The 72,089-nt window shown below is 37.9% G+C and overlaps 4 protein-coding genes across 7 annotated transcripts in view; 3 read left to right on the forward strand and 1 right to left on the reverse strand.

Annotated features, from left to right (window-relative positions):
• Positions 1-1,935, reverse strand: part of LOC114261863 (3-methyl-2-oxobutanoate hydroxymethyltransferase 1, mitochondrial) — a 3,967-nt gene extending 2,032 nt beyond the window's left edge. Inside the window, exons 1-3 of the mRNA XM_028202176.2 lie at positions 1,344-1,935; positions 457-663; positions 139-285 (exon numbers count right to left, since the gene is read on the reverse strand). Of these exons, the coding sequence (XP_028057977.2) occupies positions 139-285; positions 457-663; positions 1,344-1,751 (762 nt within the window). The 5' untranslated portion in view covers positions 1,752-1,935. The remainder of the gene's footprint in view (positions 1-138; positions 286-456; positions 664-1,343) is intronic.
• A 30,036-nt stretch (positions 1,936-31,971) lies between these two features.
• On the forward strand, positions 31,972-37,563 carry LOC114261864 (alpha/beta-Hydrolases superfamily protein). The gene is made up of 10 exons (XM_028202179.2): positions 31,972-32,483; positions 33,638-33,774; positions 33,923-34,096; positions 34,274-34,510; positions 34,581-34,681; positions 34,763-34,835; positions 35,249-35,317; positions 35,476-35,583; positions 35,811-35,936; positions 37,122-37,563. The coding sequence occupies exons 1-10, from the start codon at positions 32,153-32,155 to the stop codon at positions 37,314-37,316; spliced, it is 1,551 nt and encodes a 516-aa protein (XP_028057980.2). The 5' UTR covers positions 31,972-32,152; the 3' UTR covers positions 37,317-37,563.
• DECOY (decoy) lies at positions 37,464-44,629 on the forward strand. 4 transcript variants are annotated; one of them, XM_028202183.2, is made up of 7 exons: positions 37,464-37,602; positions 38,582-38,767; positions 39,275-39,340; positions 40,141-40,215; positions 42,787-42,916; positions 42,992-43,120; positions 44,151-44,629. In XM_028202183.2, exons 2-7 carry the CDS (start codon positions 38,607-38,609, stop codon positions 44,292-44,294), a joined length of 705 nt encoding a protein of 234 aa, XP_028057984.1. In that variant the 5' UTR covers positions 37,464-37,602; positions 38,582-38,606; the 3' UTR covers positions 44,295-44,629. The 4 variants fall into 4 exon arrangements, with proteins under 4 accessions (XP_028057984.1, XP_082725936.1, XP_028057982.1 ...); XM_082869810.1 differs by lacking the exon at positions 37,464-37,602 and adding an exon at positions 38,332-38,478; XM_028202181.2 differs by lacking the exon at positions 37,464-37,602 and adding an exon at positions 38,387-38,471.
• Positions 44,630-50,926: 6,297 nt separating this feature from the next.
• Positions 50,927-52,957, forward strand: LOC114261866 (late embryogenesis abundant protein Lea14-A). Its single transcript, XM_028202184.2, has 2 exons — positions 50,927-51,436; positions 52,423-52,957. Exons 1-2 carry the CDS (start codon positions 51,231-51,233, stop codon positions 52,676-52,678), a joined length of 462 nt encoding a protein of 153 aa, XP_028057985.2. The 5' UTR covers positions 50,927-51,230; the 3' UTR covers positions 52,679-52,957.
• Positions 52,958-72,089: the final 19,132 nt, after the last annotated feature.

Consider the following 72,089-nt stretch of genomic DNA (forward strand, 5'->3'; position numbering starts at 1 on the left):
TTTTAGTACTTGAAAAGCAAAATACAAGATCAAGCAGCAAATCATATGTATAAATGAAAGCAAAAAGATTATACACAACACAAGCCAGTTAAGTCTAATTCATTGTTAGTAGTAGAGAGAACTAAAGAATCAATTAACCTGGCCACTACAGAAAGGCCCTGCCCCAATACCAATGGTAGGGATTCGAAGAGCAGATGTTGCAGCAGCAGCAACAGGTGCAGGCACACATTCCAGAACAACAGAAAAGCACCCGGCTTCCTGCAAAGCCAGGGCAGTCTCGACAACCTGCAGAAACCAGGCCAATTTAGCATAATGACACTAAAATAAATTATGCAGATTTGCGTATGAACATATTTGATTATATATGAAATTATGAAGTACTTATGTTTTTTTGATCCACAGAAATTATGAAGTATTTATGTCATGTATGCATAGTAAGTAGAGATAGATTTTGACCTTGACAGCACTAGCAATATTCTTTCCTTGAGGCCTAAAACCTCCGAGAACACTGATGGCTTGAGGAGTAAGCCCCACATGTCCTATCACTGCAATTCCAGCCTCCACAATAGCTTTAGCTGCATTGATTCTTGAAGGTGCCCCACCTTCCAATTTGATCGCATCCATTCCCCCTTCCTTTAGAACCCTAACTGCGGTATCAACTGCCTGCTCACAAGTAAAACTGCAACATCACCAGCCATAACTCATTCAAGCCCATTCTCAACATCTCAAAATGCCCTCTCCTCCAAAGAGTTCAACTATATTCATATAGTTTTCAAGAAAATGTAGGAAAACAACAAATGCAAACCAATGATTTTGATTGGCACTTGTACAAATTAATAACGATAAATTGGTAGTGGTGATATGACAAACACACTTAGGTTTTGTTTGGATCTTTGGATCTTGGAGAGAGAAGTGAACAAAATCTTGAGGGGAATGAGAATCTCATTATTGGTACTAAAATAGTTAACCAGGAATCACTCTCGTATTTATTTCCAATAGATTCCAAATGCTGGAATCATCTCATTCCCCTCAAGATTCTTGTCATCCAAACTCAACCTTAGTTTTTTACTTAGACATTGCTTGCAAAAATCCTACTACATTTCTTGCTCTCAACCATTTCAATGGTCCTTTCATTTCAATTGGGTGTCAATTTCGCTTTCAAGTTCTTTGTTTTTTAGTCCTTCAAAATCAAATCAAACAGTAGCTTAGCTATGGCAATTGTAAAATTCAAATTAAAACGAAAACATAAAAAGACAAAATTCAAAATTCCAATTTCTCGTCTTTTTCCGTTCCTCCATTTTCTCAGCAACCAAACAACCGAATCGAATCGAACAAACCATTACCTGATGACTGCTCGACTCGTAACTACCAAAAGGGAGGTCCCCAACAAGCAACGGCCTTTTAGCGCCGCGAGAGACGGCGCGACAGTGGACGAGCATTTCGTCGAGAGAGATCGGAAGGGTGGTGTCGTGGCCGTGGACAACCATGGAGGCGGAGTCGCCGACGAGGCAGATATCGATTCCGGCGGTGTCGAGGTGGACCGCGGAAGGGTAGTCGTAGGCGGTGACCATGGTGATGGGTTCGCCTTTGCGGTGTTTCTGCCTGAGGTGAGTGAGAGTGACTCTTTGGTTAGGGTTTTGGGGCTTTGGGCCGCCGTAGACGGTGTTTTCAGGGACGTTGCTCAGACATCGGAGGCTGGAGAGGAGGGATTTGGAGGTGGATCTTGAGATGGCTTTGAAGAAGAGTGCCATTGCTGTTATGAGAGAGAGAGAGAGAGAGAGATGCAAATGTTTTTTTGTAATTTATGCTTTATTTATAGATGGGGAATGGGGGTAGCAGCCATTTTGGCTGCGCCATCGGTAAGTGGGAACGAGGTAGTAGGTAGATGATGGAGGGATGGAGTGAGCAGGTATACGGATTCGTCAAATCGTTTAAGCCTATGTTTGGATGGGTTGATTTTTTGGCTTTTTAATTTTTTTGGTTATTTTTTAGAGAAGAATGTAATGATTATGGGTTGGATGTGATGTTTTGTTTGTTATGGCTAAAATAGCCTATTTTGTTTTTTGTGGCTAAAATAGCCAAAAAAGCCTGAAAAAGCCCTTGCCAAACGGAGGCTAAATTGAATTGGTTCGTCGCATTTTGGATGAATGTGTAATGATAAGTAAACGGTTACAGATTGATTTTTTTTAATTTATCAATCTGGCAGATAGATGACAGATTTAAGATTTCTTTGATCGTAACCGAACTGTCAAATCGCGAACACTTCTAGTAATTTAAAAGACTTTCTGTTTTCAGTTTGTTTAAATATTTTGTTTGTGTTTTCAATTAAAAAAGAGTTTAAATATTCTGTTAAAACAAAATTTTCAACTTGAATATTTTTTTTGAATTGAAAAAAATAAACGTATTATTTATCTATATTTTTTTATTTTTAAATCTATCTCTAAAAATAATAAATAAAAAATATGATATATGCTGGTTAGTTTTTTTTCAAAAATAGATATAGATGTAACAATACAGAGACATATAATCTCTACTACTGCTTTGTTTATGATTTTGGTGGTTTGAATTGTTTTTATATTTTAAGAATCACAGATTGTAATACTTTATGTGGATGAGGCACGTTGTGATTATGATATTCTAAAGTTTTAAACTTTGTTGATTTGGATGAGGCATGCAGTGATTGTAATATTTTTTTAAGTCATTGACTGTAATACTTTCTTCTTTTTTTTCTTTTTTTTTTGAGGAAGTGTACAAGTTGAATTATGTTAAAAATTTATAAAATTTTAAACCGCCAAACTGATTCGCATCCATCCGCCAAACCGCCAATCTGCTCAATCCACATCCGCCGAATTGGCGGACGGATGTGGATTGAAGGTTCTGTGGTCGCAATCGACACGCACCCACCCCTAATAGAGGTTTGTGTTTGCTTCTAAACTAACCTCTAAATTATGTTTGAGTCAAATATTTTAATTATAAATAGAAAAATTAAACGAATCCAAAGGCGTATTTGCTTTCTAAACATGATTTTTTTTTTTTTTCAAATTCAAGTTTTAATTTGAGGGAATTTGAATACTTGTGAGTTTTCTTTGAGGTTCTTCAACGCTTTATCTTTTATTTTATTAAATTTAAATTTAATAAAAAAATTTACAAAATTATTGCTCTAGCGTTAATATCAAATTAGTAATAAATTGAAAATATCTCAAATTTTTCATTAAATTGAGAATGATAAAACCTTTCACCAAATTACTGTAGATAGTTGTTAACTTCATAGTGGCTGACAGACAATGTATGATCACCGAACGACCGACCGATTATTCTTCTGGTCGACCACCTCCTTGCAAAATTTATTTCAGAATTTTAGAAATTTTGATGGTTTGATAAAATCACATATTGCACTATTGGAACGCGCAATATCAGATAAAATTTTTACTCAAATTTAATGGAAAAAAAAGAGTAAACGTTGGAGATACTCTTATGAGTCTTATTTTGATGATTTGAATTATTTATTTTATAAGATTATTAATACATTTCAGGCAAGGTAGTTTTGTTCTTTTTGAATGTTGTTAACATCAATCTAATGTTGTTAGTGAAGAAATAGTGTGATTTTGTTATTTTGGTGTATATATGGGTAGTTAGATTGTGGGTAGCATCAATTTGGTTTTGCTAATTTGAATATGGGTAACATTTGTTTAATGTGATTGTTGGTAAACATCAGTTGAATATGAGTAACATCAATTTAATGTGATTGCTTGAGGGATTAATGTGACTGCGATATGTTAAATCTCTCAAAAATATATATTATGTAATTTACTTTTTTAGCACATTAGAAATAATAGACAATCACAATAAAACGAAGAGTGTAATCGTAAACCCACATGTCAATGAATATATTAAATCCACCTTACCAAAATGAATGGGACTAATCTATCTATCTATCTATATATTATACAAGCAAAAATGGGTTTTTAGTGAGAAGAGCTAAGAGAGTTTTAAGTGCTCAATCTTGTTATGAGAGTAGAAAGAGAAGAGAAAAGAGAAACTCTTGTATTCAATTTAATAATGAATAGATACACACTCCTTTATATAGGAGAGAAGATAAGGTATATACAGAGAATATACTATATTTAACACCCACTTCAAGCTCAAGGTGATAATGCAGGTATCAAGTTGAGCTTGGAAAGTAAATCAGAAAATCATCCAGGAGGATGACCCTTGGTGAAGATGTTAGCTATCTGATCGATACAGGTAACAAAGATAAGACGAACAGTGTTGCTAGTAACGTGTTGCCAAGTGACAATCAATCTCAATATGCTTAGTGCGATCATGGAAGACATCATTATGTACAATCTGAATAGCACTCTAATTGTCACAATAGAGGTTAATGGCAGCAGAATGGGGAATTCTTATATTAGTAAGAAGCCAACAAAGTCACACAAGCTCTTGAGTAGTATCCGCAAGAGCACGATACTTACTAAAACGAGCAACAAGAGTTTGCTTCTTTCTACACCATGCAATGAGAGAATCACCTAAGAAAAAACAGAACCCTATAGTAAAGCAGCAGTCAGTAGGATTCCCCTGCCCAATCTGTATCAAAAAATACATGTAACCGTAGAGAAGAGTGTGCTGAGTAATGAAGACCATGAAACATAGTGCCTTTTAGATAGCTCAAAATACGAATTAGAGCACCATAGTGCGAAGAGCGAGGAACAACCATGAGCTGACTGGCAATGTGACTAGCATAGGCAATGTCTGGACAAGTAACCGTGAGATAGACAAGACTGCCAACTAGCTAACAATATAAAGTGCATCAGATAATAGGTGACCATCAAGAGGTGTGGGACGAGTCTGAGGATCAACTGGAGTAGTAGCAGTCTTGCAATTGGTAAGACTAACATGAGTCAAGAGATCAAAGATATACTTGGCCTGGGTGAGAAAGTAACTAGAAGGATTGTGAGAAATTTCCAAGCTGAGGAAGTAGCTAAGCAAACCTAAACATTTCATCTCAAACTAGTGACTGAGGACCTATTTGAGACTAGAGATACCCAATGTGTCATCTCCAGTGATAATAATATCATCCATATAGAGAAGAAGAAGAATAATACCACGCTCTGTATGACATATAAACAAGGTAGAATCATAAGCACTGAAGGAGAAACCAAATTCATGAATGGTAGAACTGAACTTGGCAAACCAGGCACGAGGAGCTTATTTCAAACCATACAAAGCATGACAAAGTTTGCAAACTTTGATGGATAAAACAGAAGAACCAAGAGGAGGTTGCATATAAACTTCCTCAATGAGATCACTATTTAAATTGGCGTTCTTGACATCCATCCAATAAAAACTCTAGTGGCGAGCAGCAGCAATTGCTAATAAGCTGTGAACTAAAATAAGACAAGCAACAGGAACAAATGTTTCCTCATAGTCAATCCCATATTCTTGAGTGAATTCCTGGATAACAAGACGGGCTTTGTAATGTTCAATGGAACCATCAGAATGAGTTTTGATTTTATAAATCCATTTACAACTAACAGCAGTCTTGTCAATGAGGAAGATCAACCACGTCCCAGGTATGAGTTTTATCCAAAGCCTGCAGTTTGTCAGTCAAAGCTTATTGCCAAAAAGGGTTAAAACAAGCCTCAGGATAGGAAGTAGGTTCATGAGAGAAAAAAACAGTGAAACCAATAATATAATCACAGAAAAAGAACATAAGGTTATTTTACCTTAGTCAAATAACAATCTGCTGGAGGAGATGGTGGTGGGGATGGAGAAAGCTCCACAAGAGATGATGGAGAAGACTCCATAGGAGGAAATAGAAGAGGCATAAGACCATCGTCAGATGCAGAAACCTCATGATTGACGGTAGGTATAGGCAGCTATGAAGGCATTGAATCGGAATCTGCATCAAATTCAGGAGACAACAAGTCTATAGAAAGATCAGTAAAAAGGGAAATGGGTGAACTATGATAGGTGAAACTTAGACAAAGTAAAGAACATTTTGTGTTCCCAGAAAACCACATGATGAGAAATACGAAGATGTTTGGAGACTGGATCCCAACAGCAATACCCTTTATGTTCTATACCATACCCCAGAAAACAGTAAAGGCGAGAACGAGATTCTAATTTAGTGTGTTCATGCGGTTGAAGGAGAACAAAACAAGCAGAGCCAAAAACTTTAAGAATGGTGTATGTAGGAGGAGAACCATATAGACGTTCATAAGGGCAGAGATTGGCTATGAGAGGAGTTCGCACACGATTTATGGTGTAGACAATAGTAAAAGCAGCTTCCTCCCAAAACTTTTCAGGACATGAAGAGGAGATGAGAAGGGCCCGAGTAGTGACTAGAATATGATGATGCTTTCTTTCAGCGTGACCATTTTGTTGGGACATGCCTACACAAGAACGATGAGATTAGGTACCAAGTGCCCAAAGAAAGGAAAAAAAGATCAAAATCCAAGTATTCCGTAGCGTTATCAGAACGAAAGATTTTAATAGTTCGAGAAAACTAAGTGTGGACCATAGTAGAGAAATCATAATAAATTTGTTTAAGTTTAGACAGATTTTTGAGAGGAAATATCCAAGTATAACGAGAAAAAGCATCAACAAAAATCACAAAATACTCAGACCTCCCATAGTCGGGGTAGGGGAGAGTTCCCAAATATCTGAATGCACAAAAACAAACGGGATAGTAGAAATAGAATTACTTTTATTAAAAGGTAATGCAAGCTGTTTAGCAATTTGAAAAGGTAAACAATCAACATTTTCAGAACTAACATGACCTAACCGACCACTAGAAACCAAAGTTTTTAAACAACTAAAAAAGACATGTCCTAAACGACAATGCGAAAGTTGAAAATAAGACATAGAAGTAGAGGCAATAGAAGTAGCAGTGGATGATGTAGGTGGAATGCGAAGATGAAGAAACTCGAACAAACGTCCATGCCTACAGCCTATCCCAAGGATTTGTTTCTTCTAAGGGTCCTGCACCAAACAACCATTAACAAAAAAGGTGATAGTGAAACCAAGTTCACACAATTAACCAATAGAGATAAGGTTTAATTTAAGAGTAAGAATGTGATAAACATTAAAAAGAGATACAGTGGAAGTAAAAATTTGACCAATATGACTACCAGACATATGAGAACCATCAACAGTATGTATAGGAGAAACAAAAGAGGATGATGATATATAATAAAATATAATAGAATCAGAGGTCATATGATTACAGCAGGCGGACTCAAAATACCATGAAAGATTACCCGATGTGACTGAAAGAGTAGGAGAAGGAAGAGTATCGGATTTGGCAAACACCTACTGGATAATGGACCAAACATTATCCATAGAAAATGATGAAGCAATAGGATCAGTAGAGTGGTGAAAGCAAGACCCCTATGATGCAGCAGCAGCGGGATGGAAACCATGAGTAGATTTGGACTGATGCCCAAAACATGAAGACCCTTTCCTAGATGAAGAATGTCACGACCCAAACCCGCCCTTATAGATTTAACATCATAATCGGCCAGTAATCTGTAGATTACCGAAGGCCTCTTAACAATAATCAAATAATTAGGGGCTAGCGGAAGCATATATACAAAATACAATGTCCATAGAGCTGTGCAGACTTATATGGGACATAAAAATTTAAAACTTATATTCACAAAAGTGACGTCATACATATATGTCAGTCCATCGTCACCACCATAATCAGATTAAACAAAATGAGACTTAGCCCAATATACAGAGTGTACAAAAACTTGTTTAACAAAAGAAAAGAAGAAATGATAAAGGTAGACATCACGTGTACTTGACCTAAACTCTGAAATACTTGGGAACCTTCTCGGGAGGCACGGTGGTTGGCTTGACAAAACAGAACTCTAGGCTAGCAACTCAGGCATGGTCCCGCGCCTAATCACCTACATACATAAATAATACAGTGAGCTAGAGCCCAGTGAATAAACAATAGGGTAAAAGGTTTATGAATGATGTCCAAAACAGATTCAGAAATTAGAGTTCATACCAGAAATAGATTCAGATTCACATACTTATACAAAATTCATAAACAGTTATATGTAGTACATCCATTAGCTATCAAATCAGATTGGTTATAAGACCCACGTGCATAGTCGGTATCGACGACCATAAAGGTTAATATCCTTGTACACAAATAGCCATGGTATTGTTACCCCAAGACGAGGGCCACGTGAACATAGATCTTGGTATTATTACCTCCGGATAAGGGCCACATGAACATAGACTACGGTATTGTTACCCTCGGGCAAGGGCTATGTACATATTGACCACAATATTGTTATCCCCAGGCGAGGGCCACATGAATATAAGCCACGGTATTGTTACCTCGGGAGAGAGCCATGTGAACTAAGGATGCCATAAATACATTTCAGAAAAATGGACATTCATTCATGATTCATAAAATAGCATTTCAAAAAATTAATCATATTATTTCAGTCAGAAAATACTTATAATTAAACATAGCTTTACGGAGTTGTTACTCACAGCTCGCTCCAGTAGCAGAACAGATCATATGAACAAAACAAATTGATCAAGAAGGCGATAACACGTGACCTACATAAACACGTGACAGATACACATTGGACACACGTCTCAAAGGTGTTTAACTTATCATTCTTCTTCCTTAGTGTGTTTTTCTAACTCTTATCCTTATTATTGTAAATTAAACATGGCCTAGGAATGCTTTAGATGCAATTAGGATGTAAAAATATACTTTGAAACACTTAGTCAAATTTTTGAAAATAGAGCAGGTCGCTCGAACGATCTGCAAAGTCTGTAAAAGTACTAGGAGCTATCATTTTATGTTCGAGGCAACTTTTGGTCGATCGAGCCATGGCTAAAAATAAAGGGCGGTCACTCGAGCAGTCTTTCGGTCGCTCGAGCCAACCATCAATCTTTGCAAAACTTTTGAGAGCTCGAATTTTACGCTCAAGCGAAGCTTTGGTCGCTCAAGCGGTGCGACCAAATTCTGGAATTTTCAAATTACTGTTCAAGATACAAAACTCAAATTCAAAGCTTCAAAACACATTCTTTGGGCCTAAAACTTAGGAAAACATGTAGAAACTCATAACATATCATGACTTGAAAACCATTTCGTAAAATCAAGCCCAAAAGCATTGACAATTATGCAAAACTCAACTTGAAATTCAACTTATAGAACATGCATGAAGTGATGTGAGTTCTTTTCTTCCAAAACATGATCAATTGAGATGTTTAGCGCAAAAACATGTTGAATTCTTAAAACATAGCCAAGATAAGAACATGCATGTGAGAATTTTTTGACAACAACTTCAAATTGAAATTAGATTTGCATGCATGCATGATGCATGTATTGAGTTTAAATTCTTCGATCCTAGCTTCATTTTTCTAATTCTCTTGATTTCTTGCACTAAGTGACTCAAATTCATAGTTTAAGAGTTGAATTACCTACTTTAAGTCTTCAAGTGGGCTCTACATAACAAATCCCTTGAGTTTCCAAACCAATTCTTCCAAATTCCTTCTAATCTCACCAAGTCTTTCTCAATTCCCTCTTGTTTGATCTCAACGTCTTTCTCTTTCGCGCTCGCTCTCTCTCTCTCTCTCTCTCTCTCTCTCTCTCTCTCTCTCTCTCTACATTTTTGAGGTCAAATTGATGAAGAAAGTGTGTGTATGGTGTCCTAGTACTCACATTAGTTTTATATAGGCTTGATTAACATTAGGCTGATTATGTGTAATTAGTTCTAATTAATTTATTCTAATTATTTGATTCTGAATCGAATTTTAGTTAAACTCACCATAAAATTCTAAAAATTCTAAATAACACATAGACCTAGTCAATTTTGTGTTCAGATGCTGATAAAGCCTTTAATTCGCATATTGAATCAGAAATTCAGACAGATATTCCTACGTCAGACAGATAAAGAACAATTAACATAAAACACATGTAATTAACTCAAAATTTCTTCTTAATTATTCAGTAGGCATTCTTAATTACGGTTTATTGACTAATCACAAGTCCGGGTTGTGACAAAGAATGAGGGGTAACTCGAGGACAATTGCGTTGGAGATGACTAGAAGCAGTCTTGTGGCAAGTCAAGCATTCACAAATATGGCACTGAAGTAAAGAATGATTGGCAGATAGGCCACGGTTGCGATAGTAAATGCATGAGCTAGGAGGCTGTGAAGATGAAAAATCCCGTGATAATGGCGTAACAAGAACAAAATTCAAGTTTTGAGCATCCTAAAATGAGTTTCTTCTGACAAGAGTTCGGTAATGGCTTGCTCCAAAGTCGGTAAGGGAAAATGATAGAGCAAAGAAGCATGCACAGGCTTAAAGGTGCTATGAAGAGCCATAAGAAACTACAATAGCCGCTGATGATTCTTGTGAACATTAAATAACTGTGCATCCTCATAATGTGCCCAAGTAGGTTTAGAAAGAGCCAACTGGTCCTAGACAGATGACATTTGGGATAAAAAAACATTGACAGACTGACCAAGCTCTTGGGGCATGTGATAAAGAGTTTGTAGGAGTTGATATTGGTGAGCATGTCCAGTAGTCTGATAGCGTTCCTTCAAGAAATCTCAAATTGCCTTGGCAGGAGAGACAATGGAATCATCATCCTGAAAGTGTCCAAACTGAAGGCTAATGAAAGGAATAGAAGTAGCCTGGACCTATGTGATAATCTGCTAGTTTTTCTCTTTCTATTTATCAAGTCAGTCATCGAAAGCAGATGGAATCTCTTTTTCTTCCTGGACAGGTTTAGAAAGAGCACTAGTGATAATACACCAAAGCCGCTTCTTTTTGATGACTCTAGAGAGAGCTTGGGCCTAGAGAACATAGTTGGACCCATCAAGTGTAACGGAGACTGAATGGATGTTGTCACAATGATCCATGATGCTCAAATAAGGCACCAAAAAAAAGGTGTTTTGTAGAGGCTGATTTTGCCAAAACAGAATACACCAACAGATTCAGGAGGTCGAAAATAGTTGGGATATGGTTTAAAAGGGCCAAAAACATGACTAGAAAGGCAGTAAATCAGTTGGTTAAAGTGGTTTAACCAATTTGGTCAACCAGAACTAGGGCTGACATCACAGAAAGGGGTCTGACGTTAGAAATGCGTGGCGTACATTAGCAGAGGTGTGCACAGCGCACGATAGCAAGCAGAGTAGTAGCGGTGCACGGGAACTAGGGCTGATGTCAACGATAATGTCAGAAATACGCAGCTCACGTTAGCAGATGAGACCATGGTGCAAGATAGCACGAGGCAGGAGCAGAAGGGGTGTAAGAAAGCAGCATAACACGTGTCCAATCTTCAGACGGCGCGTGGAGTGTTGGATGAAGATGATTCTGGTGGCATTGGCTTCGCCTTGAAGAGACGAAGAAGCTGGTATAATCCAATTGTCGAAACAAAGAAGGACTAGATACGCAGAAACCAACGTGAGAAGGAATCAATTTTCTACAAGAAAAAAAAAGAAAAAAAAAAGGGGTTGATGAAAAAGAAGAGAAGGCAAAGAAAAAACCCTAGGCTCTGATACCATGTTATGAGAGTAGAAAGAGAAGAGAAAAGAGAAACTCTTGTATTCAATTTAATAATGAATAGGTACACACACTTTATATTGGAGAGAATATGAGGTATATACATAGAATATACTATATAACAGATAAGGCATATACAGAGAATACACTATATTTAACAAATCAAATTTTTTTATTTTTCAATTAAAAAAATAATTAATAAATCATACACTCAAACACTTTCTTTTTAAAACAAAGAATAAATTTTTTATTTCTGAAATCATTTCTTTCTTACAATCAAAAAAGGAAGGAGTTTTTCAATTAAAAATAATAATTAATAAATCAAACACTCAAAAAAGAAGGAGTTTTCCAATTAAAAATAATAATTAATAAATCAAACACTAAAAAAAGAAGGAGTTTTCCAATTAAAAAATGTGACGTCCCAAAAATTCGAGAACATCAAATAATACATTAACAAATAAATACAAGGTTTTTCTAAGATTACAAGTCCAAAAACAAATAATGATACAAGAGAGTTAAAATTTATTACAATTAACGTTGCCAGAATTTTATAAATTATAAAGTATAAATATAAGAGTGAGATAAGAAAATAATTCGACGTCAGTTTAAGCCCGCTGCGCTTTCACAAAATCTTCTTTGCTGGTGAATTCTTTCAAAATCTGGCATTAATGCCAGGGCAAAAAAAAGAATGCCATGAGTGCCTGACACCCAGTAAAAACACACACACACCCTAACTTTTTACAACCCGAATAATACAAACAAGTATAGATAGTATGAACAAAAAGAAATACAATGTATAATATTCATAATTAAAAATTTAAAGAATTACAACAATTACATCAATGCACAGTCACACACAATAGCTAGAAATAACAGTGATAAGTCACAGTCGGTTGGTAACATTTAGTAGTTAATAACAACAGTGAGTTCAAGGCCACTAGAGTCTCCCAAAGAGATTTTATCCTCCCAACTACAAGAATTCGATTCGGATTATTCGGTATGTCCCCTCTTTTGCTGCTTTCCAGACCTTACCCCGGATGCCTACAACAGTTATATATCGCATAACGCTAATCGAAGACCTCAAAAGAGATGGTAAAAATAAGGGCCTTGCACATAACCTCCTCCAACCTTATCCATTATAAACACCTAGGGTCCGAATACAACCGTTCCATTCAAGGGTTTCGAAACAACCACTTGCGCAAGATTTAACTCAAAGGGAACGCGTCCTACCATCAATTCAATCCTTACATCACCAAATCAACAATTATAATTATCTTTTCAAAATTTAGCAAGTGAACGCAAACCCATTACCATCCTATTTAGTTTTCTCTTTCTTAGGTTTATTATGAAATTCAATTAAAACAACGGTTAATCACAATAGAGTTAACCAAAGCTAAACATGAGATAACTAGGCATGATAAAATAAGTTCACAAAACAAACATATATGATATCACAAAATTAAAACACATAATAGATATGACATAGAAATGATAATCCACAATTAAGAACACCTTTATACATAATTTCATATACTCTCTATCAAGACTATTCAGAAATTATTTGGAACATTGAAACATATTTTTTCTAGACTTTACCAAAAATCACAAATGACATGCATACACTAAATAATGTCCTTATTTAAACAGATTTCAATTCCATAATTATTTGCTATTTAAACAATTTCTAAATAATAGAGACAACTAAATAAGAAATCATGTTATAATTACCATTCTCATGCATTATATGATTATATTATCTACTCAACATATAATACCACATATATCATCATTTATGAATAGACCGAGGTACAAGACAAGATAAAACTAAAAGAGGAGTAATGAAGGGTTTAAAGGAGTTCTTACAATGGTTAGGTTATTAATGGTTTATTTTCTAACTTCAATTTATGATTTTGACCATAAGATATGTCTATCCTAGTTCTATGATCATCATGCTGAAATTTCACGTCGATTTGACACAATTCCACTATTGATTTCTCATTTGATTCTACCAAATTTATTGGTTACCGATCACTGTTTTGGACTCCGAATTTATAATATCTGACCTCAAATATGGATTCTACACATTGATCAATCTTAGGATGGTCATCTCCAAAGTCATCGGACCACTCGATTAACCCAAATGCAACGTAACGCTCTGGGCCGAGTAGCACAGGATAAAATTCACTTTCATCTTCTTTAAACCGCACGCACGCTAAGACCCAAACTTTTGGATTTTTCAAATTCAAAGACATCACTTTAAACCCTTATATCTTCTTCGGCATAACTCCATTTTGCCTCATTTTTATGTCATTGGATTCTCATCACGGCCTAATTTTCATAACATCCCTCATATGCCTTGTTCCACGTATTTTTACATTCCGTCAGAGGTCCGAAAGTTGACTAAAAATAAGAGATTTTCTTCTCGTTTCTAATTTTTTTTCGAACCGTTTTTCAATCCCCATAAATTTCTCGATTGTTAACGGTTTTACTCCATTCTTTTACCAACCTCTTCACCTCATTTTCTACTTCATCCCACGCTACATTGCCTTCTTGGTTCTTCCCGAAATGGGTGGTTTCGGCATGCCAAAAGTAGTCTAAAATCTAAATTTTTGAAAAATTTGAAAAACTTACCATTTTTGTTTCTTTCTCCTCCATTTTTCTTCTTCTTTCTCTTCACCTGTAACAAGTTGTGATTGGTGGTTCTTGGTTTTGATAGAACTAGACAATGGTGGTGGCGGTTTAGTGGTGGCGACGATGGTAATTGGTGAATAAGTTCACGGTGGTGGGTTGGTAGTCACGGAACATAGTTGTGGTGAAGAGTGAAAGATGTGGGTTTGGTATTGAATAGTAGTGGTGATGATGCTCACGGTAGAGGTAATGAAATAGATGGCGGTGAAGTTGGTGGTTTGGTGGTGTTGACAGAGTGGAAATGATGTGTATATATATATATAATTATAGCTTGATAAAGAGAGAGATGGAGAACCAAAGGAGAGAGGTTTAGGGATGTATTTTGAGAATGATGCCACATGGCTGAGGTAACTACAAGATGTTGACTGAGGTGCCATGTGGGCGAGTCATGTTTGTCGACGTGATTGCGGTATTGCCAAGGTGATGGCGGTATTGTTGAGGTTCGGTGTTGAAATGCCGGAATCCCAGATATTTGGATAAAGGACAAGCGTCCTAGATAAGAGAGAAGCACTTAGTCTAGATAAGAATAAGGCGTTTGAGGAGTTTATCCCTAACTGACTGAGAGTCCGAGATAAGCATTGTGCTTGAGTCCTATAAAGTGAGACTTTTAGGGGATTAAGGCACTGTTGGCTAAAAAAGTGAGGCACCCTCATAGGTCTAAGGTATGCTTTTATTTGAGATGCTTTTACTTGTACATTGAATACTAGTTCAATATTTTTGAGAGATAAGTTAATTGACTTGATCGTCGGAGTTTTCCCGGGTGGACAAGTCACCGTGGTATTTTTGTCTTCTTGTTGGTAGGTGTTTGATTCAATCTATTCTACTGCATACTCTCCAGCTAAGTTCCCTGTTTAGTTGTGAGGTCAGAAATCAAGACCTACAATTTTGGGCCATCTGTGACAACCGTCACCTCCGATTACTGCTAAACTGTGACTGAGTATGATAAGTAACTGATTAGGAGGAAATCCTAAACTGATTGCATGAGTATGTTGTTTGGTTGCATTTCTATCTGTTTATCAATTGATTGATCTGTTTATGTTTTAAGTTTGAACTATAAATTGAAGGCCTTATCGGCGGCCGAATCTGAAATTGATTGGTATTTTATATTAATTAGAATTTATGTGATTTTATGGTAGTTTAACTTAAATTTGATTTGGAATGATTAAATTGGATTAAGTAATGTAAATCACATTAGATTAAGTAAATTACCAAAATGCCATTAGTGGGCCACTTTCATAAATCATCTTGAGACTTGATTATATGTCAATTTGTTCATCTTCTTGAGGCCAAAATAGTGAGCAAGAGAGGGAGAGTAAGAGGAAATTTAGTTTATCAAGAATTTGGCTTGGAGACTTAGAAGATTTGGAGGATAATTGCATATTGAGCTTCCATACCTTGATATTCAAGACCTAAGGTAGGAAATTATCTTCTTGATTGTGAATTCTAGTTGTACCTTGCATGGTTCATGGGAACATTGGAGATTAGAGTCAAATTATGGCTTTAAATGGTGTATTGAGTAGCTATGGTTGCATGCATGTTCATATCATAGTGTTTTGAAGTTGTTTTTCATGAAATCCTCACATGCATGTCCATTTCCTAGTTATACTTCATGAATTCATCATGTTTTTGAAAGGATTGACTCATTTGATCATGTGTTAGAGGTTTTGAATTCAATTGAATACATGCATGTTGAATGTACATCTTGTTCTTCAAGTTTATTTGAAATTTATGTTTAATTGATCTACCTTTGGGCTTTGATTTTGCAAATTGATTTTTGAAACATGTCATATTATGGGTTTTATAGTGTTTTCTAGAAAATTAGTCCAAAATGATCGAATTTGAAGTTTTAAAAGTTGAATTTTGTGCTTGAGGTTCAATCTGGAAATTCCAGATTTTGGACCCATGCTCGAGCGGAGGACTTCACGCTCGAGCGTACACTCTGAGTCTTGCACGTCCGCTCGAGCGTATGAAGCCACGCTCTTCATACGCTCGAGCGTGAAATGCATATGCCCAGAAGTTCATTTGTTTTGCAATCCGCTCGAGCAAGGGAGTGGACCTGAGTCTTACGCTCGAGCGTAGATCGAGCACCCATCGAGCGTGGTTTTTGTGCATCCAATACTTTTGCCTGAGTTTGCAATCCGCTTGAGCGGGAAAAGTCACGCTCGAGCGGAGCTCCTTTGTCTGCATGTCCGCTCGAGTGTAGAAAGCCACGCTTGAGCGTGGACCCTTGTTTCAGCAAATTTTGAAAAGTGTTTTAAAGTGCCTCTTTCCATCCTAGGCATTCCTAGGCCATGATAAAGGCATCTTAATGAGGATATTGATGTAGAACCACATCGAGTTGAGTTAGGGACTAAGTTGTTGATTCCCAAGTGTGTAACTTAGTGTGTGTTCGTTCTGTAACTGTGTAGGGTTGGCATCCGAGGACGCTCATTAGCTGCTTATAGCCCAGTGCTTTGTGAGTAACAATGTTGTAAAGATATGTTCAATTATGAATATTTTCTGAATGATCAACTGTTTTGTTTACTGAAACGTTATTGTTTAATGAACAAATGTTTGTCCTATTTGTAAACTGTATTCATGGCATCCTTAGGAACTTACTATTACTATACTATTACTGCTATTGTCACAGAGATCTCTATTGGTTCCCAAGTTTGGAACCACTACTGTTACTGTTATGATGGCCATCAACTGACTGTTCGGTCTGCTAAGACCTGCTGTACTGTTTTGCTATGGGATGTACCATATATGACTGCTATGGTTTCTAAACGACTGATATGATTGTTTAATTACTGAAAGGACATTCATTCTTAACCTCTTTACATAACTGTTATTCACTGGGCTTTAGCCTATTGTTTATATATATATGTAGGTGCCCAGGCACCGGACCGATGCTAGGAGCGTCAGGTTAAGCTCTCGTTTTGTCAAGCCAACCGTTGTGCCTTATTGCGAGGTTCCAAGTCTGACCGAGATAAGGCTATTTTAGGGTGTCTCTGTTTCACCCTTCCGTCTCTGTTCTGTAATACTGTTTAAGACTTGCACTGTACTCTAAATGTTTGTACATATGGTGTATATATGTTTTGCTTATGAATGTGAATATGTTCAAGAAAGTCTTTTTGCATTCAGCGTGTCACAACTCATTGGACACCTTTTATTTACTGTTTTGGCTTCCGCCAGCCCCTTACTCTGTATTACTGTCTTTACTGTTAAGCAGGCCTTTGGTAATCACGGATTACTAGTCGGTTACGGTGCTAAACCCATAGGGGCGGATTTGGGTTGTGACACCATCTGTGGGAACTTAGTAGGAATAGATGGCAAACATCGAGCAAGGAGGCCAAGAAGGATCATCTTGATTCTTGAATCTTGGTTCTTGGTTTTTGACGAGTGGATAATTGAGTTCCTATTTTTAACACCGACGAGTCATGGTGTAACAACCTCGACCCATGTTAACTGTTAAGCCATGATTAAGTGTGCCTAATAAGTAATTAAGATGAAATCCTAAGTCAATTACATGTACATTGCATTATTTGTGTTTATATTTGTTTACTGTAGGAATATCTGTTTGTATTCCTCTTTTATTCTGCAAATTAAAAGTCTTATCGGCATCCGATCATGAAATTGACCTGATATATGTGTTATTTGGAATTTGTAAAATTTTATGGTGGGTTTAATTGAAATTCGATTCGGAATCAAATAATTAGATCAATTAACTACAAATTGATTAGGCTAAGCTAGATTAATTAATGGAGCCTATATAAGGCTAATGTTAAGCCTTAGATCAGTTTACACACTCTCATTTCTCATCTTCTTGACTTCAAATGTGGAGAGAGAGAGAGAGAGAGAGAGAGAGAGAGAGAGAGAATTGAGTTCAAACAAAGGATTTAGCTTGGAAATTCAAGGAATTGGTGGTATTGAGCAAGACTTGCTAGGAATCAAGGGAATTAAGGTTTCTAGGTAAGAATTCAACCTTGTAACATTGAAATTGAATCACTTAGCCCATGAACCCAAAGAATTAAGTTATGTAATGCTAGAATTGAGCTAAAATGAAAGAATATAGATCATACAATGCATGCATGTATTTATCATAGCATCTTGATGAAGTTTTCAAAGAATTCTCCCATGCATGTTATCATTTTACCTTAGTTTTGAGAATTCATCTTGTTTTCCCATCAATTTATCTCATTTGATCATGTTTTGAAAGCTTTGAACTTGCATCTTTACATGCATGATATGTAATGATATGCTTTCACAATTTCAAGTTTGAGTTTTGAACAATTGACAAAGTTTTTGTGCTAAATTTTGCGAAATGATTTTGAATTCACCATGCTTTATCAGTTTACAAGTGTTCCCTCAAGTTTTTGACCCAAAAGACCATGATTTGCAACTTTGAATTTGAGTTTTGAACTTGGAAGAGCAATTTGGAAATTCCAGATTCTGCCTCTCCGCTTGAGTAACAAAACCTGCGCTCGAAAGACCACTCTGTGTTTTGCACATCCGTTCGAGCGACCAAAAGTTGGCTCGAGTGTAAATTGCATGCTCCCAAAAGCTTATAATTTTTGCAGACTGCTCGAGCGGCAAGAATTGCGATAGAGCAAAGATCTCAATTAGAGAAATCACATAACCAGTACTTTTGCAGAGTTTGCAGACTGCTTGAGCGAAGGCCCTGTTTTCAGCAAATTTTGTTGAGTGTCTCAAAGTACATTTTGGTATCCACATTGCATTCTAGGCATTCTTAGACCATGATTAAGACATAATAATTAGAATAAGAAGCAGAAACACACCAAGATAAGAAAGAACTGAGTAAATAAGGTCAGGTGTAAAATTTAGTACGTATTCGTTCTGTATCTGTGTGGGTCACACGCCGCAAGTTTTCTGATTCATCTACTCTATCTGTCTGCTTTGGAGCCATTTGTGAGCAATAACTTTGTAAAGCTATGTTCACATATAAGTATTTTCCTATATGATATGAAAAGAAATGATTTATTTTCTGAAATGCTATGTTCTATATCAATGAATGATTGTCCATATTTTGAAAGGTATTCGTGGCATTTTTAGCATATGGTCCTTACTTGGAGGGTAACATGTAACAACCCTCACCTTACTCTTGTCATACTTGCATACGTTCCTGCATGATCTTGTCTTGTTTTAATAATTTGAAGGTTTTGTCTTGCCTTGATTTGCTTAAAGTTGTTTGCATGATTTTGATCTTTGCTTGGTGCGTGTGCGTAGCCGAGGTCATCTTGAGCTTAGTCCGCCTTTGAACCTTGTACTTAGATTTGTTTTGGGATCTTGTTCAACCCCATCTTCACCTCGGGCATTCATTGCCGAGATGTTTTGCACTTGAACCTTGTCCGCAGGCAGGTATGGCCTAGGCCGAGATGTGGCACACCCCGGCCAAGGTGTGGCACAGCTTAGTCAAGTGCCGTCCTCCCTAGCCGATGTTTTGTTATCCGGTTGCTGGATCCTTGATTTGAGCCGATGTCATCTTATTGCCGATGTGTCTTACCCGAGCTTGCTGCATACGCTTTGTCAGAGACTTGTCTTGTCTATCAATCACCTTTTTGAGCTGAACCAACCCGGTAACGCCATGTGTCCGAGCTGATTATTAAGACAGCCGGCAGACTTAGAAACGAGTCATTTTGGTCTCAAATCTTTGTTTTAGAGAGAGAAGCTCTTGAGAAGAGTTCTTGAGTGAGAGTAAGTCTCCCAAGCTTGATCTTCGTGGTTTGAACCGTTGGATCCGAGTTTTGAGGTTAGAATCTTGATCTCCTTTGGTCGTTCTTGCTGATTATCTAGCTGCATTGCATGATCGGATTTGTGTTGCATGTCATGCATTGTTTTGAAGTTGGTTTTGGAAAGAGAAAATGGTTTTCCATATGTTCTTGAAGAAAATCTCGTTTTGATCCGAAAGCTTAGAACGAAAACCATGTTTTTGTGTTTGTTCTTGCATAACTTTCTTGAATGGGTACCCAGGTCCATATTTTGAACTCTTGGCATGAAAACTCAGATTTTTGTAACAAGTTGTGAGCTTGCATCCATCTTTCAAATGATCATGTTCTTCATATTCTTCAAAGGAAAACCCAGGTTTTTCCTGACTTTGTTTAGCGGGACCTCGGCATAGTCCTGGACAGTACCCAGTGTGTTTTCATGAAACGGGAGCAGTGATTAAGCTTCCAGCTTGTTTTGCTTTGTCTTTGACTTGGATCTGGCAAGAATGCCGAGATCATTTACATGTGTATAGAGCTTGCTTTGAGAATGTGACTTGCCATGTGATTGTAGGTCCTTGATATTTGCTTGAGTCTACACCTGAAGAACTAGGTGAGTGGTATTTCTAATAAAGCTATGTTACACTTGCTTTTGATAAATCTTGTTTTGTTCGTTTTGACGTGGGTATTTGCTAAGCATGAATAAATAGCCTTGTTTTGATTGTTATCCTCGGAAAGTCCCTTGTGCTGGAGGACTCTAAACTTTCGCAGTACTAAGTATAAGAGGATACGGTCCTTGTTAAATCGGGCTACGGGCCTAAGTAACACAAGTCCCTTGTGCTGGAGGACTCTAAACTTTCGCAGTACTAAGTATAAGAGGATACGGTCCTTGTTAAATTGGGCTACGGGCCTAAGTAACACAAGTCCCTTGTGCTAGAGGACTATAAACTTTCGCACTGCCTTTGACCAAACGATTACGGATCGTACAGTTATGATACTTGAATGATGAATATGGTTCATCCCTTGCTTCGCCGATGTTATGATACTTGAATGATGAATACGGTTCATCCCTTGCTTCGCCGATATTATGGTACTTGAATGATGAATACGGTTCATCCCTTGCGTCGCCGATATTATGATACTTGAATAATGAATATGGTTCATCCCTTGCTTCGCCGATGTTATGATACTTGAATGATGAATACGGTTCATCCCTTGCTTCGCTGATGTTATGATACTTGAATGATGAATACGGTTCATCCCTTGCTTCGCCGATGTTATGATACTTGAATGATGAATACGGTTCATCCCTTGCTTCGCTGATGTTATGATACTTGAATGATGAATACGGTTCATCCCTTGCTTCGCCGATGTTATGATACTTGTAATGCTTGATTGATGAATACGGTTCATCCCTCGTCTTGCTAAAGTTTTGATGTGTTCGTTTTGAAGGACCTCGGCTATATTCATGCAAAACCTTTATTATTAGTACCATTCACTGAGTATTTGTACTCACCCCTCTATATATATGTAGGTGATGAGCAGGACGGCGGCGACGCCTAGATCGTTTTGGATGCTTGTTTTGGATTCGTACTTATGTCGGCTTTGCTTTTGTATTTACGTCGGCGATGCCCTGCTTCGCATGTCGGCAAATCTTGAAAATCATGCTTCTTGACTTGTATTAGCTGTATTTTGTATATGTCGGCTCGAGAAGCCTTTTGATCAAGATGTAATATGTATTTTTACCTTGTTGTACTCAAGTTGTAAAGTTAATTGGAAATGTTTGGCATCTCATTTGATCTACGCACAACTCTTATGGACCACTTGTGTTTGATTCATTGCTTCCGCATTTGTGAGCCCCCTATATCCATACTCTGATTGTGTTAAGTTTTTGAAAAGTTGGCCTTCGGTAATTACGGATTACTGGCCATCACGGCACCAAACTACTAGGGGCGGTTTGGGGTCGTGACAGAATGGTATCAGAGCACAAGTTCCTCGGTATACGCTATTCACACACTTTGAGTCCTGAAGAGCATAGGATTTCCCTTAGAAAGATGTTAGGGCTACATCATGGTGTTTGCTATTCGAACAAGTGTGCATTGTCTTGATATACTTATTTGCTACTTGCCTATGTGGTTATTTGCTTAATTGTTTTAAAGTCATACCTTGCATACTCATAGTATCATGAGGAGAGGTAGACCACCGCTTGGCCGAGATCAGCCCGAAGATAGAATGGACAGGTTGGAAAGATTAGTTGAAGGTTTGGCCCGCGAGTTGAGGCAAACCAGGCAGCAGTTCGCTAGTGCTACGTCGACTCAGGCCGAGCAGACCAACGGCCGAAATGTAGTTCCACCTTCTCCAGTGCCGCAAATTCCCCCGCAACCAGCCTTGTATGGGGATGGGACGATAGCTTTGATCAGGGAGTTCAAGAAAATGAGGCCATCGAGATTCTCTGGGGATATAGAGCCGATGAAGGCTGAGGCATGGGTTTTGGAAATGGAAAAGTTGTTCGAGATCTTCCCTAGCACCGACGCTCAGAAGGTGACGTTGGCAGCATTCACATTAGATGATGACGCCCGCAGGTGGTGGATGATGGTTAGAGGGAGCAATCCAGATTTGACCTGGACCCGATTCTTAGAGTTGTTCTACAAGAAACATTTTCCCCTAAGTGTTCGAAACCGCAAGGCTACCGAATTTCATACCCTGACGCAAGGCAACAGAACAGTGGCGGAATATGACCGCGCTTTCACTGAATTGGTAAGGTTTGTACCTCACATGACCAACGATGAATATATGAAGGCCAGGAAGTTCGAGTGTGGGCTTCGTGGACCGATTCAAGACCGGGTCAACTTGCTCGATATGCCGACTTATGCCGAAGTATTGGACAAAGCCATTCAGGCCGAAGCTAATTTGAACCGATACCAGAGCCCGGGAGAAAACCAGCGAAAGAGGCAGAACTATGACAATCGCCGAGGACAGCTGGGCACCAAGAAGAGAACGAACATGGGCAGTACTAGTAACCTAAGGCAGGAAGGGAGTGCTAAACCGATGTGTTCGGATTGTGGGAAACAGCATTTCGGGATCTGTCGACGAATGTCTGGAGCTTGTTATGAATGTGGCGAGATGGGCCATTATGTGAGAGATTTCCCCAAGACAAAGGTCGATAACAGCAAGAAAGGAGAGAATACCTCGGGTTCCGTTCAGAAGGGAAGTGCTGGGAAAGGACAGATGAGACAGGGCAGAGTGTTTGCATTAGTACCAGGAGACACTCAGAATGCTGAGGCAGTAGTGTCAGGTATACTTCTAATTTGCTTCCAAGATGCTTATGTGTTGATTGATTCGGGTTCTACTCATTCGTTTATATCTACTAAGTTTGCCGAGAAAATTAATAGAGAACTAGAGCCCCTTGATTACGTGTTGTCTGTATCTACTCCATCTGGGAGATCTATGTATGTTGCATCCATTTACAGAGCATGTGTTGTTGTGATTGAGAATGTTGAATTGCTAGTAGATCTAATGCCTCTGGACCTAGCTCATTTTGACATTATACTGGGAATGGACTGGTTAGTTGCAAACGATGCATCTATTAATTGTGTTTCGAAAAGTTTCACATTGAGACCCCCAAACCTAGCCGAGATTACTTTCCAGGGTAAAGGGATAGTGCCCCCGCCATACTTGGTTTCATCCATTAAGGCCTGTAAGTTAATTCAGAAGGGGTGTCGAGGTTACTTGTGTAGTATACTGAGTGATCAGAATGGAAATGTTAATTTAGCCGACATCCCAGTTGTTAATGATTTCCCCGACGTCTTTCCGGATGAATTGCCTGGCCACTTGACCGATAGAGAAATAGAGTTTACTGTCGACATTATATCGGGAACGCAGCCAATCTCCAAACCACCTTATAGGATGGCCCCCGCTGAACTTAGAGAATTGAAACTGCAATTGCAAGAGTTGTTAGATAAGGGATTTATTAGGCCGAGCACTTCACCATGGGGAGCACCTGTTTTATTTGTTAAGAAGAAGGATGGCACACTCCGTCTTTGTATTGACTATAGAGAACTTAATAAAGTCACCATCAAGAACAAGTACCCGTTACCTAGAATTGATGATTTGCTTGATCAGTTACAAGGAGCACGAGTCTTTTCTAAGATCGACCTTCGGTCTGGTTACCATCAGCTTAAAGTTAAAGCCGAAGATGTTGAGAAGACTGCTTTTCGAACAAGATATGGCCACTACGAGTTCTTAGTAATGCCTTTTGGAGTGACCAATGCCCCTGCTGCATTTATGGATTTAATGAACCGAATCTTCAAACCATATTTAGATGAATTTGTAGTTGTTTTCATTGATGATATATTGATCTATTCCAAGAGTGATGTTGAACATGAAAACCATTTGAGACTTGCCTTACAAATTTTGAGAGAACGGAAGTTGTATGCTAAGTTTAACAAGTGTGAGTTTTGGCTTTCTACCATCTCATTTTTGGGTCATGTGATTAATGAAGAGGGTATCTCAGTTGATCCTAGCAAGGTTGAAGCCGTAGTAAATTGGCCGAGGCCGACTAATGTGTCCGAGATTCGTAGTTTTCTGGGTTTGGCAGGTTATTACAGAAAGTTTGTGAAAGATTTCTCAAGGATTGCAATTCCATTAACGCAACTGACTAAGAAGGGAACACTGTATGAATGGACTAAAGATCGGGAGTCAGCCTTCCAGGAACTGAAGACGAGGTTAATTACAGCACCTGTACTTGTACTACCATCAGGTAACGAAGAGTTTCATGTCTATAGTGATGCATCGCATAAGGGTTTGGGTTGTGTATTAATGCAAAAAGGTAAGGTTATAGCTTATGCATCTCGTCAGTTGAAACCTCATGAGAAAACTATCCTACCCATGACTTAGAATTGGCGGCCGTGGTATTTGCTTTAAAGATTTGGCGTCACTATTTGTATGGAGCTACTTGTCAGGTTTTTACAGATCATAAGAGCTTAAAGTATCTATTCACTCAGAAGGAATTGAATTTGATACAGAGACGGTGGCTTGAATTGTTGAAAGACTATGATATGCAAATTCAATATCACCCGGGAAAAGCCAACAGTGTAGCCGACGCTTTGAGCAGGAAGTCAGATGGAAATTTGGCGTGCTTGACCATGATGACAGCGGAGTCGACTATTGTTGATGAGGTAAAGACAAGACAGATGGAGGATAACTTCCTCAAGAAAATAGCCGAGGAAATTGGCACAAAGCCGAGACCAGGGTATACCATCGAAAACCAAGTACTCAAGTTTGAAGGGAGGTTATGTGTGGCCGACATCCCAGAGTTAAAGAGGAAAATTTTGCAGGAAGCTCATGGTTCTAAGTTTGCCGTCCATCCAGGGAACACCAAAATGTATCAAGATGTGAAGCAGACCTTCTGGTGGCCCAATATGAAGAGAGAAATAGCCGAATTCGTGTCCCAGTGTTTACATTGTCAGCAAGTGAAAGCAGAACATCAAAGACCAGCAGGACTTCTTCAACCTTTGCCGATTCCTGAGTGGAAATGGGAGCACACCTCCATGGATTTTGTGATTGGTTTGCCGAAAACACCAAAAGGTATGGATTCAATTTGGGTTGTTGTTGATAGGTTAACTAAGTCAGCACACTTTCTACCTGTTAGGACTACCTTCAACGCCAATCAACTTGCCTTGCTATATGTGAACGAGATTGTCAGACTTCATGGAGTGCCGATGTCAATTGTTTCAGACCGAGATCCTAAATTTGTTTCTAGATTTTGGCAGAGTCTACAAAGGGCTTTCGGAGCCGAGCTGAGATTTAGTACAACTTTTCACCCCCAGACAGATGGGCAGACAGAGAGGACAATTCAGACACTTGAAGATATGCTTAGACTTTGTGTGTTGGACTTCCAAGGAAGTTGGGGAACACATTTGCCCTTAGTAGAATTTGCTTACAACAACAGTTATCAAGCTAGCATTGGCATGGCGCCGTATGAAGCCTTGTATGGAAGAAAATGTAGGTCGCCGATATGTTGGACCGAAGTCGGAGACAGAACTCTGCTTGGTCCCGAATTGATTCAAGTGACAACAGAAAAGATTAAACTTATCCAACAGAGGATTAGAACTGCCCAGAGCCGACAAAAGAGCTACGCCGATCAGAGAAGGAATGAGATAGAGTTCGAAGTTGGGAATCATGTATTCCTGAAGGTTTCACCAATGAAAGGGGTTTCCAGATTTGGAAGGAAAGGTAAGTTAGCACCCCGCTATATTGGACCATTTGAAATTCTTGAGAGAATTAATTCCGTTGCCTACAGACTTGCTTTGCCGCCAGATTTGAGCCAAGTCCATAATGTGTTTCATGTTTCGATGTTGAGAAAATACATCCGAGATCCACTACATGTAATTGATCGTTCCGAGATCACAGTTAATGAGGATTTGGGCTACGAGGAGAAGCCAATGAGGATTATTGACCGACAAGTGAGGCAATTGAGGAACAAATCGATACCGATGGTAAAGGTCGAATGGAAGGAGCATTATGGCACAGAAGCCACGTGGGAAAAAGAAGAGGATATGAGAATCCGTTATCCGGAGTTGTTCTGAGCAAGGTAATCTAAGTTTGGGGACCAGACTTCCTTAAGGGGGGTAGGATGTAACAACCCTCACCTTACTCTTGTCATACTTGCATACGTTCCTGCATGATCTTGTCTTGTTTTAATAATTTGAAGGTTTTGTCTTGCCTTGATTTGCTTAAAGTTGTTTGCATGATTTTGATCTTTGCTTGGTGCGTGTGCGTAGCCGAGGTCATCTTGAGCTTAGTCCGCCTTTGAACCTTGTACTTAGATTTGTTTTGGGATCTTGTTCAACCCCATCTTCACCTCGGGCATTCATTGCCGAGATGTTTTGCACTTGAACCTTGTCCGCAGGCAGGTATGGCCTAGGCCGAGATGTGGCACACCCCGGCCAAGGTGTGGCACAGCTTAGTCAAGTGCCGTCCTCCCTAGCCGATGTTTTGTTATCCGGTTGCTGGATCCTTGATTTGAGCCGATGTCATCTTATTGCCGATGTGTCTTACCCGAGCTTGCTGCATACGCTTTGTCAGAGACTTGTCTTGTCTATCAATCACCTTTTTGAGCTGAACCAACCCGGTAACGCCACGTGTCCGAGCTGATTATTAAGACAGCCGGCAGACTTAGAAACGAGTCATTTTGGTCTCAAATCTTTGTTTTAGAGAGAGAAGCTCTTGAGAAGAGTTCTTGAGTGAGAGTAAGTCTCCCAAGCTTGATCTTCGTGGTTTGAACCGTTGGATCCGAGTTTTGAGGTTAGAATCTTGATCTCCTTTGGTCGTTCTTGCTGATTATCTAGCTGCATTGCATGATCGGATTTGTGTTGCATGTCATGCATTGTTTTGAAGTTGGTTTTGGAAAGAGAAAATGGTTTTCCATATGTTCTTGAAGAAAATCTCGTTTTGATCCGAAAGCTTAGAACGAAAACCATGTTTTTGTGTTTGTTCTTGCATAACTTTCTTGAATGGGTACCCAGGTCCATATTTTGAACTCTTGGCATGAAAACTCAGATTTTTGTAACAAGTTGTGAGCTTGCATCCATCTTTCAAATGATCATGTTCTTCATATTCTTCAAAGGAAAACCCAGGTTTTTCCTGACTTTGTTTAGCGGGACCTCGGCATAGTCCTGGACAGTACCCAATGTGTTTTCATGAAACGGGAGCAGTGATTAAGCTTCCAGCTTGTTTTGCTTTGTCTTTGACTTGGATCTGGCAAGAATGCCGAGATCATTTGCATGTGTATAGAGCTTGCTTTGAGAATGTGACTTGCCATGTGATTGTAGGTCCTTGATATTTGCTTGAGTCTATACCTGAAGAACTAGGTGAGTGGTATTTCTAATAAAGCTATGTTACACTTGCTTTTGATAAATCTTGTTTTGTTCGTTTTGACGTGGGTATTTGCTAAGCATGAATAAATAGCCTTGTTTTGATTGTTATCCTCGGAAAGTCCCTTGTGCTGGAGGACTCTAAACTTTCGCAGTACTAAGTATAAGAGGATACGGTCCTTGTTAAATCGGGCTACGGGCCTAAGTAACACAAGTCCCTTGTGCTGGAGGACTCTAAACTTTCGCAGTACTAAGTATAAGAGGATACGGTCCTTGTTAAATCGGGCTACGGGCCTAAGTAACACAAGTCCCTTGTGCTAGAGGACTATAAACTTTCGCAGTGCCTTTGACCAAACGATTACGGATCGTACAGTTATGATACTTGAATGATGAATACGGTTCATCCCTTGTTTCGCCGATGTTATGATACTTGAATGATGAATACGGTTCATCCCTTGCTTCGCCGATATTATGGTACTTGAATGATGAATACGGTTCATCCCTTGCGTCGCCGATATTATGATACTTGAATGATGAATACGGTTCATCCCTTGCTTCGCCGATGTTATGATACTTGAATGATGAATACGGTTCATCCCTTGCTTCGCTGATGTTATGATACTTGAATGATGAATACGGTTCATCCATTGCTTCGCCGATGTTATGATACTTGAATGATGAATACGGTTCATCCCTTGCTTCGCCGATGTTATGATACTTGAATGATGAATACGGTTCATCCCTTGCTTCGCCGATGTTATGATACTTATAATACTTGATTGATGAATACGGTTCATCCCTCGTCTTGCTAAAGTTTTGATGTGTTCGTTTTGAAGGACTTCGGCTATATTCATGCAAAACCTTTATTATTAGTACCATTCACTGAGTATTTGTACTCACCCCTCTATATATATGTAGGTGATGAGCAGGACGGCGGCGACGCCTAGATCGTTTTGGATGCTTGTTTTGGATTCGTACTTATGTCGGCTTTGCTTTTGTATTTACGTCGGCGATGCCCTGCTTCGCATGTCGGCAAATCTTGAAAATCATGCTTCTTGACTTGTATTAGCTGTATTTTGTATATGTCGGCTCGAGAAGCCTTTTGATCAAGATGTAATATGTATTTTTACCTTGTTGTACTCAAGTTGTAAAGTTAATTGGAAAATGTTTGGCATCTCATTTGATCTACGCACAACTCTTATGGACCACTTGTGTTTGATTCATTGCTTCCGCATTTGTGAGCCCCCTATATCCATACTCTGATTGTGTTAAGTTTTTGAAAAGTTGGCCTTCGGTAATTACGGATTACTGGCCATCACGGCACCAAACTACTAGGGGCGGTTTGGGGTCGTGACATAACAATACGGTGGTCTGTGAGCACAAGGCCCTTGTCCGGGGGTAAGAATACCGTGGTCTCATTGCCCTCGCCCAAGAGTAACAATACTGTGGTTGAAGTATGTTACAAGTTCCTGGTACCGATGGCTTTTTGTTAGAACTGTCAAGCATGACCCTTTATGCTTTGTATTTGATCTGTTAGTGCTAATTGATGTACCAGGTATGACTAAGCTTGAACTCTGATTTCTGTACATGATTTGAATAAGAAGATGAATATGAATCTGTTTCTGATATAAAGTTTGTTTTTTGAATCTGAAGTGGGACATCATTCAGTTAAATCCTTTACCCTGTTATTATTCACTGGGCTTCCACTCACTAATTATATTATGTATGTAGGTGAGCAAGCGCGTGACCAGGCCTAAGCTGCTGCTTGAAGAGTTTTGGGTCAGCCAGCTATCATGCCTCATGGGGAGGTTCCCGTCTAAGATGTCAAGTTTTGTGAATCATGTGAATGATGTTTTTGTTTTGTTTTGTCTAACTGTACGTTGGGCTAAGTCCCTTATGATGCTATCTGTATGATGATGCATGGCGTATGGAAGTTTGACAACATATATTATATAAGTTTTAAATTTTTTGTCCCATGTATATCTACACAGCTCTATGGACATTGTATTTTGTATATTTGCTTCCGCAACCCTTTATATTTTGTTATTCAGATTAGAGACTTTTGGTAATCCAATGATTACTGGCCGGTTACGATGCTAAACTTATAGGGGAGGGTTTGGGTCGTGACAAAGTGGGTTTCCTTAATTTTTCAAAAATATTTAGGTGGCGACTCTGTATCTGGCAAAGCAATCCATTTTTGGCAATTTAATTCAAAATCGATTTTTCAAAAGATTTGTTAGATTTGGACTTTTTGGTGTTTATCTATTTCACATTACACTTGTGAGATTAGATTCAGAACTGCGGGAGTCCGATACTGTAGGGCTTATTCGTCTTCCGAAAGGGGACACGAAAAGTCGACCTACAGTTTGGAGCTGAGAATCACATTTTCTGAAAAGAAGTGATCTGTGTAAAATATAATGTTGAGAATGGGAAATGGTTTCCAACATTGGATGGTAGAGGTTCTAAGATCTGGACTGATATTCTTAATGTAGTACTGCTAAATCTCGACTTGTATAATTTCTATATTTATATCTCTTAGATAGTTTTGGGGGATGGACGTAGAGCATATTTTTGGTTGGACAAGTGGATTGGCAATGCATGTCTTAAGGAGGAATTCCCTTAACTATTCTCTCTCTCTAATGATAAGCATGGGTGGTAAGGGTGTTTTTTGAGAATAGGGGTGCAGCTAATGAGTGGAATCTAGAGTTTAGAATAAATCTGTTGGCCTAGGAAGAAGAGGAAGTTCATAGGTTAGTCTGTTTACTTAGGTGTGCACTAGCTATTTGTACTGATAAACCAGATGAATTGAAATAAGCAGCAAATTCTTCTGGCCTGTTTAGTGTAGTATCAGTTTATATATGGAGTGAATCCCTTCTTTGTCCTGTTATGACAATGGCAGGCTCTATATGGAATAATTTTGCTCCTCCTAAAGTGCAATTTTTTGGGTGGTTGACATGGCTTGGTAAGGTTAAAACTTCATATTTTCTTCATAGAATTGGTATACTTGATGGGAGTGTTAATCTTGAATGTGTTTTATGTCATAATGATGTTGAAACTGTGGAACATATCCTTCTTTTCTGTCCTTTTGTTTGGAGGTTGTGGTCAAACATTGTAAGATGGTAGGGTTTTCAGTGGGTCTTGCCAGGTTCCGTAGATGGGCTGTTGCAGTGGTGGTATGGTTGCAGAATGACAAAAGTGGAGAAGAAAATCTGGATGGTCATCTTTTTGGCAACTCTTTGGCCTACATGGAGGCATAGAAACGAGTGTGTTTTCAATTGATCTTAACCAGATTTTGAAGCTTTATGTGAAATTGTGAAAGTTAGAGTAGCTTTGTGGGTCAAGGCCTCGCCATTATATGTGGAAGCTTCTGTGAATGATCTGGTGTATTATCTGTAGACTGCAGTAGGTCAAATTTTGCCTTAGGTATGGTGCTTGAGTGTATATTAGTATTAGGTTGTTGAGGTTAGTGTCTAATTTGGATGGGCTTGTCTGGTTATAGAGGCTAGTGTCTGATATGGGTTGTGCTGTCAGTGGATAATCTGTTACTGTTGTTCTGTTATTGAGGTATTATATGTTTTTGCTAAACTATTATCTGGTATATGATTTGTGCTGTTCTGCTACTGAGGTATTGCTGGTTGAATGGATCTTTGTTTTCCTATATGTATTGTTCTGTTATCTAATCTTGCTTTTACTGGTTGATTGGATTTCTATGCTGCTATTCTGCTGCTGCTAGGACTTGCTTTTGCTGATCTTTTTTTGTGTTGCTCTGTTCCTCCAACTTTTGTGACTGATCCGGTTTACAATTTGTAGCAGAAATGATGGCTGAGCTTGTGTAGGTCTAGTTTTTGAGGGATTGAGGCATTGCTAATCTTGTGTTTCTGGAATGGTAGCTGAGTCTGCTTGATACTTTTGGTTTTGTATGGAATTGATATGCTGGCTGAAGGTGGTTGATCTGTTTTGTTGACCTGCCATGCTTTTTTTTTTCTCTCCTGTTTCTTTGATTAGTTGCTCACTAACTTCCGGGTGTTAGTAAATGATAGGATGGATTGTTTGGTATGATTTAACTCATCTTGATATTTTTGTACTTGCCTCTCTTTATTGAGGTTGATTGTTTTGTACTTTATATTTTATTCTTATATCAATAAAATAAAAAAAAAAAATTGCCGATCAAAAAAAATCTATGCGATATCATGCAGAGTACGAGTGTAATACATAATTGTTGGATTATAAAAAAATTCTGAAGACTACACGAATCATCATTTAACAAAAAAAAATGGGATAGAAACCGGTTTCCTATTAATTTTGTTCCCATTCAAGGACCCGAACCAACCAACAATCTCCAAATGTGGGCCACCCAAACCCCATTATCTCTGATAAAACCTCTCTTCCTCAGTCGCTACTCTCTCCTAACTCCTCGCTCGATTTCACGCACTACACTTCGAAATCTTCTCTCCTTCGGATACTCTCGCCGGAGTTCCATCGCAACTGTGACCGCCATGGACGGAGGAGCCAAGACGAAATCCGCCAATTCCTCGCCTGATTACAACGCCGGAAACTGGTACTCCGTGCCGGAGCTCCGTCTTCGAGACCATCACTTCACTGTCCCTCTCGACTACTCTCTCGATCACCGTACTTGCCCTAAGATCTCCGTTTTCGCTCGCGAGGTCGCCGCAGGTATTGCGTTGATTGCTTTATTCGCTGTTGATTACTGTTTTTTGTTGGTTAAGTAGTGTTTGGATCTATTGACAACTCTATTTGAAACTGTGGTGTTAGGTTGAATCTAATAGTTTAGTGTTTCTCATGAACTGTTTTGGACTCGAGTGTGTTTATTGTGGTCAATGCTCATTCGGTTGGGGTTTGGATGGTGATAGAAACCGTTTTTCTTGTTTGGTTGACTGGAATAAAATTAGAAGGAATGATTTTACTAAAAAAAATAATAAAAAATACAGATCAAGGTTAGTTTTACTTTATTTTATCCTGTAAGCTATCACCATTTTTTTCTTAATTTCATATCTTTAGTCATTTCAATTCATGTGGTGCTTATGTGGTACAATTGAAAACAATTATATAAATAAATAACCGTTAAAAGACCAATTTGATTGAAAAAGATTATTTCAGAATTTGAACAAGTTAAACCATGCAATCCAGCACTCAGTTTTCATACTATTTTGAAAAAACTACACCCCGCAACTACTTTAATAGGTGTTTGGTTGTATGATTTAAGTAGTCCAAATTATAAAATTACCTTTTTCGCACATCAAATTAGGCTTCAATGGTTATTGATTTGTATAATTGTCACCAGTTGGACTACATGAACAAAAATTAGAAATTTTAAGGACTAAATAGATAAAATTGATAGTTTAGAGATAAAATAGAAAAAGAAAAAGAAAAACAAAAAGAAAAAGAAAAAATGAGTAGTAGTTTAGAGAACAAAAGTGAAATTAACTCCACATATCAAATTGAATCATTATTTATCATTGCAAATGAATGGTTATGATCATTCCATTATGTTTCTTGTTTATTTTAGTAAACCAAACTCTACCTTAGCATCTCTCACTCAAATTTGAGTCTGGTGCTGGAGATAATTAGATTAACTGTTTCTCGTTTAAAGTTATACTCACTTAATGGAAACTCATCAGTTTGTGTATTCTTCTCTTATGGGGTTCTATATGTACATCCTTTAGACCCAAAATCAAAAAGCAAAATACTGTACATCCTTCTTCCAACATGAAAGACGACATCAAATATATATATATTTCTTTTCAACCATCTCTATAGCTTTTGTCAATGTCAGATTTCCTCTTACAGATTAAAACTGTCTGTTGCAGTTGGTAAGGAAGAACAAACCATGCCATATCTATTATTCTTGCAAGGTGGACCAGGTTTTGAGTGCCCTAGACCAACTGAAGCTAGTGGATGGATAGGTAAAGCATGCGAAGAATACCATGTTGTATTGATGGATCAGGCATGTTTTAAGTGTTCTTTGTTTGTTATATTATTATATATATACATATATTCCTTTTGCACAAGCTCTTGTAGAAAATTCAATATCACGACCTCCTATTTTGGCCTCCTATCACTCTTTTTTTTTTTTTTTTCCTTTCTTCCTGCAGAGAGGAACAGGCTTATCAACTCCTTTAACACCATCATCTATGTTGCAATTGAAGTCTGCAGAAGATTTGGCTGACTACTTAAAACATTTCCGAGCCGACAACATAGTGAATGATGCTGAATTTATTCGAAAACGTCTTGTTCCTGATGCTGGAACTTGGACAGTTTTGGGGCAGGTATTAAGGCTACTATTCTGTTTGTGTGCTTGTGAGTATGCTTAATATTTATTGCATATAAAGTTGGGTTAGGCTACTTTGCATCTTCTCTATGTGACCTACTTCTTTGTCATGACTCTCTGCGTTGGCTGATGTTACTGTCCATATTATTGATAGTTCATTCGTCTCCTTGTGTAGAGCTTTGGTGGTTTTTGTGCCATTACTTATTTGAGTTTTGCACCACAAGGATTGAAACAAGTCCTTCTAACTGGTGGAATCCCTCCGGTTGGAAGTGGATGCAGTGCAGATGGTGTGTACAGAGCTTGCTTTGAACGGATTATTCATCAGAATGACAAGTATTATAAGAGGTTTCCTCAGGATATTGAAATTGTTCGTGAAGTTGTAAACCACTTGGCTGAGCATGAAGGAGGCGGGGTGAGTGAATTTTTAGCAAAAATCATCTTGGTGTTTTTTCTTATGCCGACCATCTCTCTCTATGGCACAGGTGCCTCTTCCATCTGGTGGCATCTTAACCCCAAGGGGACTGCAAATTCTTGGTCTTTCTGGTTTAGGATCTAGTACTGGTTTTGAGCGCTTGCATTACATGTAAGTTATCATGCATACCCATCTAGTGTTTAGTAATTTAGTGTTCTCCAAGTTGATCATTTTTTTTACCAACACTTGTAGGTTTGAGAGGGTCTGGGATCCTGTAATAGCTCCAGGAGCAAAAAAACAAATTAGTTACTACTTCTTGAATGCTGTAAGAAAAACGCTACTTTCTTATTGTTCATGATCACAATCAAATCACAGTAAAAACTTCTAACCTTGTTGGATATTCTGAAACATTTCCATTTATAATGATATTTAAAAAATTTCACCACATAAAGGTCACTACTCCTATAAAACCAAGATCAAATCTTGATTGTTTTCAAATTATTCTCAGTAGATATCTGCGACAAATCCTCATACACCCCGTTGTGCATATGCATTTGTCCAGGGGTACTTAGCACAAGTTTTTCAAACTATCTCGGAATGTTAAGCATATATGCTTTCTACTCAACATTTTATGGCACATGTATTAGTGATTGCTTGAGATTATTTTTGTATAGTTTCAGGGCATTTAGCAGCTTGACACCCCTAATTTACTGACACCATGCCTCCATAAATGTGCAGTTTGAGAAGTGGTCAGGTTTCGATACAAATCCACTCTATGCTATTCTACATGAGTCCATATACTGTCAGGTAAGGTTTTTCATTTTGTTTTAGCAACAAATGCACAGTCACTGGACATATTTCATCTCATGCTTCTGTGATTTATTATGTATGAACATAATTTTATAAATGTGTCTGTCTAAATATTCTTGAAACTCTCTGATTCCCTCACTGCTTTCAACTTGAAGGGTACTTCATCACGATGGTCTGCTAAAAGAATAAGGGATGAAGATGGGGGTAAATTTGACGCAATTAAAGCTGCAAAAGAAGGTCGCCCTATATTGTTCACAGGCGAGGTCGGGAAAGTAACAATGTGCATGATAATTGTATTGCATTTACAAGAGATCTTTGCTGTCTTAGGATTTATTCATTTGTGTAATTTGATTTTACTGATATTATCACTGAGCATGGCCTAAGAACTGCCAAAGTTAATTCAAGGCCAATATCCGTCAATTTCAAACCTCTGCTTGCATTATTAGGTGCCTGAATAGGTTTAACTTTGGGTCTTTGTTTGCCTCTGCAGATGATATTTCCTTGGATGTTTGAAGAAATCTATGCATTGAGGCATTTCAAAGATGCTGCTCGTTTACTAGCAGAAAAGGAGGATTGGCCTCCACTTTATGACATTGCTTCACTAAATAATAATAAGGTTTGCTGCCTTTGTGTTGTGGTCTCTATATTGAAATTTGAGTTATATTTATGTTAAAATTTTAAAGCAGAAATTTTACAGTTTTCGAGTGTCTACAGTGTTCACTATCTTGTTTGGATACTTTCCTGTGAGGGAAACATCTGTGTAGAAATTAGCTTCTGGTGCTATTTGTGAAAAAAAATTAGGATTAAAGGTTGTAATACATGCCAAATTCCCATTAGCAGTATAGATCCTTTGATTGTTGGAAGCTTCAATGCTATTGACTCACCGTTTGTTTCCTTTTTTCTGGTGTTTGAAAGCAGAAAACGAAAGTTAATGGAAAATGTTTTTTGTGATCAACTGTAAACAAACTTATTTAAGCAGAAAATGTTTTTCACTTTTAAAAGGTGGAAAACGTTTTTTGGATTAAAGTCTTAGGCTCTGTTTGGTTGTGTTTTGAAAACATAATTCTACACCTACATTTGAATATCATGTTTGGTAGGAGTTTTGGAATCAGTTTTCCAAAACTCTGTAGAGAACTTTGTCTCAGGCGCGCTTTTCGGAATTATTTTTTTGCAAATTTTGTCTAATTGGTCGTCTGGCCGGTTGACTGGAATATTGATTTTTTTTTTTTTTTTGCAATTGATATGTTAATTTTTATATAATCGAAAAAAATATTTTCTGAATTTTTAAAATTTTTTTATGTGCTTTAAAATAATTTTGAGTTGTATGTTTGGTTATGAGTTGTAAATTTTTGTATAAAATATCAAATGTCACATCAACAATTCCCCACTCAAATCAAAATTCTTTTCAAAATTATTTTCAAAACTCTTTACCAAATAAATTTTTCACACTCAAATCATAATTTCAAATCTCACAAACTCAAAATACAACTCACACTCACAAATCATAATTACAAAACTCTACCAAACGCAACCTTACTCTTACCACTCGACCACTACCAGTCACCACTGCCACCACCACCACTACCACTAGCACATTAGTTTTAAGCTCGCTACCAAACGTATTGTGAAATTCTTTGTGCTTTTGGCAATAATGATGAAGGTAGTAGTAACAGTGCACTTGGTTTGAATGTCGAATTATGGGTAGAAACCCGTTGTTCTGAATCTGATTTTATGATCATCCAATCCATCCACAAGGTTTCATTTGTTGGTTTATTGATATTTTCCCCTAAAATGATGACAGGTACCTGTTGCAGCTGCTGTTTATTATGAAGATATGTATGTTAACTTCAAGCTGGTCATGGAGACGGCTGATCAAATCGCAGGGATTAGGCTGTGGATTACTAACGAATACATGCATTCCGGTCTGCGTGATGGCGGTGGTCAAGTTTTCGATCATTTGATGGGAATGTTAAATGGAAAGAAGCCTTTATTTTGATGTTGGTTTTAGTTTTCATCCACTTCATTTTTTTTACTCTCCACCATCTATTCTCCAACAATAATACCACCTTGATATTTACATTCTTTGCATAGAAATGTTCATTTTATTGTTTTGAGCTCTTGACATGTTACAGGTCAATGAGGCTCTTTGTTTACCTGATTAGGATGAATCATTGTGTTGTGCATTATAATGCAGCAAATGAGGTTATTTTCAGTTTCCTTATCCTACAAGGATTTGGAATCAATCAGATGGTTCGGCCGCAGAAACAGTCTTACATATCCAGGTTCGGAAGCATTGCTACCGGCTTTAGCCTTTACTCCACCTCCAGTTCCCAATATGAATGCTCACTTTGGTTGCTAGTTGGGGCAAAAAGGAGATGGGAATGCATCTACAAAAGTATTGTTGATTCGGGTTATGAACAAAATTAATCTGATTGAAGTAAATAAATTGATAAACTTACTCCAAATTTCTAAATACATAAATTTTAAGTTTTCTCTTCAGAAGAAACACTTGTCCAAGAGAGTGTAAAGAGAAATTTAGCAACTGCATTTATCTATCTCCTCAGTTATTTATTTATTATCAATATATATGGAAATTGATTGGGCAATAAAGCCAAGTAATATGTACTGAAAATTAGCTTGAAAATTTATAATTGTGTTAAAAGTTGAGTTTTATTTTTTTATAGTATATATAAATTCACTGAATTAAATTTTAAAAAATAAATTTTAATGAGCCAAACATAAATCTAACTCGAGTAACATTATTTGCTAAAAATTGAATTTTGTGGGTCAACAATTGAGCCATCTACATCTTGTGATAGCGGGCGGGTCAAATAGAGTACCGGGTCATCACTTGAAACCGACAAGTCTAGTTTCAGGAAGAAAACAATGTTTGGTTTGGTTTCAAAACTTAATTTAAAAAAAAAAAAAAATAGAAAAATTAAAAATTAACTTATTAAAGAAAATAAAAAAATAAAAAATGTTTATCATTTTTATATATTTTTATATTTTAAGAGATAAAAATAAATTTTTAAAATTTTCAAATATTTATTTTTACCAAATTAGCTTCCATTTTTTTAGAAACATTTCTGAAATTTTTTCCCAAAAACAAACCAAAAAAAAAAAAGGCCATTCTGTCTGTTGTTCAAAGCTGGTGACTGGTAAACCCTATCACTGATCTCTCTTTCATCTTCAGATACACTACTGTCTCTCTGTCTCTCTCTGTATTCGGTTATTAACTTACATCTATCTATATATGTACAGATTTGGCTTTGCTTAGATTCGAAAAATGCAGAGATTTCGAACAACGTTGGTTCGATCCCTTGGAGAGACGAGAGGGTTTTGCACAACACCAAACACTGATAAAATCGTGGCCTCTGTCCTCTTCGAGAGACTTCCTGTTGTTGTTCCCAAAATTGATCCCATCGTCTATGCATTTCAAGAATTCTCGTAAGTTCCCATTTCCTTAATTTTTTTATTTTTTCTTTTTGGTTACTCAGAAAATGTTTCAAAATTCCTGTCCGACAAGTTTTCTATTCAAACAACAGAATACTATGATTGCCGGGTTTCAATTTCTTGTAATTTTTTTTTTTACCATCGTTTCCTCAGCTAACAAAGAGACGGTTTGGTAAAAATTTTGGATTGGAATCTGGGTTTTGGGCAACACTCAATTGAGCTTAAGTTGATTTGAATTCTATTATTTTTGAATACCTGAAATGACAGAAAATGTGATGTAGAGAAAATTTTCTTTTCATTTTCCCATGTTAGTTGTTGGGCTGCCAAACTTAGGGTTAAAGCAGAAGTAAGATTGCAATTTTCAGTTGCTTTGGTTGATAGTACTACATTTATGATTTGTTATTGTTGTTTTTCGTTTTTTTAGTGTGTATTAAAATAGGTGAATTATTGTTATTATTTTTTGGAACTTTCTAATTTATGAATTTGTTTGGATGCATTTAGGTTCCGGTGGAGACAACAATATCGGCGGGCATATCCTGATGACTTCTTGAAAAAATCTGATGCTAGGTAAACTTTGTTACAATAATTGATTTCCTCGCTGATGCTTTTGCTATCAGATTGTTTCCTCTGCCATCAGTTTTCCTTAGGTCTGATTTCAGTAAGATAAATTTTATTGAATTTGAAGAATATAACATTAATCTGTAGATACATTTGTTTCTTTTGATGAGTATCTATTGAGAAGCAAGTCATAAATTTATGAAATTCGTTTGATTTCTTCATTATCTACATTTTTTTTTTTTTTTTAAAAGTTAAAAGTTTGCATTGGTATATTTTGGTATTATACATCAGTGATTCTCTGAATCTTTTGGTATTTTATATCAGCAGAGCAATTCTATTTCTATTTCATTTAAATCTTTCAAAAATTCAGTTACGTAGTTTTGTGGTTAAGAACTTAAGATGGTGAAATTGTAGTTTTCTTCTCCAATATATACACATACATGTAGATATGTATATGCTTATAGCTTGATTATTTTTTGTTTCGTCATGATATCAAAAGGAAATATTTTATGGACAAAAGAAATTGTTTTTCCTTGTTAGGTCTCCAGTATATTGTTCTAGGATTGTAATAGAGATGGTCTGTTCAAGTGATGCTTATGATGACAGTGTTAGAAAGGGTGACCTGTAATTGTTAATTAGTGTAAAAAAAAAATCCAGGTATTGTGAATGCAAGACTCGCTCACATGTGTGTGAAAGACAAATGTAAATTTGAGAATTTTAGATGTCATTCATTCAACTATTATTGTATGACATCTATATATTGTTTTTGGATTAGTATTGTTGTATAACATCTCTTATGTTGCAACCAGGGGAACAGGTGATTACCAAATTGATTATGTACCTGCTCCTCGGGTCACTGAGGCTGACAAAACTAATGATAGAAGGTACAATCAATTTTTTTGATGTACATGCACCGTTTCTTCATTTTAATATTTGAGGATGGCCGTGTTGGTTTTGGTTAGGAGAAAGGATGCTTTACTAATTAAGCAAATTTTATGTCGTAAGCTTTAAGCACCCTTTCAGTTCAATTTGAAGAGGACATGGTCTTTCATAAACACCGCACCAACACCATTATCTTTGTAATCGCTTGAGTCTTCTTATTCATCTTCTCTATGTGTTGTGGCGTCTTGAGGGTTATAGACTATAGTTCTTAGATTGAGACAGTAATGACCTCCTACTTCTTCTGGAATTGGTGAAATTTGATTGATTATTGGACACTAAAATTTGGTTGTCTATGAGTTGTCAATTTGATCTTGTTTTTGTTTTTAAATTTTAATATATCTTTTCTTTCTATGTTAACTATTAAGACAGAGTACAATTTTTTTGTTGGTGTTTCACAATTAAGACTCTAGTTGCTTCCCCAGTGCAATTTCACATGGCCTGATAAGATTTATATTGTAGATTGGAGGTTGACTATTGACAAAAGACCTTATGTTGATTTTATTCCTGACACAACCCTGTTTAATTGGGCTTTGTATTTGCAGTGCAAGGCTGAGTTCTTTGACATAGCCTTGGTAATGAACAGTTGTAGATTTTTTTAGCAAGATGGCATTTATAACTATGAACTTTGTTTACTTATGCATGGGATGTGGTAATGAACAGTTGTAGATTTTTTTAGCAAGATGGCATTTATAACTATGAACTTCGTTTACTTATGCATGGGATGTGGTGTGTCATGACAGTAGCCTTACCCTCTGACAGTCGTTGGCATATTATATCACATCTGAGTCCCATGGTTTTACTAGATAGCTTTTATATTAACAGACATTCACAGTATACAACAAACGGAGAGTGGCTACTGTACACACCCTTAAAAAGGTGCATATCATATGCACCACCACTTTTAGCTGTTAGTACAGTAATAAATGAATCTGAACCATTAATTTGATTCATAACTAACACCACCACTGCGGGTCATACGTAAACACCACTAGGTTAATAACAAAAAACAACCAATATGGATCATAACCAAATGACGACTAGTTCATAATCCATTTTGATTTGACACATAAGAGGCCCCACTACTACTTTAAACCACAATGTGGTGTAACAAAACACCACTACAGTCATAACTAAAGACCACTAGGGGTACAACTGGGTGTATGGTACACACCCTAAAAATGAGAGTGTGTGTGTACCCAGTGTTTAAAAGGCTCTAGGCGCACCGAGGCGATAAGGTCCCCATAGCCTAAGTGCGAGGCGCGAGGTGAGGTGCAAGTAGTAGAAGAAAAACAAAATTATAAAGTAGGCAAATTTTTAACATAACAAATATATATAGAATTTCAAAAATCATAAAGTAAGCTTTACCATTTCAAATAATTGATAAATATAACATTCAATATTCTAAAACTAGAAATATAAATCCAACCAAAGATATGAAGTATCACATTCACATCCACAAAAAAACTCAAGTTTTAAGATCATCTACGTAAAGTTCAAAACAACTAAGCTTCTAGTTTGCAGTTCAAAAAAGAGATTAAAAAAAAAAAGTTCTATGGTTGCATTCTACTCAAAACTTAATAGTAGACATCACCATCATGAAGAACTTCATCTCCATCACAACTTCACAAGCATAATAGAGAAAGGAAAATAGAGAGATAACCCAGCGAAGAAGCATGAGAATAATAAAATAAGAACATAAGAAAATAAGAAAAATAAAAAAAGAAAAAACAGAGGCAGACCCAACGAAGAGAACCCATCGAAGAAGAGAAGAAGAAAATAAGAAAGAAGAAGAGAAGAAAAATAAAGGAAGATAAATCAGTAGAGAGATAGCCCAACCAAGAGAACCCATCGAAGAAGAGAACCAGCGAAGAAGAGAAGAACTTGAAGAAGAAGTCGAAATTGTGTTGTCTTCTCACTTTCTGATCCTTTTTTTTAATCTTCTCCATCTAGGTTTTTTTTTTTTTTTTTTTTTTTAAATTTTTTTTAAAATTTTTTTTTTAAAACTTTTATTATCACTTTTTGCTCTCTTTTGACCACGTTTGGTCATTTTATATTGAAAAGTTTTGATTCTTTGTGGGTATGCCTACAAAAAAAAGCACTTAATCAACAGTTGGAGTAGAAAAATAGATAAAGTCCACGCAGCCCACGCCTTGCGCCTCGAACAAAAGCCCCCTCAGTGCCTAAGCTGCGCCTTGCATATTGTGCCTCGCCTCGACCTGTTCGAAGTGCAAGGTTATGCCTCACGCTTAGGCATCCTAAGCGTGCCTTTTAAAACACTGTCACTGTGTGTACCATCAAATTCTCCTACAAGAAATAGTAAATTTGAGTAACTGTGTTGTGGATTTCTAAACATCTGCACTGTAGTGAATTTATCTAGTCCTCTTTATCTACACTGTAGTTGAACTTAGTTTATAAATGACATTTCTTAGTATTCATCAAGGCTATTTTTTTGTACTCTCTTCAGACTTCAATGCTTTGTAGTGAGTGAAATTTTTCATCTTCATTTCTCAAAGGTCATTACAGAGAGCGCTTGACAGAAGGCTTTATCTTCTCATCTATGGTAAGGCATATGGGGCTCCAAATGGGACACCAGTGTGGCATTTTCCAGAAAAAATTCACGAGTCTGAAGAGACATTGCGTAAGGTGATAGTTGCTCTATACTTCCAACTCATGTCCTCATTTTCCTTCCTTCAATTTATGGATAATTAATGCTTGCAGTGTGCGGAGTCTGCATTAGAATCTGTCATAGGTGACCTTTCCCACACATATTTTGTCGGAAATGCTCCAATGGGCCATATGGTGGTGACACAGCCTACGGAGAATGGATTGGATCTTCCATCGTGTAAGGTATAGACCGCACCAGCTTTTTCACTGTGTACAGGTTTTAGGCAATGTGTTATGTGTATAATATTGTTATCCTTATTTTTGATAGCTTTCTCCATTATGTTCTGTTTGTTACATGCAAATAATCTGGACCGTATAATTGTTTGTCATTCTGTTAGAAGCTTAGGTGTATTTGGTTGTTTTCTCGTTTACTTTGTTTTCATGTCTTGTTTTTGTTTTTTGTGTTTTCGGAAACAAAAATAATGAATAGTTCAAAAACATCTATGCTTTCATATTGTTTTCATTTTTGTGTGAAAATAGTTTTCAAAAATTTTAAAACCTGTGTTTCTTAGTCTCGTTTGGCAACTTTTCCGTTTCCTAAAAAAATTGGAAATTGGAAACAAAAAAAGGTGTTTGGTGATTGCTGTTGTTTTAAAAAAAGTAGCAAATTTTGGAATATAAAATATGCTGTTTGCTTTGTTTTCAAAACAAGTCTTCACTTCTCCCTTTACCACCATCTTTGTCAACCACCCACCACCAGCCAGCACTGCCATTTACCACCTCCTTCCACCCTTCCATGACCTCCAACATCCGTCCGACTCCCACCTTCTGCCACCCCTCCGCAAACACATCCGGTTATGCTTTACTGCCAGCCATTCCGACAACTCACCAAGCATGTTTTCTTGTTTTTTTTTTTTTTTTTTTTTTTTTTTTTTTTTTTAATATTTTTTAAAAATATTTGTGTGCCCTAAACAAGTTTTTTGTTTTTTATTAAAAAAAAAAATCAAAAACATGCTTCGTGTTTTATGTAAACATCAAACAGGAAACTGACAATGTTACTAAATGCCCAAAATGTTTCCAAATGAGTCCTAAAAAGTGGTTTGTTTCCATTTTTTTTTCCCTAGATTAGTTTGTCAAACAATTTTTTTTGTGCTTTTCAAAAATGAAGACAGAACAAAAACACAACCATACATTGGCTTTTGCTTTCATGCTGAATATTGAAAAAGCTATGTTGTCTATTAATTTCCTTATTTAATTCTGCTCATTTTGCCAGCGGTTCTTCTTTAAATCTCAAGTGATTGCAACCAACAAGTTCAAGATTGGGAAGTGTGATGATTTCGTTTGGGTGACCAAGGATGAACTGCTGGAGTACTTTCCCGACCAAGCTGAATTCCTTAACAAGATGATCATCAGCTGATGCTGCTGTAAATTTCATCTGCAAGATTTCAATAAATCACAATTCTGGATGTTACGCATGCATTAATTCATTGGGAAGCGTGTTATTATATACCAATCAGAGGACCAATTTTGACCATCCTGAAAGAAAAGTTCAAGCTGATGAGGAAAGATTAGGCAAGCGAAAGCAGTATTTACTGTTCAAAGAATGAGCGTTAATGTTCTACCGTTCAACTTTTGGTATTTAAGTAGGTTTTTTTGATGAAAATTTTTTCATATTACGACTTATTTTGCATCCTTAAAATGCTTATTTTTCCATTCCTATTATCTGTACCCAATTTCTTCCTTTTTACTTCATTTTTTTTTTTTTTTTTTTTTATGTGTATATTTTTCCTGGTAGTTTCTTTTGAAATGATATGCATGTGTGGATGGGTTGCTTTGTGGCTTTGCCATGGTTCGGAAGATTTGCAAGGAATTCACTTCCCAATTACTTTTAGTAAGGATAGAGGATAATGTGTAGCCATGTAAACCCCTTTCGTGTCTCTTAGTACCAACCAATATGCTGATATAGTGCCCTCAAACCAGTAAGAGTAGTAATCAAAGGTGGAGTTGAACCGACTTTTGTTGGTTAGGTGAGAGATAAAGTCGGTTTAATTCAACTCTTTTTGGCATTGCGTTATTGGTTGAGAGTGTCACACAATACGTGATATGGTGCCGTCAGACCAATAAGAGTAGTAATCATAGGTGGAGTTGAACCGACTCACTTTTGTTGGTTAGGTGAGAGATAAGGTCGGTTTAATCCAACCCTTTTTGGCATTGCCTTATTGGTTGAGAGTGTCACACAATACGTGCACAGTAGTGTTCTGGACTGCGGAGAAATTTTCTGTGTGTTTGCTATTTTCATTTCTTGGAATGTTAGCAGTGCTATTTGCCCTTGTTTTTGTTGTAATGGAATTTTGCCATCAATTTCTGTATTAAATTTTAGATTTCTTAAGAGAGAGAGAGAGAGAGAGAGAGATAAATTGTTGCATGTGATATTGTGACCTATGATTTATTTCCAGCTTCTTCTTGGTTTGCTTTAGTAGGTTGTTCCTATGAAAATATCTACAAATATTCAATTTGAAAATTTTCTTTGCAAAGAGAAAAGAAAAGAGAAGAAAATTGAGATAAAAGGACTTGGCAGGGAAAGTTACTTCCTCTCATAGGGATTACAATTTGTCCTGCCTTTATTCTGCATGGATTTTCTTTGCCTAGATAAGGTACTGGGCATTATGATTTGCTTCTCTTGCTTTGATTATATTAATTAAATATAATAATATTAAAATATCTATTATTTTTTACCTCTATTTTTCATCTTTAATTTAAAAAAAAAAAGAACCCTCGTTTGTCATCAATTATTGATTTTTAAAGTGTGACAAATTGTCCAAGCATTTCTAGCACCTTACCCTCCCTGTTTAGGAAAGAAAGCAAGGATTGTAATTTACCAATACAAGTTACAAATTTGTATTGTTATTTCTCATTTTTATTATGGTTTTAAAATGAATCAAAATGTTTGAGTTTAACTCGTTTGAAACTTGTACATATATATATATATATATATTTTAAATTAACTAAAATTTTTAACTTGGTTAATTGTATGATAAAGAAAAAATTTATTTGAGTTTGATTTGTAACTTGATTAAAAACTATTTAAGATTGATTGAAAAAATAAACAAATCACTCATTAAAGATTGACTGAAAAGAAAATAAAAATAAAAATAAAAATTAAATTAATTTTGAAGGTCCTTAGATTTTAAAATTAAATTTAAATAATTTATTATTCATCTCGATGCAATTCATTTATAATCTTATCTTAAATCCTACCATTAAGACCAGTAATAGAAAGCCTCTCTGCAGTGGGCTGGCCTTAAAATTCATTAGTCTCAGAGTGGTCCATCTGGATTCTTAGGTTTGTTTTGGGAATTAATTTTTTTAATTTTTTCAAGAAAGATATGTAAAAAATAAAAAGAATGAATTGACTTTTTATATTATTATTATTTTTTATTTTTTAACTATTTGAATCAATTGCCAAATATGACCTTTGAAGTAAATACTGCTTTTAACTGCCAAAAGTTAGGTGACCTTGAATTATTGTTTTAAATTTCAAGAATACATGAATAAAAGTTATACATTGTATTCTTCAATAATATAACATATTATGCATGTATATGCGGTTTGGTTTAGTTTTAAACCAGAATTGTGAGCACAAAACTGGGAATTAAATTATATCTTATGATTTATTATTTTTCAAAATCAGAACCAAATCGGTTTTAAAAAATAGACCAAAACATACTATTTGGTTCAATTTTTTAGTTCGATCTAACTTTTTTTTTTTTTTTTGAACAACTCTAATTTTGGATAGACGTATGGGCTGAGATTTGAGTTGGGTTTCGAGAAAGGGAATTTATGGGCCGGTTTTGTGGATCAAATTTATTAATCTATAAGTCGTTTTCTTTTGTCACCTATTAATATTTTAAAATAGTAATAAAACAAAATAAGTATTTTAGAACTTAGTGATGTATTAAAAAAAATATATGAATTATAGATAATTAGCGGCTGAATGCATGTACAATTTAAATAAGTAAAAATTTTAAAAATTAATTTTATAATATGTATACTATTCAAGTGATAAAAACATTCTTTTTCAAGTCTCAATACCAAATCCAACATGTACTTTATATAATAATATATTGTAGATTAAATTCGTCACATATGGCTAACTCGTAATTTACATCTATCCGGACTGGATTAATGAATTAAGGCTCATTTTCACACACACACACACACACACACACACACACACACACACACACACACACACAAAAGAAAAAAAAAAAGAAAAAGAAAGTTGCATCTTTTTCTGATTTTTTTTTTATTATCTTAAGTGATTTTTTTTTTTAAAATTATGTCAATTTTTTTACTTTTTTCGATTCTTCTCCTCAAGATGAATCTAAAAAGCATATTAAAAAAAAAAAACTAAAGACGAAAATAAGCCAAAAAAGATCACTTACTTTGGCTTATTTTTATCTTTTCTGGATGTTGTTTGAATTTTTTAAAAAAATTTATAAATTTTTGATTTGTTTTGTCGAATCTGGAAACCTAAAACTTTTTTAAATTTTTAAATTTTTTTTTACTAAAAACGAAAATAAGTCCAAAAAAAAAAAGAGGGCAAATTACACTATCAGCCCCTATAGTTTGCGACTCGTGTTACTTTGGTCTCTGACTTTTCAATTATGACACATTTAACCCTGAATTTTGAATATTGTTCCAAATAAGGACAATTGAATATAATATTATTTAATTTTAAGGGCAAAATTTTTAATTTAATAAAATATAAACTAATTTGATAAAAATAAATGTCAAACAAATATTTTTAATTTTAAAAAAATTATTTTTATCCACCAATGATAAAATTATGTAAAATTGATAAAATTTAATAAAAATTACATGATTAATTTTTAAAAATTAATTTTACATGATCATCATCCAAACACATAATAAAAATTAATTTGGTAAAAATAAATAAATGTCTAAAAGATTTATCAATTTTACATAATTTTATTTTTAGTAGATAGAAATAATTTTTAAAAATTTAAAAATATTTGTTTGACATTTATTTTTGTCAAATTAGTTTATATTTTATCAAATTGACGATTTTACCCATGAAAAATCTAATGATATATTCAATTATCCTTATTTGAAATAAGATTCAAAATTCAAGATCAAATGTGTCACAATTAAAAAGTTAGGGACTAAAATGACACAAGCTCCAAACTATAGAGACTATTAGTACAATTCACAAAAAAAAAAAAAAAAAAAAAAAAAAAAAAAAAAAAACTTCCCAAAACATCCTTCAGTCACGGGCCTTACCTTTTCACCCAACAGAAAATCATATATTTTAGGATTCGACCCGGGCCAGTGCTTGAGCCTGAAGCTCAGGGGTTACTTAACATGATAAATATAAGTGTACTTATTTAGATAAATATATTTATTTGAATCACCTATCTATCTTTTTATACAATTTTTTTTTTATAAAAAATTAAAAAAATATATTTATTTAAAAAAGGGAAAATTGGTCTAGGGTCCCTCTCCCACTTTTCATAATGGAAGAGATCCACAAAATTATTTTTTAATGTCTAAGGTTCCTAAACATATCACAGAGAAATTTGACCTTACCAAATCAAAACTCATCTCTCTCTCTCTCTCTCTCTCTCTAAACTTCTCCATTCTCATACCTGTCCAGATCAACTCTTGTTCCTCACCCCTAACTTCATTCTCCAACCGATTGAGCTCCAGTTTCACCGGATCCGGCCTTCAATGGCGTCGCCGAGAAACAAACAGTCAGTAGGAGACTTCAATTTCTCGAAACCAGATCTACGGTGCCTTCGTCACTTGTTGAACTGGGTATTTGGGTTCTTGTCTCCACATTGATGATGTGATTGTTGTTGTTGTCTAGGGTTTTGTGGTGGTTTTTCTTCTTGAAGATATGACAAAGCAGCCATCCCTCTTCTTGTGTTGCCTCTCCCGTAGCATCAGAAATCTGCACCACAATATTATCAATTAAATTGTATTTTTTGTATCTCTTACATCTCTACAATATTTCCTAGAATTTTCATAAAGTTTTTCGTTTTGCAAAGAGAAATCCAAGACATTTTAGTATATTTTGAATCGAAAGGTACTTTTTACATATTTTCATATATATATATATATGTACACAATTTAATAAAATGACCCAGTCTGGAATTTCTCTGGGTTGTGGAGTCCAGAGAATTTCTGTAGAAAGTTTTGTCTGGAAATTTCTCTGGGTTAGGAAATTTCTCTGGGTATCTGTTTATGAGCGTGTTGTGGTTAACCCAGAGAAAATTGGGTTAAACCCTAGTATTTTTTCATGCAATTTCTTGCTTAAATGTTTGGCAGAAGCAAATAGAGTGGAATATCTTGCAAGTTTATTTGAAGAAATAAAGAAGTCTGGACCATTGCCTAATGTACGCACCTATACCATTATAATGAGCTTTTACTGCAAAGGAAGCTACTGGAATTCTAGAAGAAATGGAGGAGAGTTAGGAAAGCCCAACTATTGTAACATACAACACGTACATTCATGGGCTTTATAGAGTTGGATGTGTTGAATTTGCTTTGAACCTCATTCTCTGGATTTTTCAAATTTCTCTGGTTTTTAACTGAATTTTCTCTGGGTTAAAACCAGAGAAATTCTCTAGTTTTTGACCTAAATTTTCTCTAGGTTGGTCCAGAGAAATTCTTCCCAGAATTTCTCTGGACCAATTTTCTCTGGGACTGAAATTTCTCTGGATTGATGTTGAGGGACCTTAGACATCATGAAAATATTTGATGTCCTTTTTACTATAAAATCATAATATTAGGGACCTTAAAAAAAATACCCCTTTAAAAAATTTCAAATAATCCCTAATGCACAAAATATCTTCCTGTAGGGTTGCCTCTATCAATTGGCATTGATGGCTACAACAGTAGACTTATGAACCGAAGTGAACCCCCTTTTCTTTTTTTTTTTTTTCTTTTTTTTTTTTTGAGGTTTGGCAAAGATAAAATATTTATAAAAGGTAATATATTTTTTACTAATTTTAATGTGTATTTTTTTGGTAGGTCTTTTGATGTGTTTTGTTGAATTCAATATATTTTTTTAATATTTTATATATTTTGAAGAGATTTTTTTTATATATTTTCTTAACATTAAACAATGTTGATGAAGCATGGTTAACCTTTGCTTTTTTATTAGAGTAATGTTAGAGATTCTAAAAAAATTTATCAAAATTTATATTAAATGTTACACATAGATGTGGTAGAAATTTTAATAAATCTTTTGAATTCTTTAGTAGGGATTGGACTTCTCTTGGACTGGAGGGGTATTATTAGTCTTTTTGGGCTCATTTTTTAGTTTCGTTTCGATAATTCAAACTGTTTATATTTTAGGATTCGTTAAATATATCATTCCTCTAAAAAAATTAAATCGATTTAATAACAGCAACTATGTGTTTAGATTAGTTTTGTGTAAAAAAAATAAACGGTAAAAAAATAAACTGTTTATACAAAAATGATTCAAACGCATGGTTGTTATTATTTGATTGATTTGATTTTTTTTGCACAAATAATATACTTAACAAATTTTAAATAAACGATTCAAATTATCGAAATAGGATCCGAAAATGGACCCAATAGGCCCAACAATACTTCTCTGCCCCAACCCTTTAGCAGTTTCCTTTTTATTATGTTGGAAATAATAATATTACAAATTTAAACCTAATTATTTAAAATTACCATCTCATATTTTGACTTTATTATCTCACAACACATAAATTTAATAACAAATTCACAATTTCATTCGGGATAAATTGAAAAGGTGGTAGATAGATAGAATTATTGTGGTGGGAAAAGAAAAGCAACAATGCTACAAATCACTAAATTTCTATCACTAATATTACTATTAATGATGTGACAAGTAAAACAAAAATAAAATAAAATAAAAACTAAAACATAAAACACATGTGGAATCCACTGTCACATTCCTAATACAACCTCTAATCACCCATTGCCATATTCCTAATACAACCACTAATTAATAGTATGTATCATTTTTCAAAGAAAAGGATAAGATCTTAAAACGCGCTAGGTAACGCGAAAATCTCGACCGACAAGAGTCGAGTCATCACCTCCCAAAGAAATGGCACCCACAAGAAAAATTAAGCAACGTTCCACGTGTACCTCCGAATCCCTTTCCGAAATCTTCTATAAAAATCTAAGAAACTGTCTATATTTATTACTCACATCACACCCCAACCCAACCTTTCCAATTCATACAAATCTGTAAATTGTATTGTATTGTATTGAATAATTTACGAGTAGTAGTAATAATCAAGGCTTTAGGTTGTGAAGAAGAAGAAGAATGGCGAATCTGATGGAGAAGGCGAAGAACTTCGTGTCGGAGAAGGTGGCGGAGATGAAGAAACCGGAGGCGAGCGTGATGGACGTGGATCTGAAGGATATAAGCAGGGATGCAGTCACATACAACGCTAAGATCTCAGTTCAAAACCCTTACAGTCACTCCGTTCCCATTTGCCAGATCTCCTACACTCTCAAAAGCACCGGCAGGTTTACCTTCTCCATCCTTCTCTCTCCAGATCCATGTTTAAGCTCCCCATACATCCCTAAAACTTTCAGATCTAACCTTATTTGCTTGTCATTGATTTTTTAAAAATTGAATTGCTTTTAGTGAATTTTTGTTAATATTTTAAATATTTTTTTTTTATTTTTATTTTTTAGACGCACATGCACCTCAAAAAAGTAACGAATTTGTGAATAAGTGCATCCAAAAAAAAAGATATATATATATTTAATTTTTTAAAAAGTGAGCTCAGATCGATTTAATTTGAAATGTTAGTTTACGAAGTGTTAGAGATCATAGAAGAATATTTGTGAATACTTCAAAAAGTATTACATCTATATGCGAATAGGTTTTTTATTTTTTTAAATTTTAGATGGGGAACATATGAATAGTTCAGAGTCTCTTAAAGAAGATTTGTGGTTAAATAAATTATTTTAGTTACAACAAACAAAATATCACATCCAACTCATAATTATTACACTATTCTCTTACAAAAAAAAGTCATTCTCAAACTAAGCTTTTTAATCCATGTTAAAATAATCAAAAAAGTCAAAAAATTAAAAATTCAACCCACTTCCCAAACCAATCTCAAACCAATCCTAAATCAATTATAAAAAAAATTAACTCTAATGTTAAAACATTTTTATTAGGTTATGTGCACATCAAATGATCACGTGTGGATCATATTGCACATGCGATGATATTTATGTCACAAAATTATAGTGGCCTATCATTGTAGGATAGTGATTTCTTATTTTAAGATTAATTTAGGCAAAATCATCATATATTGAAGGATTATTCTATTTTTTTCTAAAAATTGGTTAAATATACTTATTTCGTTTGGATTTCATTGTTTGATAAATAATTTGGAAATCAACCAAGACAAGTTTAATGGTGGTGCCCTTTTGAATTATTGAATGATTTTTGAACAAACAGATTTGCTTGCTTATTTTGTTTTTAATATGTGTGGTAGGGTTATTGCATCGGGTACAATGCCCGACCCGGGGTCACTAATGGCAAATGATACGACGATTTTGGACGTGGCTTTGAAGGTGGCACATAGCGTATTGGTGACTTTGGGAAAAGATATAGGTGCAGATTGGGACATAGATTACGAGTTGGATTTGGGTCTGACCCTTGATCTTCCGCTCATCGGAAATTTCACCATTCCCCTCTCCAGCAAGGGTGAGATCAAGCTCCCAACCCTCTCTGACTTGTGGAACAAATAGTCAACTTCCTCCCAGTTTTTGTTGAAGAACTGTGCCAAGTGCAAACAAGAATTTCACAGAATTATAATCGGATAGAGAGTTGGGACTCACATGCGGCAAACGATCCTACCTCTTTGTTTGTCTTTTATATCCGATTCTCTAACATCCTTAGACGTACTTGAGTCCTCATTTAAGTATTACAAGTATGTGGTTTTATTTATGTAATTGTCTTTTCTTTTTTATGTAATACTATGCTGTGGAATTATGGGAATGAAAAACAAAAGAATTACTTTGGAATAATGAATAGTTTATGGTTTTGTTATAGAATTAGAATGCAACTCGTGTAGACTTGGGCGCCTCAAACTGTTCACCCGATGATGAATTTATACGCTATACAAATTCTCGATTTCCTCAACAAGAAGTCTCGGTTTTGAGTTTTAGAAGCCTACAAATCTTGCACAAATTTTGGACCAAACAGTATTTTTCCAAGTATGACCACTCAGACGCCTGCAGGCCAACTAGTGGCTGGCCGCCTAATTGTTCCGATAGAACAGATATTTGCTGCTAGCTGTTTCCACAGGAATATGCATTGCACTAACTGTGTCTATACAGATATTTCTGAGATACTAACTGTGGGGACATATTTTTTGAATACCAACACGTGGCATGGTGACGCCGGCGTGTCAGCCGAGGTGCCACGTGTCCTGGTAGTTAAGCCGAGGTAATCGCGGAGAGGCCGAGGTCATCTCCTAAGATGTCGGAATCCGAAGATAAGGGACAAGAGTCCTGGAGCAAAAAGGGGACTTAATTAAGATAAGGATAAATCTCTTAGGGAGTTTATCTCTATCTCCTAAAGAGTCCAGAGTAAGCACTAAGATTGGAGTTCATAGAAGTCATACTTCTAGTTGGACTTGGATTGAGTACATTATAAAAGAAAGGCACCCCCGTGGGTCTAAGGTATGTAATTCATACTTTGAGTATTCAGTTTAATACTTGATTATCCTTGAGAATCATACTGACTTGATCGTCGGAGTGCCCCCGGGTGGAAGAACCACCGCCGGAGCTTTTCTTTTCTGTTACAGGTTGCTGGAGCCATCTATTCTGCCGGTGCTTAGCTGCTGATCACTAAACGGGCAGTGTGGTCAGATTTTTACCCACACAATTTGGCGCCGTCTGTGGGAACGAAGGAAGAATAGATGGCCAGTAACGGACAACAAGGAAACGCTGGGGACGATGCTCCTTCTGGAAGCAGCAGACCGATTAACCTTGACACCGAAGGAGACAATCGCAATACAGAAGCCCGTGACCAGGGTCACAGGGAGAACGACGATATCCAGGAAGGTGACACAACAAAAAGATCAAACCAAGGAAAATACTACAATGAAGACAACCTCCAGGTATGGAGGGACAGGTGCCTACGCAGAGACGAGGAAGTAAAGGAATTAGCAAACAAGTTGGCGGACCTCCAGTCGGTCGTCAACTTCATGATGCAGAACAATGTTATGCAACCACCATACCCGCTGCAAGATACGCCAATGCCAGCAACCAACACCCAGAAGGGTGGAGGAAAAACAATCCCCGAGGTCCCTCAACATACCAGGAGCGGAAGGCATTCTCACCGGCCTTCCAGGGAAGTCGGACGAGAAAGGCCGAGGCAAGAAGAGTCCCGAAGGACGCAACACATGAAGAATCCAGACCCCAAAGAACATCGACATGTTCAGGGGCAAGTACTCCACTTTGACACAACCCATGAAGAGAGACCCAAACGGACCCACCTCGAGGCCGAGAGCAGTATACCAAAAAGACTAAAATCAAAAGACAGCCGAGCTCCAGGGAGGAGCAAAGAAGACTTAAGGGACTACCTCAAGAGGAGGCAGCAAAATGCAGAGGCCGAGGTAAACTCCCCAGTAAAACCGAAGACAGCCTTCTCGGTAGAACTGGACAAATTCGAACCACCCAAGAGGTTCAGTATGCCGAGGTTCCAAATCTATGATGGTAAGTCAGATCCAAACTTTCATGTTGGGCTATACCTAAATTCAATGGCACTATATAGCGGGAACGAACCATTGCTCTGCAAGGTATTCCCCTCATCCTTTGGGGAAATTGCATCTGATTGGTTCCACAAGTTACCGAAAGGAAGTATAAAGACATGGGAAGGCCTGGCCGAGATGTTTGTGGCCAGGTTCGTGACCAACAAGCTGCAACCCCTGAGGGTTGATGCTTTGATGGCTCTAAGAATAACCAAGGAAGAAGGCCTTAGGGCCTATGCGAAGAGATACTACGAGGTGTTCAACCGAATACCTGAATGCAACCAGGAAGTAGCAGTCGTGTCTTTCAAGAACGGCCTGAAAGATGACTGCCCACTACGGAAGTCTTTGGCAAAAACACTGCCAAAGAGCATGGAAGAACTCATGGCACGAATTGAGAAATACGCCAGGGCCGAGGAAGATACGTCGGGAAACAAAGAGGTGAAGCAAGAAAAGGGAAACGGCTCGCCAAAGCGAGGCCGAGTCAACAATGGACCCACCAGACAAGAAATAGAATTAAGAAATAAACAGGCGGTAACCACGGTATTCCGGATCCCAATCCATAAAATCTTGGATCGGATTCGGAATCAACCATACTTCAGGGCTCCGGAAAGAGCACCAGGGGAATTCATGGGAAAAAACGTCGGCAGACGTTGTGCCTACCACAATGAAGGAGGGCATCCAACTCAAGGTTGCAGAGCCTTAAAAGCACACTTGGAGGACCTAGTAAGGCAAGGCCTTCTAAGGGACCTGGTCGATGAGGCCAGAACAAGGGAAGAACAGGCAAGGTTGCCTCAAGCACCAGCAGCACCCCCTCCCCCAGCACAGCTACCACAGACAAGAGAACCAAGGGTGGTCAATGTGATCCACTCAAGGGTCAACGAAAACGAGGTCAGAGGTGAAACCCAGAGGGTAAGACATTTACAGCATATCCACCAAGTTGGGGACAAGAGACATCGGCCAGAAGAATGCCAAGGGCCAACGATAACCTTTACCGAAGCCGACCTAGAACTGGTCCAACATCCGCATAATGATGCCTTGGTAGTATCCCTCCAGGTTGGGGAATGCCAAGTAAAACGCATCCTAATAGACCAAGGCAGCTCCTGTGATATCATGTACGTCAGATGTTACAGAGAGCTAGGCCTTCACCCCGATGACCTAGAGCAATCCAGCGGCCCGATGGTCGGCTTTAATGGGACGCCAACATGGCCACTGGGCGCAACAAGCTTGGAGGTACAAGCCGGCACTAAAAAGATCAGGACAGAATTCTTGGTCATTGACACACCCTCACCATACAACATCATCCTTGGAAGACCGTGGTTGCATACAATGGGGGCAGTTCCCTCGACGTTGCACCAACTACTCCGATTCCCAACAGAGAATGGGATTGAAGAAGTCAGAGGGGATCAACTACAAGCCAAAAATTGCTCAATGGCAGCGATAAAGTCCACCTGTAGTATACAGGAGCCAAAGAAAGCAGAAGTTGAAGAGGGAGACATGGAAGTCCTGGAAGACGTCGGGAAAGAACCGACCGAAAAAAGCGAAGAAGCGCTAAAGAAAATCCTCGTCCAGGAGGGCGACGAAGAACGATTTTTTCTTCTCGGATCTGGCTTAGCTAAAGAGGAAGAAAAGGAACTAGAAGATTTTTTAAGGGCAAACATAGAGGCATTCGCCTGGACACCCTATGAAATGCCTGGCATTGACCCCGAGGTCACTTGCCACAGTCTGAATGTCGACAGATCGGCAAAACCAGTGATTCAACGAGCCCGAAGGCCGACGTTATTACACGTCGAAGCGGTCGAGGAAGAGGTAGACAGACTCCTTGAAGCCAGGGCAATCCGAGAAGTTCAGTACCCAACGTGGCTGTCCAACACAGTAGTGGTAAAAAAGAAGAATGGTAAGTGGAGGGTTTGTGTGGATTTTACCAACCTCAACAAAGCTTGCCCCAAGGACAGCTTCCCTCTGCCCAAAATCGACCAACTGGTAGACGCCACTTCGGGACACGAAAGAATGAGTTTTTTAGACGCATACAGAGGGTACCACCAGATTGCTATGTACCCTCCAGATGAGGAGAAGACCGCGTTCATCACCCCGAAAGGCCTGTACTGTTATAAGGTAATGCCTTTTGGGCTGAAAAACGCAGGAGCAACCTATCAGAGGTTAGTAACAAAGATGTTTAAACATCTGATCGGCAAAACAGTAGAAGTTTACATTGACGACATGGTCGTAAAGACCAAGGAGTCAAAAGGTCATCTTGCCGACCTAAAAGAGGTCTTTGACATACTCAAAAGGTATCGGCTCCGACTCAACGCCGCAAAGTGCGCCTTCGGAGTTGGGTCAGGTAAATTCCTAGGCTATCTCGTAACAAGAAAGGGCATAGAGGCCAGCCCAGACCAAATCAAAGCCATCCTGGAGCTACAGAGCCCAACATCGGCAAAGCAAGTCCAAATGCTCACCGGAAGGGCCGCAGCCCTGAACCGATTCATCAGCAGAAGCTCAGACAAGTGCAGACCCTTCTTTAACCTGGTAAAAAAAAACACTGACTTCCTATGGACAGAAGAATGTGAAGCTGCCTTAGCCGACCTAAAAAAGTACCTGACCTCAACCCCGGTCCTTTCTAACCCAGTCCCAGGAGAGGAATTATTTTTGTACTTAGCAGTCTCTGAACACGCAGTCAGTGCTGTGCTAATCCGAGAGGAAAAAGGAGAACAAAAGGCTGTCTATTATGTAAGCAAGACTTTGGCAAGTGCAGAAACAAGGTACCTACCATTGGAAAAACTAATGCTAGCCCTGGTAATGGCTTCAAAGAAATTAAGCCATTACTTTCAGGCACACAAGATCGTGGTTCTAACGGAGCACCCACTGAAGTCCTTATTGCATCAAGGAGACTTAACAGGAAGGATAGCAAGATGGGCAGTGACACTGGGTCAGTTTGACTTGGAATTTAGACCAAGAACAGCAATAAAGGGCCAAGTTTTGGCCGACTTCGTCGCAGAACTCACACCTGAAGCCATCACACCTCGGGCCCCGTCGAGCCAAGATGAGGACCATCCCAATAAGCAGAAAGAATCCCAGTCAAAAACCAAAAACCAAGAGAAAGAAAAACTCAGACCATGCAGCATCTACATCGGCGATTCGTTCAGACTATTTGTCGATGGAAGTTCAAACCGCCAGGGAGCAGGAGCAGGAGTACTGCTGATATCTCCAGATGGAGAGATTGTAGAACAGTCCATCCGACTGGGGTTCAAAGCCTCCAATAATGAAGCAGAATATGAGGCGTTAATTGCAGGACTAAAGCTAGCAGCAGCAGCAGAGGCAGACGAGGTAATTGTTTTTTGTGATTCGCAATTAATTGTTAACCAGTCGACAGGAGAATTTGCAGCCAGAGACGAAAGAATGTCGGCATATGCAAAGGAAGTCATCCGACTGGCGGCCCTATTCCAGAACTGCAGATTACTCCAAGTCAGCCGAGATGACAACACCCACGCCGACGCGTTAGCCAACCTGGCCAGCTCAATTCAAACTAGAAAAACAAGGACAATTATGATCGACTACATGTCGGCCCCGAGTATAGATAAACAGAGCACCGAACATAAAACAATGTGCGTGGGCCTTGGACCAAGCTGGATGGATGCAATCATTGCATTCCTAAAAGAGGGGAAGCTGCCAGAAGACCACAAAGAAGCACATAAAATTAGACTGAAATCGGCCAGATTCAGCCTAACAGCGGAAGGCCATCTCTACAGGAGGTCCTTCACTGGACCACTTTTAAGGTGCGTACACCCCTTGCAGGTTGAAGATTTTCTTTATGAGATTCATGAAGGCATTTGTGGAAGCCATGCTGGGGGCAGATCGTTAGCCCATAGGGCCATTACCCAAGGGTATTGGTGGCCCTACATGCAAAAGGATGCCGAAGCCTATGTAAAGAGGTGTGAGCAATGTCAAAGGTTTGCACCTTTGATACATCAGCCAGCTGCTGACCTAAACCCAGTATCCAGCCCTTGGCCGTTTGCCCAATGGGGCATGGATCTGATTGGACAACTCCCCCAGGCAACTGGGCAAAGAAAATATTTACTGGTAGCAACGGACTACTTCACAAAATGGATAGAGGCAGAACCTCTTGCCAAAATCCGAGATGTGGAAGTCAAGAATTTTATTTGGAGAAACATAATCACCAGATTTGGGATTCCAAGAGCAATAGTTGCCGACAACGGAACACAGTTCGACAGCAAACTTATCAAAAACTTCTGTGCGAAATTCAAGATCAAAAACTATTTCTCAACTCCAAGTTTTCCTCAAAGTAATGGGCAAGCAGAGGCATCCAACAAAGTAATCCTGGATGGAATAAAGAAGAGGCTCCAAGCAGCAAAGGGAAAGTGGGTGGACGAGCTGCCCAACGTACTTTGGGCATATCGGACCACGCCGAGAAGATCAACGGGAGAATCCCCTTTTGCCATGGCCTATGGCACAGAAGCAGTCATCCCATTAGAGATCGGCATCCCAGGGATCAGAACCCAGGGAGTAGAGAATGGCACCAACGACATACTCTTAGCCCGAGACCTAGATTTACTGGAAGAACGAAGAGAGAAGGCTGCAATTCAGCTTGCAGTATACCAGCAACAACTTGCCAGAGCTTACAACAAGAAGGTTAATCCAAGGGATTTTCAAGTCGGCGACTTAGTCCTAAGAAAAGTCGTCGGAAACAAAAAGGATCCCAGGGAGGGCAAGCTTGGCCCAAACTGGGAAGGACCCTACAGAATTACTTCAGTACTAGGCAATGGAGCATATCGGCTTGAAGACAATGAGGGCAAAGCATTGCCCAGACCTTGGAATACTTGTAACTTGAAATTCTTCTATCATTAGATAAACATCATTGTTTGGCCGATATTATCAATAAAGTCTTTTCAGAATTCTTTCAACGTGTATGATTAATGGTTTATTGAAGACATATCAAACTCAGGCAAGATAAGCCGATGTTTTTCCTTGATCCACTTGTTGAAATTTGTAGCAATTTACAAGTTGGAATCAAGCTGATTCCCTATCTTCACTTGTTGAAATTTGTAGCAATTTACAAGTCGAAGATAGGCCGAGGTTATTACTTAAGTTCTCATAGCAATATCTGGGTTGTATAGACCCTAGAGAAGATGCTTAACACTTGTTGAAATTTACAGCAATTTACAAGGTTATGTTAAACCGACGTATGATCACCCGCTGAGGTATACAGAAAATTAACGGGTCGAAGCAAAGGTTAAGTATATTGTTTAAACACTTGTTGAAATTTGTAGCAATTTACAAGTAGGTTAGAACGAAATCATTGTTTAAATACTTATTGAAAACTAAAAAAAAAAGATGGCAAAAGTATACATTGAGTAGTATATGTTTAGTTCTTGACAGAATTTATACAAGGTTTGCAGGTCAGTATCTTGCCGAAGTAAAAGCCTTGCAGTTATACCCAGGGTATGTAGCCCCGAGAAGATTGCACAAAGAAAGCATGCAAAAATTTCTAAGTATAGAACTATGCAGAAGCAAGCAACAGAACATCACAAGATCAAAAATATCCATTGCAAGAACAGTTGCAATTACATACTGAAAAAGGCACATCGGCCATAAGAAGGAATGTACATTGTTCAGGAATTAAAAGAAAGAACAAAGTCCAAAATCCAGAAAAGAAAGAAGGGAAAATCAAGACTCTTGAACATCAGCAGCAGCAGAAACTGGAACCTCGGATGATTCAGCTGGAATATCCTCGGCCACCTTCTCCGCTTGTATTTCGGCATCTATCTCTGCTAAAGTTGTGTCAAGACTTCTGTCAGTCAGAAGAAGGTCAGATGATGAACACCCCTGAACAGGTTCCCTGGGCACTTCCTCAGCCTCATCACCCACTTCATCTTGAGTTAAGTCTAAAATTTGCTCAGCTGGAAGAAAGGACTTGGCCTCAGTAGCGCCCTTGGGTTTTCTCACCAAGGCTTCACCTTCATCTTTCTCTTCGTCTTCACCCTCAGCTTCTACTTCGGTCTCTGATTCATCCTCAGCTTGACTTGGAGGAAGAAATGGTAGAAGATTAGCATCAACTTGGCGCAATGGCGAGTCAGCAGGGAGATCAAGCTTCTTTATCAGAGACATCCAACCAAGGGAAAATCCCCTGTTGCATGCCTGCCTGACTTGAAGTTTGTATTCTTCTGCAACGTCGGCCATGCCTTGAGCATAGGCCTTTTCATCGGCCTCCTTGACTTCGGCCTCCTTGGTGGCCAGAGCTTGTTGAAGTTCTTTTTGCGCTTGGACCTTCTGAGCCTCGGCCTCCCTTTTCTCGGCTTCAGCTACTTTTTTAACGGCCTCAGCAGCTTCGGCCTTCTCAAGAGCTAAGGTTTGGTTCTTCGTCGCAGCCTCGGCTTGATCCTCTAGTTTCTTCATTTTTACTTCAAGAGCCCTTAATTCTCTCTTCATTGAGGTCGCTTCCCTCTTCATATCAACCAATCTTTGACGATTCTCAAAGGATTGCATTGAAAATGAGTGGGCATGTTGGATAGCCTGAATGCAAACAGAAGTATCAGAAAATTTTCTCAGAAAGAAAAAGAAGGAAGAAACATAAATACAAATAGAAATACTTACTTGAGCAGAGTGTTGGAGCATCAGAGCGTAATTTTCATACTCACTGAACTTGGCATTTCGCTCCAAGTCATTTGGTAGAAGAAGAGCGGTGCTAAGGGCGACAGCAACGTTGATATCATCAGCACTTTCACTAGCCATGATAGGCCTGTCCTCCAGAGAAAGATCAGGGGCCCATGGGACGTCGGGCTTCTTTGAAGCCGAGGTCGTCGCAGACGATGACCTTGGCCTCTTTGTTTGTGTAGATCCTGAGGGTTGGCCCTCAGCGGACCTTTTGGTTGAAGTAGAGGTTGATTTTTTGCTTTCAGCTAGCTTCAAAATCGGCAGAGCATCCTCAGCCTCGGCGTCTGTAGCCTTGGCCTTAGGCTGAGCCTTTTTTACTCTCTTTTGTTTGGGAGGGAGCGTTGATTGCGCCGGCGCGGCTTCGGCATCAGTTGGAATATCGGCGAGAAGGTCTTGGACGACAGGCCTCGGACGAACCATCTCGGCAGTCTTTACTAGCCTTCGTCGGCGTTTACGTTCAGGAATTGGTATTAAGAAGGGAGCCGAAGTTGATGGAAGATCGGCTGGGTCAGATGTGGACTCTTGATCTGTCCGAGATGTAGAAGCAATTAAGGTTGTGGCTGTTGGTGGAGAGAGACTCTTCTTCCTTTTTCGAGGGACGTCGGGTAAAATGGATTTGTGTGTGGGGACAAAGTTTAATAATACTGGGGCTTTTCGTTTAAGGATTGGAAGACCAAGAAGTGTTCTCAGATCTGGTCCTGGGAAGAAGGATTGACGAAAATTTTTCGGTGGTTGATGAAGATCTGCAAAGAATCAGACGTCAGAAACAACAAAAGTATTTAAGTGTTGAATGAAAACAACTAAGTGTTGACTCAGGGCTCTTACTCTTGCCCTCTGTAAGTGTTCGAGGAAGAGGGTAAAGGTGGACATCTTCATCTGGGCCAAATTCCCAATTTCCAGAGGCAATAAGATAGTCATCTCCAGCCCCCTTGTTGGAGTCTGGAAGGTCGGCTATAATCTTGTACTGAGTGGATCTCGGCTTAAGGTAATATACAAAACCCCTATCCTTCAGATCAAGAGGGCACATGGTATAACAATATTGAAGGTCGGCGAGGGTGATTCTGAGGTTTTCTTGCCTAGCTAAGGCTATAATACCATTAATTATCCTATAGGAATTGATAGTAAGTTGCATGGGGTTTAGCTTATAGAAATAGAGAACTTGACGAAAAAGGGGATCGAGTGGAAGCCGAAGTCCACATTCGATAAAAGCAACTACTGGAAAAGGCATTGTATGGTCTGTAGGCACGATAGTGTCATTATCCCCAGCCAGCTTAAGATGAACGTCGGCTGGGATAGAGAATTCTTGCCTAAAGTATTCAAGACTTGTTGGGGTATTTACCCTGTGCCTCCACATACCCATTGTGTCGGCCTAAATTAAGAGGAATATGTTTCAGAAGACGGGCGTTTTTCAGGTTTCCCTAAAGATTAAGGGTTCTACAGACAAATCCCAAATCTACGAACTATTAAGATAAAGATCGAGGGCACAGATCTGGGGCAGATACAAAAAAGAGAAAACAAAAACGAGGTTTCAGATTCAAGAACAGAGGTATAATTTTCAGAAACAATAGAGGTACAGGAAAAAATCAAGAACAGCGGCGAAAAGAATGATGGAAAAGCATAGAGGTTCAAAATATAGCCACAAAATTCAAAATACAAATAAATCCCAGACCTCGAGTAAGATCAGTAATGGCAACAGACTGACAATAGCGCATAAAGAGAATGAAAGAAATTAAAGGAAGGGGACTTACCAGGAGAAGTGAAGCCAAGGCAATACTCGTCGAACCCAGAAACCAGTTGCGACAGCAAAAAAGGCTTTGCAAGAAATACGGGACTAAGAACAGTTCCAGAGAAGAAATTGAAGCAATGGTAGATTTGAAGAGGAAGAACGAGCTTTCGGAAGAGAAAGAGTAAAGAAGATGGAAAGAAAAAGTGAAGAAAAGATAGAGGTAAAAGAAGTTTTGTCAAAAATTTGAAACGGCGGCAAAAATAGGGCAATTATTGCGCCTAGGGTAACGCACGCGTCAGACGGCGCAGACGAACGAACAGACAGCTTCCAGGCGCGTCACTAACACGCTCCAATAAAGACGAAACACGTGGAAGGAACAGTTAGACATGAATGACAGCTCATGTGCATAGGGGAGTACGACCGAAGCCACGTTCTCCGAAGAGAACACGTCGGCTGAAAAAAGATAATCTTGGCAAAGCAGTCTTCTTGAGCCATTATTCAGAAAGGAAGTAACAAAAAAATTCGGAATAGGTTCCATCACCTCAGAATGCCGAGGTAATAGAACCTAGGGGGCAGTTGTGGGGACATATTTTTTGAATACCAACACGTGGCATGGTGACGCCGGCGTGTCAGCCGAGGTGCCACGTGTCCTGGTAGTTAAGCCGAGGTAATCGCGGAGAGGCCGAGGTCATCTCCTAAGATGTCGGAATCCGAAGATAAGGGACAAGAGTCCTGGAGCAAAAAGGGGACTTAATTAAGATAAGGATAAATCTCTTAGGGAGTTTATCTCTATCTCCTAAAGAGTCCAGAGTAAGCACTAAGATTGGAGTTCATAGAAGTCATACTTCTAGTTGGACTTGGATTGAGTACATTATAAAAGAAAGGCACCCCCGTGGGTCTAAGGTATGTAATTCATACTTTGAGTATTCAGTTTAATACTTGATTATCCTTGAGAATCATACTGACTTGATCGTCGGAGTGCCCCCGGGTGGAAGAACCACCGCCGGAGCTTTTCTTTTCTGTTACAGGTTGCTGGAGCCATCTATTCTGCCGGTGCTTAGCTGCTGATCACTAAACGGGCAGTGTGGTCAGATTTTTACCCACACACTAACATATTTTTCTATATATACTTGACCATCTCTCTTAAAATTAAGTTAGAAAAATTGTGAAGTGCAAAATTCTTGAAAATATTTCTCTCCCTCTATCTTTCAACATATACACTTTCTATCTATATTTCATAAACCAAATTTTTAGATCTCCTTGCTGAGGTTCTTGAACTTGAATTTTAGCACTTGAGTGTGAGAATTTGTTGGTTTGAAACTCAAAGTGTTACTTCTCTTTAAGAGGTATAACTTCTAGTTTCTTTACACTACTTCTTCCCTATCTTTACTTGCTATTTTTGGACTGTTTTTCAACTGTTTTTATGGGTTGAAACTTGTGACTTAAAGCTATCTAAGGTAGAGGGGTTAACCACACTTCTTTGAACCTTATTTCCCAAGCTTTTGCCCTTGTGTTTTCCATCTTTTTTTCAACTTTTTGCCACTGATTTTCAGAGGTTGAAAATGTAGTTTTGAAGTCCCAAAAATGGAGGGATTTGTCTCATCTCCTTATGCTTGTTTACTAGCTTCATTTCCTCATCATTTTAGTTAACTTTTTTCAAGCTTTTCCATAAGAATTTCAGCAAGGTTTTATTGTTTTTAGGGCTATTTTAGTTGTTTATTTCATTTATGCTTTGTATAGTAGGCTTGTAGTATAGTGGTCCTCATAGGTTTGGTGGTTTAGGCCTTAGACACCAATCAATTTGAATTGATATCATTTATTTCATACTTTCTATGCTTGTGTTCATTTACAATCATCTCTGCACTCTCCCTCCTTTCTTGTCCTTTTCATTTCTTGAGAGTTGTTTCAACCGAGTGTTGTTTAAGCTTGAGAAAGAGACCTTCCATGCTAAATGGTTTAATCTCTTTAGAGGTTCATTACTAGGGCATTACATCTCTCTCATACCTAAAACAACTTCTCGTTCGACGCTTTTCTCCTTTTGGTGGACTTAATTCTCATTCTTGGACTAAAATGACTAAAGAATGGAAAAGTAATTAAAAAAGACAATAAAATTGGTTAAAAGAGGTAACAAGATAATAAAATCAAGTTTCGGTTCAATCGGACGTTAATTGAACCCCGTTAAATCTTAAACCATCACATACTCTTTAGTGATGATAATGGTTCGAAGATTCAAGGTCAACCATTTTCCTTGATCAATTCCATGATAGAGAGGAGGTTTTGTGGGTCTTTCATTATCATTTATTAAGATTTTGTCCTTTGATGCATAAATCATCACACAATGAGTTTGCGTTGATTGATGGTTTGCGAATCAAGTCCACCCCTCCTTTGACCTGTTTGATGATAAGGAGAGGCAGGGTGGACAAACATCTCCTCAAAATACTCTGTTTGTACTCTATTTCTTTTCTGTTGCAGTAGGGGAGGACCCCAAAATAGTGGTTAGCCGACCACTTTCTTTAGCCGGTCAGCCACCTTTTTTCAGCTAGGCAGTGTCATTTTTCTTACAAAATAAAGTAGAGGCTGAGGCAAAAACAATTCCATGTTCTGACTGCAAAACAGAAACATTTTGACAGCAAAATAGAGGGCATTTGCGGGTGGAACTTTGCATTCATGCATGGACAATTCTTTGTTCCCCGTGGCCCGTTAATTTATGCTAATAGTAGTGTGTTGTAATTAATCAAGTGTAATTCCTTTATACTTGTAATAATTAGTTACTTAGTTATTTCTGTGTTGTAACTAATTAGTTAGTTTTATTTGGATTTGTAATAATTAGTTAGTTTAACTAGTTATTTTGGCATTGTAATAATTAGCTTAGCTAGTTCATTTATTTGGACCCTCTTATGCGAGGGCAAATATGTAATAATGTGTGTATGTCTTCCAACCTCCGTTCTTTCTCCCTTTTATTTACTCGCTTATGATAGATAGCATATTACATCATATTTCATTTAGCATTTTTCATGATTTGCATCCATTTGTTTTGCATACATAAAGGTTCGGTTCATCATTCTAACAACATTATCATTTATTACTTCAGTTAATACATGCGCTACCTCATGCTATCAAATTGATTCACAAGATATATTAAAAATTGAACCTATTAGTTACATTTTTGCATGTATGGCATTAGACACTTGCATATTAGAACATGCATTTTTCTAACAATTTGATTTCTTTTGGCTCGCCTCGGTTAAGTACTAGGTGAGCACTTATTGCTTTAGCATATTACATGCGTGCGATTGTTGCCATGACAAGCATGATTACCATGAAGCTAAATGCTTAGTTGATATACCTGCTTGACTGCCTATGGATGAAGGCTAATTGCTTAAATTGGGATAATTTGAGTAATATATACATGAGATCACTTTTTTAAGTGATACATATTCAAAACATCTTCCAAACAAACATAAAATCAAAGTGTTCTAACTTTCGCAAATTAGTCTATACTTGTGTGCATCACATAGTAAATTAGCCTAATAAATCGGAACAATAGTAGATAATGTAAATAAGCACCACATCATGATTAGTAGAGGCCGATCTTTGATCTGGTGAGTGGGGTGCTCAATTCATGACCTTCCCCTCTCATACCTAAGTTCCCGAGCCAAGACACTTTGGTGATGACGGATAAGTGGCCTTTGGCATGAGTCTCGGGTTTCTTAAATTTTCTAAAAATATTTAGGTGACGACTTTGAAATTTGGTAATGCAGTTCATTGGCATTTTGATTCAAAATTGATTTTCCAAAAGATTTGTCAGATTTCGACTTATTAGTGTTTATTTATTTCACATTGTGTAGACACCCAATTTTTAACCGCCCTTAAGACTTGGGCATTACTGATGGTTTACTTGATGGTGAAAGATGTGCAGAGCAAAAGTTCAATATCTTCGGCAAAAGGAGAGTCAAATCCAAACCTCACACCCCATTTTGGACCAAAGCTATTTTGAATAGTTTTTAAACCTTAAAATCCTCTCTTTCAAAATATTTTTGAAATAAAGTTTCTATGATGCTCTGAAGCTCGCATTTTGTCAAATGTTGCGCTTTTCGGTAAATCGAGCAAGGACAAAGTGGAAATGAATGAAAGAGAGATGAAATCTTTGAAAAATCTTTCAAAACACCTTGTTTAGGGGTTTGGAATTGAAGAAAAGAGGAGAAGAGGAAAGAAACCAAGTTGGAGAAGAAGATGAGCATGAATCGCTAAGAGAGAGTCGAGCAGCCCTCGCTGAATCAAGCCTATCCTTTTGAATACTTGGATTTCATTTATGAGGCCACCACCGTTGGAAAGCTTACTTACGGGGCTTCATTTTTCATTTAAGAATCTCCTAAAGCCGAGTCCGGATGGGGGAGATATAATTGGTTTAAGTTGGGCATCATTTCGGTTGGACTGAAACTGAGCAGCCTTCACTAAAATAGGGATATCTCTTAGTACACATGGAATTTTGAGGTAAGGCTACCAAATTTGGAAATAATACTTCTGGGGCTATAGTTTAGGCTCAAGAATGACCAGAAAAGGAGTTCAGATGAAGAAAATAGGCTTGCTTCAAGTCAGGGACCAGGACTGATTTTTTCCATCGGCCTCTATGGAAGTCCATCGGCCACAATTGGACCTCACCGGCCATAGGTCGGCCAAAAGTGAACCTTATCGGCCAAAAATGATGGTCGGTTGGCACTAAAGATGGCCGGTCGGCCAAAAGTGTCCAAAACTTAGATTTTTGACAGATATTTCTCCTCTAGCTGTTGCCAGCTTGCTCCAGCTGTCCCAAATCAGATATTTTCGAGCCAGCTCTCATTTTTGCTATATATGAGGCTATATCTCTCATTTTGAAAAGGATAGAACTTCTTGGGCAAGTTTGGGAGCCTCTCTCTCTCTAAAAAATTCTCTCTCTCTAGAATTTTTAGACAAAAACCTCTGTCTCTCTCTCTAGAGCCTCTCTCAATTGCCCTTTTGTGCATAGAAGTCCATAGAAGTAGAGAAATACTTCTTGTTTGCATATACTTCCTTCATCAAAGTTGATCACCATTGGCTTGAGGTCCTTTGGAACCTATTTTTGGGCTGATTGAAGGTTGTTTGGCTCAGAAAAGTGATTGTTTTGCTGCTGTCCTTCAAGGTTCTTCAAGGGTGAGAAACTGCCCTTTTTATTCTCCATTTTTGCACAAGCTTTTAGCCTATCTTGCATCTCTTTTTAAGCTTAACTTATAACTGATAAAAGTTTTTTTTTTAAGTACTTAAAATAGTTGTTTAAGATCACTTTGGTGTTTGGGGTTGTTTACCCCCTCTTAGGCCTTGTTTGGTCTCATTTTTGTGCCCTTCTTTGTAAGCTCCGGGACCACCTTGTATTGGCCTTCTCACCACTGAAATCCAGAGGGATTTCAGTGGTGGGGATGGTGTTTTGAGGTCCTAAGAAGGATAGGGCCATCCCCCCTCCTTGTTGTCTACAATACTTGTCATATTTGCCTCACATGTGAGCATCTTTGTTAAGTTCATGTTGTCCATGTCTTAGCTGGTATTTGTGGTTATTTTTTTGTCATATGCCACTGTTTTTTCCTATCTTGGTCATTCCATGCTTGGTTTATACACTTGTAGTGTAAATTTTGCAAACTAGTCTTGTATGCTTCATGTTTGAGCATGCCCTTCTAGCTCATGTTGACCTCATTTCGGCGGGTTTTTGGGGTTGTTTTAGCATGTCATAACTCTGTCTAAAGTTGGTTTAATAGCCCCTTACATACACCATGCACTTGTAGTGCATTTCCATGAAATTGCCCTAACATGCTTTGTGCTTTGAGCCTTGTTTTTAGCATGATTTTGGTTTGACCCAAAGAAGATTTTAGCCTTTTTTTTACCATTCTTGAAGTCTGATTTTGGTTGTCTTGGTCATCCATGACTTGCTTTGTATGGCTACCATGTATTCTAGCTTGTTAGCTTTGGGTGTGTGAGTCATTAGGATGCTTTACTTGGGTCATTTTAGTGATTTGGCATCACTTGTCATGATATTTCAGTCCATGTTCCATGTTTGTATGCTTGCATTTGCTATCCCTTCAATGCTTTGAAGAGTTGTTGTTTTGTGCTCCATGTTTGGACCATTGTGTATGTCTCTATGATTAGGTCTTTGGGATGCCATCTCATTGGGTTTTGGGGCTTATTTTGACATGTTATAACTCTGATTTTATTGGCCTAAGTCATGCCATGTTTGGTTGTAATAGGTGTAGTGTATTTGCCCTTTTGGGCCTTGTATGCGTCTTGTTTTGTGCTCGCCTTTATAGCATGTTTTGGTCTCATCCCATGCATGTTTTAGCCTTATTTTGGCCTGCCATGGGACTGTTTTGGGTCACCTTGGTCCTTTGGGGCTTGTTTGATATGGCCATGGTGTAAGCCCATTGGCTAACTTTGAGCTTTAAGTCCATTAGCATGCTATGCTTGCATTCTTTAGTTGATTTGGCATCATTCCTCATGAAATTTCAGAGTTTACTTCATTGCTAAATTCTCACATTTGCCACCTCTTCATCATGTTTGAGAGTTGTGCTATTATGCTTAAGTCATGGGCCAATGCATGAGCACGCATTTCCTTACTTTTTCAAGCCATCGTTTCAGCATTTTGGCCATTTATTTGGACCTATTTGAGGGCTGTCTATTTTGGTTTAAGTCCATTCCCGCATGTTGTTGCATGCTTGCCTTGCATGTTGTCCCGTGCTAGTTGCATATTTGGTAAATTACATGTTGTAACATGCTAGTTTAATTGTGCCTTGTTGCATACTTTGTCCATAACATGTTGTTGCATGTTTAAGGGGTATTGCATTTGGCATGCTTTTGTTAAGTAGCTTTGCATGTTTGCATATCTTGTCCCTTTAGATGTTGTCACATGTTTGCCTTGCATGCTTGAATGTCAATGTTGCATTTTGCATGCTCGTCTAAGTTGCATTGCATTTGGCATGCTTGTCACCATTAGCCTTGTATGGCATTGTCATTAACATACTCATGTTGCATTAATCTTGCTTGCATGCATGCATCCCTTGCCTCTTGATCAATCATGATAAAGGTTTGGGGGCCCATTATGTGTTATGTGCATTTCATTTGATATTGAATTGCACATTCGGCACCTTTGGCCATCATGCATTGAAATGCATGATTGATAGCCCGAGGGTTGAGAGCCATACTCCTTTGAGTCTTAAACATGATAAGGAGGGTGGTGGTGCAAACATTGCCTTGAAAATTCATTGCCATGCTTTGTCTGTCATCTGTTGCAACAAAAACAGGATTCTGCAGGAAGAGATGGTCGACCGGCCATCTTCAGTGCCAGCCGGCTATGCATTGTTGGCTGAGATCCCTACAAATGGTCGATGACCACTATCCCTTGGCCGGTGACCTCCCACAACACTCAGAGAGTGGTTCAGGAGCATCCTTGAGACTTGTGTAGTCTTCAGAGATGCAGAACAGTGTAAATAGAGACAACATGAGCATGGTGATAGATTTCCGAGCGAAGCCGTCCGAACATGCATTCACCCCTCGTCTCGAGGCCATTTCAGTGTTCTAATAACTTAGAATAGTTATTTATTTCGATTTGGTTGTGTAATTAATTAATTAGCTTGTTAGTTGATTAATTAGTTAATTTGTATTATTCTTTCAGACCCTCCGTCGAGAGGGCGAATTTTGTAATAAGTGTGTGTGCGTGCGTGTGTGAATGTCTTCCAACCCCACATCTTTCTCCCTTTTACTTACCTGCTTTCAATGGTTAGTTTTAGGTCATGTTTCAATTAGCATTCTTATGTTCGCATGTTTGCATCCATTCATTTGTATTGCATGCACCGGGCTCGGCGCATCATACTAACTGCATTGTATTTCAATTCTGATTTAAATACATGATTATCAAGTTGCATCTCATATGCCATCTTAGAATAGCCGAGCCTATTTCTAGTTGCATTTTTGCATGTGTTGCATTAGCTATCTTAACATGAACTAGGATCATGCATTTGATTACTAACTAGTTGTTGTTTTGGCTCGGAGTACTAGGTAAGCTTTTATGCTTTAGCATCTTGCATGAGTGTAAGTGTTGTCATGATAGCATGCTTGCCATGATGTTATTTGCTTATATGATATAACTGCCTGAATGCCTGTGGGTGAAGGTTAGATTGCTTGAATTGGAACAATTCATCGAAATGCGAGTTCTAAGCCCACTTGAGGGTGGCAAATCCACGTCTTAGCCTACTTGCGAGTAGCATTTTCAAACCATTTTCAAACAAACAGACATGAAATGTTTTGTTCTAATTTAGGCGATCCAGTCTATACTTGTGTGTTGTGCGCATCACATAGTAATTCTAGCTAATTAATCGGAATAAAAGCACATGTTTTCAAAACAAAATATCATGTTTAGTAGTGGCCGATCATTGATCGGGCGAGCGTGGGTGCTCATAGATGACCTTCCCCAATCGTACCCAAGTTCTCGAGCCGAGGAAACTTTGGTGATGACGGACACGTGGCCTTAGGCAACGAGTCAGGGTTTCCTAAATTTTCCAAAATAAATATTTAGGTGGCGACTCTGTATCTGGCAAAGAAGCCCATGTTTGGCACTTCTTTCTTAAAAATCAATTTTCCAAAACGATTTGCTGGATTTGGACTCTTTGGTGATTTATCGGCCTCGCATTGCACTTTGTGGGATTAGATTCAGAACAGTGACATTTGAGTCCGAACTGTAGCATGAGGCCCTCGGGGCGCGTCTACACATTGCACTTGTGAAATCAAATTCAGAATAACGGGAGTCCGAACTATAGGGTTAGTCGTTTCTGAAAGGAGCATGAAAAACAAGCTACAGTTTCTGGCGACTCTGCTGGGGAAACAGAGAACTTGACTCAAAATTCATGATGTGAAAGTTTATTTACAGATATATGTTCTTTGCATTATATTTGAATTGGTACTCTAAGTCACTGTGTTTTCCAACTGTTATTCCTGGACGACTTGCCGGAGGCTT

This window comes from Camellia sinensis, chromosome 5 (genome assembly GCF_055761805.1).
Source record: "Camellia sinensis isolate YWXY chromosome 5, ASM5576180v1, whole genome shotgun sequence".
NCBI lineage: Eukaryota > Viridiplantae > Streptophyta > Magnoliopsida > Ericales > Theaceae > Camellia > Camellia sinensis.

Excerpts from the sequence above, each read along its gene's own strand:
- LOC114261864 (XM_028202179.2), top strand. The coding sequence starts at position 32,153 with ATGTGGGCCACCCAAACCCCATTATCTCTGATAAAACCTCTCTTCCTC. Across the intron at positions 34,511-34,580 it reads CTGAGCATGAAGGAGGCGGG|GTGCCTCTTCCATCTGGTGG; the intron begins GTGAGTGAATTT and ends TCTATGGCACAG. Across the intron at positions 34,682-34,762 it reads TTTGAGCGCTTGCATTACAT|GTTTGAGAGGGTCTGGGATC; the intron begins GTAAGTTATCAT and ends CAACACTTGTAG.
- DECOY (XM_028202183.2), top strand. The coding sequence starts at position 38,607 with ATGCAGAGATTTCGAACAACGTTGGTTCGATCCCTTGGAGAGACGAGA. Across the intron at positions 38,768-39,274 it reads TATGCATTTCAAGAATTCTC|GTTCCGGTGGAGACAACAAT; the intron begins GTAAGTTCCCAT and ends GGATGCATTTAG. Across the intron at positions 40,216-42,786 it reads GACAAAACTAATGATAGAAG|GTCATTACAGAGAGCGCTTG; the intron begins GTACAATCAATT and ends CATTTCTCAAAG.
- LOC114261866 (XM_028202184.2), top strand. The coding sequence starts at position 51,231 with ATGGCGAATCTGATGGAGAAGGCGAAGAACTTCGTGTCGGAGAAGGTG. Across the intron at positions 51,437-52,422 it reads ACTCTCAAAAGCACCGGCAG|GGTTATTGCATCGGGTACAA; the intron begins GTTTACCTTCTC and ends TATGTGTGGTAG.